The 72,089-nt window shown below is 41.8% G+C and overlaps 1 protein-coding gene across 1 annotated transcript; it reads left to right on the forward strand.

Annotated features, from left to right (window-relative positions):
* The first annotated feature begins 35,636 nt into the window (after window positions 1–35,636).
* On the forward strand, window positions 35,637–36,191 carry LOC141631846 (uncharacterized). The gene is made up of 2 exons (XM_074444467.1): window positions 35,637–35,902; window positions 36,071–36,191. The coding sequence occupies exons 1-2, from the start codon at window positions 35,637–35,639 to the stop codon at window positions 36,189–36,191; spliced, it is 387 nt and encodes a 128-aa protein (XP_074300568.1).
* Window positions 36,192–72,089: the final 35,898 nt, after the last annotated feature.

Here is a 72,089-nt window from a genome sequence, read left to right on the forward strand (position 1 = left end):
CTGGCTTTTGATGATAACCCTTTTTCTTTCTCAATCACAAGCTCTTCTTATACTTGTTCTTCAATGTGAATGACCCTCTCATTTGACTTTGCCTTTCTCTTCTTCTCTAGCGGAGATTCTAGAGTTATCCCCTTCCTCAATGTCATTGCACTTGCATTTTCCTTTGGAGGAAATTTTGTAGATAGAATTGAATTGGAGTTCTTTTGATTGTTCTTGGCAATCTCTTGTGCAATTTGGCCAAGTTGGATCTCAAGGTTCTTCACCCTTGCATCACTTGAGAATTTATCGGCATCCATTTTTGTCAAACCTCTTGGTTGTCTCGGCTTGCCCTTTCATAAGCATCTTAAACATTTCCTTGGTGGATAAATCATGATCTCCTTGAGAAGAGGAACCCCCTCCTTGAAATTCTTGTGGTTGCCTTGGTGACCTTGGTTTCCAAATTGGAAGGATCCTCCTTTTCCTTGTTGAAAATTTTGGTTTCTTTGGTAATTTGGGTTGGGAACTTGTGAATGTTGGTTCCTCAAATGGTTGAATTGCCCATTTTGGAATCTCTTTGAAGTATCCCCTCCCCAACTAAGGTTTGGATTGTCCCTTGAGCCGATATTGTAAGTGTTGCCATTTGGATCATATTTGTATTATCCTCCCTCGGTTGGATTTCTATAATTATAGTTACCATGCATCATGCCACTCACATTCTTCTTGCTTATCCTTTGTTCTTCCATGATGGGACAAGACTCCATCGGGTGTGAACCTTGATAATAATTGCACTCTACATTTGATCCTTGTCCTCCACCTTGATTGTTTCCCACCAATTGAGCTACCATTTTGGTGAGATCATCCACGGTCTTCTCAAGTTTTTGGTTGGAAGGGGAGGGTGTTTCAATTGAGTGGAAAGTTTTAGACCCTCGCCCTCTCCCATAGTTTCTTGTGCTAGCGGCTAACCTCTCTATAAGTTCATTTGCTTCCGCCACGGAGTAATTGTCAACCCCACCACCGGTAGCGGCGTTCACCATTATTTGGTATTGTTGAGTAAGACCGTCACAAAATTTAACCAAAAGATCATCACCACTTAGTTGATGGTAGGGACATTGGGCAACCAACTTCTTGAACCTTTCCCAATACTCATACAAGCTTTCACTTGGATCTTGTTCTGGAGAAGTGATGGCTTTCTTGGCATGGTTATGTCTTGAATCGGGGTAGTATTTTCCAAGAAATGCCGCTTTCATGTCCTTCCAAGTACGAATTTTACCCGGTGGAAAGTAGAATAGCCAATCCTTAGCCGAATAAATTAAAGAGAATGAAAAAGCTCGCAACTTAAATTTGTCTTCCGTGACACCATTTGGTATAGCACCTTCACACATCATATGGAATTCAGAGAGATGACGGTTGGGGTCATCCCCCGCATGCCCATGAAACTTGGGTAGATTGTGGATCAAGTAGCCCTTCAACTCGAAATTTGCATTGGCTTCCATGGGTGGGTAGGCAATGCATAGAGTTTGAGTATCATAGTTTCTTACCGGATCTCCCGGATCGTTCTTGTATCATTAGCCATTTGTGGATATTCTACTTCTATTGGATCAACCGAGAGGGGTTCGAAGTCTTCCTCTTCAACTTGTCCTCCCCTTGGAGGTCGTTGATACCAAGGGTTGGTGAATAACCAAGAATTTGCTCCAAACGCGTCTTCTTCAATTGGAGTGAACTCACCAACTTGTTGGGAACTAGGCATAAAACTTTACACTAAACAAGATGGATTAGAACTACCACTTACTTTTAACAATAACAAAGAAATAGGAACAACAAAGCATAAATCACAACTCAAGTTCTAGTTACGTTGCCTTCCCCGGCAACGGCGCCAAAATTTGATAAAGATAAAACTAGGTGTCGTAAATGCTAGAATTAACTACCAAATTAACAATTTATAAACCAAACCATACTCTAGATTACTCTAATGGATAAAGCAATATAGTGCAAGTAAGGGTCGATCCCAAGAGAAGGACTACTAAACTAAAGACTTGAATTGTAAACTATTGAATACTTAGTTGAGATTCTACTACTAATTAAGACTCATTAATCAACTTTATAAACACATAATAATTATTAACAATGACCAACAATAGATGAACATATACCGAAAAGGGGGTTTGAGTTGATTGGTATCATGAATGTAATGGAAAGTTGCAATCTTTTCTAACAAGGCAATATAACAAACACTTGGTGAGCAAGAAAATTCAATATTAAAGAGAACTTGGTGTAACTTCTTCTTAGTAACCAAGAATTAGTAAAGCTTGACCCTTTTTAGTCTCTCAAAATTATCTACCCAATACTACCACCTCAAGATGTTGATACATGTAAACTAGTTTTTTTGCCCGTGCGTTGCACGGATATTAAAATAATGTGTGATAAATTTCACAATAAAATGAAATATAGACATTTAGTACATCGTTCATGTCTCTGATTTTATGTATGCCGCATGACCAACAAATAATTCCCATTAACATAATATTGACATAAGAATAAAAGAGTGTTTGATTAATAAAATACTTTTTTTTAGGAAAATAAAATCAATATGAAGTTTATATATATGATACTTGGACTGATAGTTTTTAGAATTTGTTCATTAATACCTGTTTGTTTTTCAATTGGTCAAGGAAAACAATAATATCTACTCTACATAATCAACTCAATGATGCAGCAAATTTCCTGCTTTCGAATAACAACCATAATTTAATCATTGCTGGATCAAATTGTAATTATGTAAAAACACTTAGAGGTAGTTAGAATGTTATATCTCCCGGTCAAACTATAGAAATACGTTTGAATGTGCACCAAATTCCAACGAAATACTACATGGCTAGGGCTGCTTATGACCCCCCCCCCCCCATAGCAATAGTCTTGGCCCCCATCTTCTCATTTGAAACAAAATCTTTACGCAAATCCCTATTTTTCTTCCCTATTCACACACATGATCTAAAACAATCTCATCCCTTGAAAGATTGATCCTTGTCTTCGAAACTTTTCTCAAATTTATCCAACCAAGTGAAAAACTAAACTCCTACTTCTAGAAAATTCCACCATCCGATGGAAACTAACCCCTGCTCTCGACAATGTTGTTTTTTTAGGAAAGTAAAACCAATATGAAGTTTATATATATGATACTTGTGATTGAGGGTTTTTAGATTATATTCATTAATACCTGTGCGTTTTTCAATTGGTCAAGGAAAACAATAATATCTACTCTGCATAATTAACTCAATGATACAACAAATCTCCTTCTTTAGAATAACAACCATAATTTAATCATTGTTGGGTCAAATGGTAGTTACGTAAAAACATTTACAGGTAGTTAAATGTTATATCTCCCGGTCAAACTATAAACATATCTTTGAATGTGAACCAAACTCGAACGCAATACTACATGGCTGGGGCTGCTTATGACACCCCCTATAACAATAGTCTTGCCCCCATCTTCTCATTTGAAACAAAATCCTTCACGCAGATCCCTATTTTCTTCCCTATTCACACACATGATCTAAAACAATCTCATCCCTTGAAAGATCGATCCTTGTCTTCGAAACTTCTCTTAAATTTATCCAACCAAGTGAAAAACTAAACTCTTGTTCTAGAAAAATCCACAATCCAATAGAAACTAACCCTTACTCTCGACAATGTTGTTAGAATTAATATTTTACTTTAATTTGGATTAATGGGGTCAAGATTATGTTTATCGGTATGATCTTTTGAGGTTCTTGTTATTATTCATGTTACCTCTATGTTTTAATGCGAGTGATATTTTGCTAATAAATAACCTTATTTATTATCACTATCCTAGTTAAGCTCAACACCCTCCACAAATGCACCCTCCCTCCACCCGACTAATTTCCCCGCAAAATAAAACATCAGCCAGTGTGATTAGTTCTTACTACTTGAAACAACCTCCAGTCCACTATTACTATCACTATTTTTCTGCCACGTTTTACATTTAAGAAGTCATAAACCACATTCACCTCCATGAAACACCATTCTTTACTCCAGATGATATGGATCCTCGTCTACCTTATCGAAGACAAATTATTTCTCCTTCAACAAAGAAATATTTAAGAAGCAATCTTCCCTCTTATCTCTCTCCCTTTTCCTTCCTAGTCTTTTTCTCGCCCCATTCCCTACCTCTATTCCAGATACTCAAACAAAGTGTTTGGGTACTTTGTTTATAAACTAAATAAGTTTGAATATTATATATATATATATACACTAACTTTGCTATTTATTTCATTTTGCATAAATAAATTTAACTACCTTCATCTCATTTTTATTGTCACTTTTTCTTCAAATTCTATTATCTCATAATTATTATCCCCTTTCTAGATCTAGTAAGGAAAAACTTTAGTCAACTAACTCGTCGTAATCAACCGCATTCCCACTCGAAACAACCTTTAGCCCACTACTTAATCCCTTCGGTTCACACATAAAACGGTCTAAAATGTAAAGCTTTCATCTCTCTCTTGAAAAGTCCATCTAACTAACAGAAAACTAACTGTTACTTTTTGAACTTCATCATTTTTACATCCCGTTAAGATTAAGTTGAACATGACAAAAAAATGCAGAAACTTATGTTTTGTTTGATAACGACAGATTGGACATTTTTTTTTTACCATTTTGAGAATTTTTACGCTATTTAAATAACAAATGTGCTACTTTGAGTATTGATCATCGACATATTGAAATAGTAGATTGTGGTGTAATTTCCTGTTTTACATTATGACCTTTAATTAGTATATTATTTGGAAATAAAATTTGATTTTTTTTTATCTTTGAGGAAATTAAAGATCAAACTTTATTTTTATCATATATAAATTTTCACTTAAAATATATAAATTTATGCAAGTTCACTTAAAATATATAAATTTATGCAAGTTCAAATAAGTTAGCTAAAAGTTATAAATCACAAATTGTACGAAGCAGTATAATCATTTTTTTATTAATATGAAATAAATGTCATAAATTTCATGAAAATATTAATGCGTTAGAGAACTATATAAGAGTTGGCAAGTACGTGACCCCCTTTTAGGGTTAAATTTTTTTCATTTATTTTTTTATTTTTGCCTAAAGGTGGTTAAAGCATCGTATTATGTATGACGAATATGTCTCACCCTTCTCCAATTCGTATCTCTCCCTAAATTATAGTGATGATGTGCTCAATTTACACCAAAAAAAAATATATAGCATCAACAATAATTAGTTTGTCCCAAATAATTGAATAGTACCGTTTTTTATGCATGTAAAATTGTCAGAAGAAAAGCTTGAGAGAGACGGTCTTCACTATGTTAGGGAAAGACTACTTTTACCCTTTTATGGGTTTTTCATTACTTTTTTTTTTAATGTTGATCGTTGCTTGAATTGAATCTTAACCTTATACATATTTCTATAATAAGTGTATCTAATTTCCCTTCAAGCCTCATTCAAATCTATTTTATTACTCGCGGTATCATCTTTACTTTAAATTGTAAAACAATTGCACAATAAAGTTTTTCAAAACATTTACTCATTTATCATAATATGATATTTCGATTCGCAAATTAGCAGCAACTTTCTTTATCTTTTAATACTCCTTGAAAAATAGATATCAAACTTTGTACTTATCAATAATTTGTGAATATCTTATTTAAATTTTGATTAATATACTTTTATATAATGACAAATGAATGTAAATAATATAATAATAAATCAATAGAAGTTGAAGTGTTTTGTGAGGGAAATAACTTTAAAATTAGTAGGAGAATACATATGACATTTGAAAAATAAACTTCGTATTATGTATAATTAAATATGACATTGACAATAACAAAAGACGTATGGACATATTTCAGCGTTCATTTACTTTTTACATGCGTAAATTCCATGTAGTACGTATTATGCATGCACATTTGTCACAACCCGGTTCGCCATAGGGCATTTTAGCTTCATAATACCACATTTTTTTAATCGAAAGTTGTTATAAAATTGGATATTATAAATATATCAAATGTTTTTTTCCTTCCAATTTAATAAAAAGTGAACAAATACTAATGAATAATTTTTTAATATTAATAAATGGTAGATAATTAATTTATTTCCTGTTTCTAATAATAAAATTGTAAAATAATTAATTAATTCTCATTTCTAATAGGAAAATCATATTCCTAATTATAGTAGAAAAAATTTAAATAATTATTATCTCTTAATTCTAATAGTATAAAGGGAAAAAAAAGCCTTAATAAATTGTTAATTTATTTCCTATTTCTAATAGGAAAATGGTAAAATAATTAATTAATTCTCATTTCTAATAGGAAAATTATATTCCTAATTATAATAGAAAAATTATAATTAATTAATTATCTCTTAATTCTAATTCTAATGCCAATAGTATAAGTAGAAAAAAAAGCCTCCTTTAGTTATATATATTGATTAAACCATATACATATACCCTTCAAACTTAGACAACAAGTCATTAAACCATGAAAAGAGACTAAGTATGATCATTAAGATTTTAACCAAAAGATGAAGCTAGAATTAATTTCTCATAAGATTAAACCATACAAATGAGAAAAACACTTAAACTTTCCTATTTGTTATATGAATCCTTTAAGCCAAATCAACATACAACAAATTTCCTCCAAACAATCCTAGATAGATTAAACCATTTCTCTAAGATTTGCAATAGTTGAAAAACAATAAGTATGGATGGCCAACCCAAACATAAATTCATCCAACATGTGAAATTAAGCACAAAGAAAGAGTATTAGATAAACTAAGAGAGTTTAGAAGGTCTTACAATACCAAAGTTGGAAACTTTGAATAAAATTACACCAAGTAATGGAAGATTAGCCTTCCATAATTGTCTTACAACCCATGTTTTGTGGAAAGATTACAATGAAAATGGAAATGATTAAGGTCTAATTATTACAAGATTTAAAGCAAAGCATAATCATCCTTTTGTTCTCAAATATTGGGGTATATATAGTGCTGCACGAAATCCTAGGGTAAGCATGGAATGGGCCTTGATTTACGCCAAAAAGCAGAGCAAGAAATTCGAGTCTAGCACACCGGCAGACTGTCGGCTGAATGGCAGACTGCCTGCTGAGTGGCAGACTGCCGAGGCAGGCTGCTATGGCAAATGGTAGTCTGTCAGATTGCCTGGTCTCTTCTTTCCAAAATCCACCTTAATGCTTGTCTTGTTGCTTCAAAGGTCCTTCTTGCCTTCCCTTGACTTGTGACATAACTTGGACATGATCTTGTTCACTTTGTCAATCCCGAGCAAGTCCAAATACGTCACGATCATAGCCCCGACAATAGAGAATCACTTATTATCATAAACATACTTAAAGACCCTTATTAAACATATGAGTGGTGCTAAGAACACTCACTTTACTCGACTCTTTATGACACTATTGATACCCGTCGTTGTGAGTACCAAAAATAAGATTTATAATTTCCTATTAAGACTAACCTAGGCTAGTGGTAACAGGGTCGAACCACAAGGAGGCAGATGTAAATTCTAGTTGTCTAAATTCAGTCTAAGGTAACAATAGTGGGGGTTGAGTTGATTTGATCTAAAGCTAAGAATAAATAAAAAACAGTAAAAGATGGCTTAAACAGATAAAGAAGGGGTACTAGGATGATCGGTTTATTAAAGCTTTGGCGGCAACATACTAAACAGGTCTAAATCGAACACAAGTGAGGCGGGAAACGAGAGGTCCTCTCGGTCCACTCTTAACAAATAGCATCTTTCGATCTCGCTATAGGCCCCTAATATCACTAATACTGACTCTCGTCCTGAAAAGTGACTAACGGTCTAAACTATACCTATCTTTCGATCTTAGCACAGTTTAGTCATTTTAATTGGTGGTCAAATAACTTTCCCTATCTTTCGATCTAATGGGTCAGTCATAAAATAAGCATCTAACTGGTCGCATGCATTCGATTAGTTAAATACAACATTAAATTCAATTAAAACGAAGGGTAACCTCACGAGGTCAGTCGATCGACCGAGAATGTCAGTCGATCGACTGACATGTGAATCAGCCCGTCTCCAATACTTTGCCGCCTATGCTAAAACTCGCCTACATCCTAGCACAAACTATTTAGCTACTCATGCTAAGGGTAAAAACAATAACATTAACGATAAGAATTACTGAATTCATGCTTGAAACGATAAAGTAAACAATTAACATAAACGATAAAATTGGTTGCGGGAATCTAACTAGCAATTCTATACTAATGATAAAGCAAAGCAATAAACTGAAATTAGGGTAGATGAATACCGAATTTGCAGAGGAAAGATTGATAAGAACCAAAGATCCAATGCTCAACAATAATCCCAAACCCTAATTAACTATAAAGAACCGTATGTGAAACTAATGTAGAACTACTGAATAAAACTTGATTAAAAACTAGATATTCTCAGTTACGTTATATAGAAAGTATACGTAACAATTATTCCAAAACCTAAACTTAATGGGCTTCAAGTTCCTCGGTCTTTTAATTCTCGTCTGGAATAGCAGTGTGGTCGATCGACTGATGTGAGGGGTCGATCGACTGCTTGGCAGTGAACAGTAGCTTCTGTAACCCGAGGGTTGGTCGATCGACTGAGGGTGGTGGTCGATCGACTGCTTGAGCTGCTACTTGACTTCTATGAACTCGTGGACTTGTCTTTTGGGCCTTGAAATGCGCACCAAGCTCGTTCCTTAACCAAATACTTCTCGTCAAAATGCAATGCAGGATACTCGGGGACGAATTTAGCTCGGTTTCCGTTGGATTCTTCACATTTCTGCAATAATGTACAAAAATACGGAAGTAGACGGAAATAGGGCGAAATGCAGCATAAACTACATGAATGAGCTCTGAAATGCGTGGAAAATGGGATGTAAAACATCGTATAAAAGACACGCATCAAACTTCCCCAAACCAAACCCTTGCATGTCCCCAAGCAAGAACTAGACTCGATCTATTGACCTAATGGAACGAGTTCAATCTCAGACCGAAATGCAACATGTAAAGCCTAAACCATTTTAATGCACAACCAACAAACAATTAGCAAATGAATCATTCAAACGAGTTATGGAGTCGTTAAAAACTGCTGAACCGTCAACTGTAGAGACTTATCAAATTGGACTCTCACGGGTCGCTCAAATCACTCAATAAGTACAGGTGAATATATGTAAGATAGAAAGAATTAATTTTGTAGTGACTCTCACCTAACTACGACCTATAAGAACATGCCTGCAATATAATATGAAAATGATCTCTAAAACCGTACATACGCATTCCAACGAACAAAATGACCATGACACATGCCGAGGTATAAATGTGGATATGTGAGGTATGGGTAAGAAGAGGCAAAACGTTTATGGTAAAGTGGAGGTACAGGTGATCAAGCTAGTACCAAAACGGAACCAAATGGCAACATCCAACTTCTTGCTCATAATCAAACGAAACGGTGCTATACCAAGCACAAATCTCACAATTTCGCGAGATACAAGTAATCAACTAACTCTCCATACGATATAAATGAATCATGGGAGCAAAAATCGCCAAATAATAAAGACTGAATCATGCGAATTGATTTTTTTTCCTTCTTCTTTCTTTCGAACTCCAGTCGATCGACTATAAATGGCAGTCGATCGACTGCTTCTACGGTACAGAAATTTTTTTTTCCTTTCTTTTTCGAATCATTTTTTCATCATTTTTTTTTCTTTTTCTTTCTTTCCTCCTTCATTTCATCTTCCCAATATTCTCTCAAACATGAGCATATGCCACCAAAAACGAGTAACAACCCCCAGAACACAGACTACTAGCTTGACAAAGGACAGACTAAATGTAGGATGTAGTAAATAGGACAAAAGGGATATTTTTGGCAGTGTGGAGTTTATGGGTAAATTGAAAAAAAAGAAACCTCTACCACATGTGTCAACTAATCACAGACCGAATGCGTACAAGTATTAAGCAGATTAAGTTCATATTTATGCACATTTATGTGACATGCCTCATAAGGAGTACTACTCACATTCCTAGATGAACTGGTCATAGATGACACCAGTTATAGGCTCTAATTCTCAAAATATATGATGTAGTTTGCCAATTTTCTAAGTCAAGTCTCAAGTCCAGCAAATAATTAACGAAAACTCGTAGGTATGCACTTATACGATTCTACTAATAACATGATGATAAGCAAGGCTCAGGCAAAACAGGTGCAAAATGCAATATCATCCTTGAAATACTACCGTTCCGACTCGACCTATATGCTAAAATAAACGTGCATTTTATTGAATTTTTTCAATTTTTTCAATTTTTTTTTTGAATTTTTGTATATATAAGAGAAATGAAATAAAACAATGCAAAACAAAATTAAACGTGAATGCAAGCAAATGATATGCGGCGCAAACCCTTCCCCAAACCAAATCGCACAATGTCCCCATTGTGCAAAATCATGTAATGAAGAAAAGAGAAATGGGAATTTGCGTATATGGAAATAAATAAACATGACGTGAAGTGGAAGTTGGGAACTTACAAGACTTTAAGCGCAGCGAAGGAAATCTCCCAAACCAAGCGTGAGCTAGGAGGTTTCGAAGAGCGGCGGTGCTACTAATAGGTACCTGAAAGACAGAAAATACCACGCATAAGACTGAGAAAAACAATTTTGAAGCGGTAAATATGTGCACAATTGAGAAAATAGAAGAGTTAATCAATTAGACGGAAAATAAAGTGGAGTAGAAAACTCTCTTAAGTCCGCAAATCGACCAAACACAGCAGGGGAGTGGTCGTGAAAGGGTACAGCAGTGTCTTCGGTCGAACGACCAAAAGGGGCAGTCGATCGACCAGATGAACAAGAACAGAAGCTCCTGGAAAGCGCAACTCAGTCGATCGACCAAGATGGCTAGTCGATCGATCAAAATACTTCTTTGTACTCCTATTATTTCTTCGTATTTGCTCAATAATTTGAGCAAATGAGGTCTAAAAACCTGCAAACGCACAATAATGCGCACCCAAAATTGCGCAAAACCCAGAATAAAGTCTAAAGTACTTAAAAATCCTAAGCAAGCGAAATAAAATTTGAAGTTTTCGCGCACACAAAAGCAATAAAAAAAAATGTCTTAACAAAAGCAAATAAAATGAAGTTTATAACGAACTCGATCAACTAATAGTTGATCAAGAAAGACCACGGTATGGTCCACTTCGTCGGCTTCTGGCTACTAGAGGTAGCATCAATGGTGCTTATCTGAGCAGCTGCACCCTTCTTAGCTTCCACGTCCGTATGGCTCAACAGATCAACACTCTAATCATCTCCCCAGTCAAGGATCTCTTCGGGCTTGTAAGAATCCAAATAAGACTTTCTGGCTTTAACCGGCTCGTCATCAACTACTTCATCAATCCCAAAGCTCAGACAACCAAGACCTCCTCTTTGAATGATCGGTTTCTTCACAGCTAGAGTGACTTGCAGCTCTTCCTTCCCCAAACCAGCTCCTGCAACATCTAAAACAACAGATTCTTCCTCCCTTTTGCTCCCAATCTAGGGCGGAGGGGTTAGCACAAGAGTAGTAATAGAGACAGGTAAGTTAGGAAGCACAAAGTACGATTTCTTTTCAGATATCGTGTTACAAGTCACCGGCCACATGGGGTCCTTTTTCTTAGCCGGTTGGGCAAAAACAATAGAGTGCTTGCCTACCTTGAAAGTCAAGGTTCCTAGACCGACATCTATGACTGCACCAGCAGTGTGCAGAAATGGCCTACCCAAAATAATGGGAATATGAGCATCCTCAGGCATGTCATGGACAACAAAGTCTACAGGGAAGAAAAACTTCCCTATTTGGACAGGGATGTCCTCTAGGACTCCTATGGGTTGGACCGCAGATCGGTCAGCCATCTGAACTGTCATGTCTGTCACCGCGAACCTAGTCAATTTAAGCTTCCTAGCTAGACTCAAATGCATGACGCTTATACTAGCTCCTAGGTCACATAATGCCTTCTCAATAGAGAAGGTACCTATTTTGCAAGGAACAGAAAAGCTGCCCGGGTCCTCTAACTTATGGGGTGCAGTGTGAGACAAGTAAGAGCAAGACTCTTTAGTTAAAGCGACAGTGTGGACATGTTCAAGCGACTTTTTCTTAGACAATAGCTGTTTCATAAATTTAGTGTATGCTGGCACTTGGTTAACTAATTCAAGGAAGGGTACCTGAACATTCAAGCTACGAATAACTTTCTCAAACTTACTGAAAGATACCTGTTCCTTTGTTGGCACTAGTCTCTCCGGAGATGGGGCTGTAAGAAGTACCTTAGCCCTCTCCTCTAGGTTGCGCATGCCGGCATCCGTGGACTTAGGCTGGAAGTCCACTGCTTTCTCCTTATTGAAGCTTAAACCTTCTTCAGACCGTCTCAAATGTGAGCCATTGACCGTCATTGGGTCAAACTTCAGAACCGGGACGGACCCATCAGGGCTCGGGTCTGGTCCTAACACCTTCGGAGTTGTCGTGCCCCGAAATAAATGGTCCCTTAAGTTATCGGGCATCGGAGGACGAAAAATCTCACTATCAGCAGTAACCTTGGTCGATCGACCACTGTCCTCAGTCGATCGACCGTTGTGCACAGTTCCAGAAGCTCCTGTAACCCGTATGTCAGTCGATCGACCGGGTGTATCAGTCGATCGACTGATATACCTGGTAGACGGCTGTTTCTTTGATTTATTCGTTGAAGGTTTATTTTGACTTGATTCCGGCTCATCTTTTTCAACAACGTCCTCGACCATGGCAGGTCCCTCAAGGGTGGACCCACTCCTCAAAGTGATGGCATTTAAGGTCTCCTTTTGGTCGGTTTGAGTCGGCAAGTGTCCGGGAGCTCGAGTGTTACTTTTGCTAGCCAATTGAACAATTTGGCTCTCTAGTAGCTTCATCCAAGCCTCTCTTGCTTGGGACTCCTTTAGCAACAAGTTCTTAAGCTCGGAAAATTCAGAATTCTGCGATTGTTGCTGTTGCGGCACATAGGGAGGTTTCTGATATTGTTGTTACTTTTGATGAGGAGGTACATAAGGTTGCTGTTGCGGCGGAGCTTGAGTTGGGTTCAGGACATTTTGACTCCTCCAACTCAAGTTTGGATGGGTATTCGGCTCATAGTAGGTGTTTGTCTGCCTATAATGTTGGAAGGCAGCACAAGATTCAAAGGGACTAGGACAGTTCTTCGAAACGTGTCCCTCAGCTCCACACCTTTCACAGACGAAAGGACCGTCTGACACATCATTTACCTGGTACATCCCACCTTTAGAAGCTCCTCCCAATTCATATTTGTCAAATTTCGCAGTGAGAGCCTCAAGTGCAGCAACAGAGGAAGATTCTGCAGCTCTCCTCTGGTTCCCTCTGGAATTCCCATACTCAGCCTTGTGGGTGGCTAGATCGTCAATGATCTTCCACCCCTTGGTTGCTCCCAAATTCTCAGCAAATCGGCCATTGGCTGAAGCATCCAAAACGGCCCTCTGATCGTCGTACAACCCATTATAGAAATGATTGCACAAGCTCCATTTTTCGAACCCATGGTGTGGTATGGTTCGTACCAGATTCTTAAATTGGACCCATGCCTCGTGGAAGTTCTCATCCGGCCTTTGTTTGAAACTTGTGATTTGGGCTCTAATAGCAATCGTCTTTGAAGCAGAAAAGTACTTCTTGTAGAATGCCAATGCCAAGGAATTCCAATCGGTAATCCCATGAACGGCTCGGTCCGGATCTCTATACCTCTCCCTTGCAAAGATCACGAAGGGAGAAGATGAACATGGTCTCCTTGATCTGGTCTTGAGTCACGCCACCAAGTGGGGGTATGGAACAAGTGAGTCAATAAAGGTCTCCATGTGCTTAGCCGCATCTTCATTTGCAGCTCCCCCGAATTGGTTTCTCTCAACCATGTTGATGTATGAAGGCTTTGGTTCGAACTTCCTGGCATCTCCGGTAATTCGAACCCCTTATATAAATTTTCTACTGTCGGCTCGTAATGACTAGCTATACTCGCTTCCTCGGCCATGACCGGAATTTCGGAGAAGTAACGTCTCGGTGAAGAAGTGGAAACGGGTGAAGAATGTGGGTCTTCTTGAACAGTGTCGTTCTCGTAATAGCTTGACAGAGTACTCAACTCTTCCTCTGTCGGTAATACCCTTTGTGTTCGTCTCAACTCGCGCAAAGATTTCTCTATCTCAGGATCAAATGGTACTAGTTCACCACCCTGTGACCTGCGCATAAGAAGAAACTACAAAAAGAATATAAGAAGAGTTTAAGGAACAGAAGTCCCTTAAACTAAGAAAGACTAAAAATAAAACACCTAAAATTAGAAGTATTGAATCCCCGGCAACGGCGCCAAAATTTGATACCCGTCGTTGTGAGTACCAAAAATAAGATTTATAATTTCCTATTAAGACTAACCTAGGCTAGTGGTAACAGGGTCGAACCACAAGGAGGCAGATGTAAATTCTAGTTGTCTAAATTCAGTCTAAGGTAACAATAGTGGGGGTTGAGTTGATTTGGTCTAAAGCTAAGAATAAATAAAAAACAGTAAAAGATGGCTTAAACAGATAAAGAAGGGGTACTAGGATGATCGGTTTATTAAACCTTCGGCGGCAGCATACTAAATAGGTCTAAATCGAACACAAGTGCGGCGGGAAACAAGAGGTCCTCTCGGTCCACTCTTAATAAATAGCATCTTTCGATCTCGCTATAGGTCCCTAATATCACTAATACTGACTCTCGTCCTGAAAAGTGACTAACGGTCTAAACTATACCTATCTTTCGATCTTAGCACAGTTTAGTCATTTTAATTGGTGGACAAATAACTTTCCCTATCTTTCGATCTAATGGGTCAGTCATAAAATAAGCATCTAACTGGTCGCATGCATTCGATTAGTTAAATACAACATTAAATTCAATTAAAACGAAGGGTAACCTCACGAGGTCAGTCGATCGACCGAGAATGTCAGTCAATCGACTGACATGCGAATCAGTTCGTGTCCAATACTTTGCCGCCTATGCTAAAACTCGCCTACATCCTAGCACAAACTATTTAGCTACTCATGCTAAGGGTAAAATCAATAACATTAACGATAAGAATTACTGAATTCATGCTTGAAACGATAAAGTAAACAATTAACATAAACGATAAAATTGGTTGCGGGAATCTAACTAGCAATTCTATACTAATGATAAAGCAAAGAAATAAACTGAAATTAGGGTAGATGAATACCGAATTTGCAGGGGAAAGATTGATAAGAACCAAAGATCCAATGCTCAACAATAATCCCAAACCCTAATTAACTATAAAGAACCGTATGTGAAACTAATGTAGAACTACTGAATAAAACTTGATTAAAAACTAGATATTCTCAGTTACGTTATATAGAAAGTATACGTAACAATTATTCCAAAACCTAAACTTAATGGGCTTCAAGTTCCTCGGTCTTTTAATTCTCGTCTGAATAGCAGTGTGGTCGATCGACTGATGTGAGGGGTCGATCGATCGCTTCAGCGATGAACGAATGTAGCTTTTGTAACCCGAGGGTTGGTCGATCGACTGAGGGTGGTGGTCGATCGACTGCTTGAGCTGCTACTTGACTTCTATGAACTCGTGGACTTGTCTTTTGGGCCTTGAAATGCGCACCAAGCTCGTTCCTTAAGCAAATACTTCTCGCCAAAATGCAATGCAGGATACTCGGGGACGAATTTAGCTCGGTTTCCGTTGGATTCTTCACATTTCTGCAATAATGTACAAAAAAACGGAAGTAGACGGAAATAGGGCGAAATGCAGCATAAACTACATGAATGAGCTTTGAAATGCGTGTAAAATGGGATGTAAAACATCGTATAAAAGACACGCATCAAACTTCCCCAAACCAAACCCTTGCTTGTCCCCAAGCAAGAACTAGACTCGATCAATTGACCTAATGGAACGAGTTCAATCTCAGAGCGAAATGCAACATGTAAAGCCTAAACCATTTTAATGCACAACCAACAAACAATTAGCAAATGAATCATGCAAACGAGTTATGGAGTCGTTAAAAACTGCTGAACCGTCAACTGTAGAGACGTATCAAATTAGACTCTCACGGGTCGCTCAAATCACTCAATAAGTACAGGTGAATATATGTAAGATAGAAAGAATTAATTTTGTAGTGACTCTCACCTAACTACGACCTATAAGAACATGCCTGCAATATAATATGAAAATGATCTCTACAACCGTACATACGCATTCCAACCAACAAAATGACCATGACACATGCCGAGGTATAAATGTGGATATGTGAGGTATGGGTAAGAAGAGGCAAAACGTTTATGGTAAAGTGGAGGTACAGGTGATCAAGCTAGTACCAAAACGGAACCAAATGGCAACATCCAACTTCTTGCTCATAATCAAACGAAACGGTGCTATAGCAAGCACAAATCTCACAATTTCCAGAGATACAAGTAATCAACTAACTCCCCACACGATATAAATGAATCATGGGAGCAAAAATCGCCAAATAATAAAGACTGAATCATGCGAATTGATTTTTTTCCTTCTTCTTTCTTTCGAACTCCAGTCGATCGACTATAAATGGCAGTCGATCGACTGCTTCTACGGTACATAACTTTTTTTTTTCTTTCTTTTTCGAATCATTTTTTCATCCTTTTTTTTTCTTTTTCTTTTTCTTTCTTTCCTCCTTCATTTCATCTTCCCAATATTCTCTCAAACATGAGCATATGCCACCAAAAACGAGTAACAACCCCAAGAACACAGACTACTAGCTTGACAAAGGACAGACTAAATGTAGGATGTAGTAAATAGGACAAAAAGGGATATTTTTGGCAGTGTGGAGTTTATGGGTAAATTGAAAAAAAAGAAACCTCTACCACATGTGTCAACTAATCACAGACCGAATGCGTACAGGTATTAAGCAGATTAAGTTCATATTTATGCACATTTATGTGACATGCCACATAAGGAGTTCTACTCACATTCCTAGATGAACTGGTCATAGATGACACCAGTTATAGGCTCTAATTCTCAGAATATATGTTGTAGTTTGCCAATTTTCCAAGTCAAGTCTCAAGTCCAGCAAATAATTAACGAAAACTCGTAGGTATGCACTTATACGATTCTACTAATAACATGATGATAAGCAAGGCTCAGGCAAAACAGGTGCAAAACGCAATATCATCCTTGAAATACTAGCGTTCCGACTCGACCTATATGCTAAAATAAACGTGCATTTTATGGAATTTTTGAAATTTTTTCAAATTTTTTTTTTTGAATTTGTGTAGATATAAGAGAAATGAAATAAAACAATGCAAAACAAAATTAAACGTGAATGCAAGCAAATGATATGCGGCGCAAAACCCTTCCCCAAACCAAATCGCACAATGTCCCCATTGTGCAGAATCATGTAATGAAGAAAAGAGAAATGGGAATTTGCGTATATGGAAATAAATAAACATGACGTGAAGTGGAAGTTGGGAACTTACAAGACTTTAAGCGCAGCGAAGGAAATCTCCCCAAACCAGCGTGAGCTAGGAGGTTTCAGTAGCCAGCAGCGCTACTAATAGGTACCTAAAAGACAGAAAATACCACGCATAAGACTAAGAAAAAAAATTTCGAAGCGGTAAATATGTGCACAATTGAGAAAATAGAAGAAATAATCAATTAGACGGAAAATAAAGTGGAGTAGAAAACTCTCTTAAGTCCGCAAATCGACCAAACACAGCAGGGGAGTGGTCGTGAAAGGGTACAGCAGTGTCTTCGGTCCATCGACCAAAAGGGGCAGTCGATCGACTAGATGAACAGGAACAGAAGCTCCTGGAAAGCGCAACTCAGTCGATCGACCAAGATGGCTAGTCGATCGATCAGCAAATCACTTTGTACTCCTATTTCTTCGTATTTGCTCAATAATTTGAGCAAATGAGGTCTAAAAACCTGCAAACGCACAATAATACGCACCCAAAATTGCGCAAAACCCAGAATAAAGTCTAAAGTACTTAAAAATCCTAAGCAAGCGAAATAAAATGCGAAGTTTTCGCGCACACAAAAGCAATAAAAAAAATGTCTTAACAAAAGCAAATAAAATGAAGTTTATAACGAACTCGATCAACTAATAGTTGATCAAGAAATACCACGGTATGGCCCACTTCGTCGGCTTCTGGCTACTAGAGGTAGCCTCAATGGTGCTTATCTGAGCAGCTGCACCCTTCTTAGCTTCCACGTCCGTATGGCTCAACGGATCAACACTCTCATCATCTCCCTAGTCAAGGATCTCTTCGGGCTTGTCAGAATCCAAATCAGACTTTCTGGCTTTAACCGGCTCGTCATCAACTACTTCATCAATCCCATAGCTCAGACAACCAAGACCTCCTCTTTGAATGATCGGTTTCTTCACAGCTAGAGTGACTTGCAGCTCTTCCTTCCCCAAACCAGCTCCTGCAACATCTAAAACAACAGATTCTTCCTCCCTTTTGCTCCCAATCTAGGGCGGAGGGGTTAGCACAGAAGTAGTAATAGAGACAGGTAAGTCAGGAAGCACAAAGTACGATTTCTTTTTAGAAATCGTGTTACAAGTCACCGGCCACATGGGGTCCTTTTTCTTAGCCGGTTGGACAAAAACAATAGAGTGCTTGCCTACCTTGAAAGTCAAGGTTCCTAGACCGACATCTATGACTGCACCAGCAGTGTGCAGAAATGGCCTACCCAAAATAATGGGAATATGAGCATCCTCAGGCATGTCAAGGACAACAAAGTCTACAGGGAAGAAAAACTTCCCTATTTGGACAGGGATGTCCTCTAGGAATCCTATGGGTTGGACCGTAGATCGGTCAGCCATCTGAACTGTCATGTCTGTCACCGCGAACCTAGTCAATTTAAGCTTCCTAGCTAGACTCAAAGGCATGACGCTTATACTAGCTCCTAGGTCATATAATGCCTTCTCAATAGAGAAGGTGCCTATTTTACAAGGAACAGAAAAGCTGCCCGGGTCCTCTAACTTATGGGGTGCAGTGTGAGACAAGTAAGAGCAAGACTCTTTAGTTAAAGCGACAGTGTGGACATGTTCAAGCGACTTTTTCTTAGACAATAGCTGTTTCATAAATTTAGTGTATGCTGGCACTTGGTTAACTAATTCAAGGAAGGGTACCTGAACATTCAAGCTACGAATAACTTTCTCAAACTTACTGGAAGATACCTGTTCCTTTGTTGGCACTAGTCTCTCCGGATATGGGGCTGTAAGAAGTACCTTAGCCCTCTCCTCTAGGTTGCGCATGCCGGCATCCGTGGACTTAGGCTGGAAGTCCACTGCTTTCTCCTTGTTGAAGCTTGAACCTTCCTCACACCGTCTCAAATGTGAGCCATTGACCATCATTGGGTCAAACTTCGGAACCGGGACGGACCCATCAGCGCTCGGGTCTGGTCCTAACAACTTCGGAGTTGTCGTGCCCCGAAATAAATGGTCCCTCAAGTTATCGGGCATCGGAGGACGAAAAATCTCGCTATCAGCAGTAACCTTGGTCGATCGACCACTGTCCTCAGTCGATCGACCGTTGTGCACAGTTCCAGAAGCTCCTGTAACCCGTATGTCAGTCGATCGACCGGGTGTATCAGTCGATCGACTGATATACCTGGTAGACGGCTGTTTCTTTGATTTATTCGTTGAAGGTTTATTTTGACTTGATTTCGGCTCATCTTTTTCAACAATGTCCTCGACCATGGCAGGTCCCTCAAGGGTGGACGCGCTCCTCAAAGTGATGGCATTTAAGGTCTCCTTTTGGTCGGTTTGAGTCGGCAAGTGTCCGGGAGCTCGAGTGTTACTTTTGCTAGCCAATTGAGCAATTTGGCTCTCTAGTAGCTTCATCCCGGCCTCTCTTGCTTGGGACTCCTTTAGCAACAAGTTCTTAAGCTCGGAAAATTCAGAATTCTGCGATTGTTGTTGTTGCGGCACATAGGAAGGTTTCTGATATTGTTGTTGCTTTTGATGAGGAGGTACATAAGGTTGCTGCTGCGGCGGAGCTTGAGTTGGGTTTAGGACATTTTGACTCCTCCAACTCAAGTTTGGATGGGTATTCGGCTCATAGTAGGTGTTTGTCTGCCTATAATGTTAGAAGGCCGCACAAGATTCAAAGGGACTAGGGCAGTTCTTCGAAACGTGTCCCTCAGCTCCACACCTTTCACAGACGAAAGGACCGTCTGACACAACATTTACCTGGTACATCCCACCTTTAGAAGCTTCTCCCAATTCATATTTGTCAAATCTCGCAGTGAGAGCCTCAAGTGCAGCAACAGAGGAAGATTCTGCAGCTCTCCTCTGGTTCCCTCTGGAATTCCCATACTCAGCCTTGTGGGTGGCTAGATCGTCAATGATATTCCACCCCTTGGTTGCTCCCAAATTCTCAGAAAATCGGCCATTGGCTGCAGCATCCAAAATGGCCCTCTGATCGTCATACAACCTATTATAGAAATGATTGCACAAGCTCTATTTTTCGAACCCATGGTGTGATATGGTTCGTACCAGCTTCTTAAATCGGACCCATGCCTCGTGGAAGTTCTCATCCGGCCCTTGTTTGAAACTTGTGATTTGGGCTCTAATAGCAATCGTCTTTGTAGCAGAAAAGTACTTCTTGTAGAATGCCAATGCCAAGGAATTCCAATCAGTAATCCCATGAACGGCTCGGTCCAGATCTCTATACCACTCCCTTGCGGCATCACGAAGGAGAAGATGAACATGGTCTCCTTGACCTGGTCTTGAGTCACGCCAACGGTGGGGGTATGGAACAATGATGAGTCAATAAAGGTCTCCATATGCTTAGCTGCATCTTCATTTGCAGCTCCCCCGAACTGGTTTCTCTCAACCATGTTGATGTATGAAGGCTTTCGTTCGAACTTCCTGGCATCTCCTGGTAATTCGAACCCCTTATATAAATTTTCGGCTGTCGTCTCAGAATGACTAGCTATACTCGCTTCCTCGGCCATGACTGGAATTTCTGGAGAAGTAACTGTCTCGGCTGAAGAAGTGGAAATGGGTGAAGAATGTGGGTCTTCTTCGAACAGGTCGTTCTCGTAATAGCTTGACAGAGTACTCACCTCTTCCTCTGTCGGTAATACCCTTTGTGTTCGTCTCAACTCGCGCAAAGATTTCTCTATCTCAGGATCAAATGGTACTAGTTCACCACACTGTGACCTGCGCATAAGAAGAAACTACAAAAAGAATATAAGAAGAGGTTAAGGAACAGAAGTCCCTTAAACTAAGAAAGACTAAAAATAAAACAACTAAAATTAGAACTATTGCCTCCCCGACAACGGCGCCAAAATTTGATACCCGTCGTTGTGAGTACCAAAAATAAGATTTATAATTTCCTATTAAGACTAACCTAGGCTAGTGGTAACAGGGTCGAACCACAAGGAGGCAGATGTAAATTCTAGTTGTCTAAATTCAGTCTAAGGTAACAATAGTGGGGGTTGAGTTGATTTGGTCTAAAGCTAAGAATAAATAAAATACAGTAAAAGATGACTTAAACAGATAAAGAAAAGGTACTAGGATGAATAGTTTATTAAAGCTTCGGCGGCAGCATACTAAACAGGTCTAAATTGAACACAAGTGCGGCGGGAAACAAGAGGTCCTCTCGGTCCACTCTTAATAAATAGCATCTTTCGATCTCGCTATAGGTCCCTAATATCACTAATACTGACTCTCGTCCTGAAAAGTGACTAACGGTCCAAACTATACCTATCTTTCGATCTTAGCACAGTTTAGTCATTTTAATTGGTGGTCAAATAACTTTCCCTTTCTTTCGATCTAATGGGTAAGTCATAAAATAAGCATCTAACTGGTCGCATGCATTCGATTAGTTAAATACAACATTAAATTCAATTAAAACGAAGGGTAACCTCACGAGGTCAGTCGATCGACCGAGAATGTCAGTCAATCGACTGACATGCGAATCAGTTCGTGTCCAATACTTTGCCGCCTATGCTAAAACTCGCCTACATCCTAGCACAAACTATTTAGCTACTCATGCTAAGGGTAAAAACAATAACATTAACGATAAGAATTACTGAATTCATGCTTGAAACGATAAAGTAAACAATTAACATAAACGATAAAATTGGTTGCGGGAATCTAACTAGCAATTCTATACTAATGATAAAGCAAAGTAATAAACTGAAATTAGGGTAGATGAATACCGAATTTGCAGAGGAAAGATTGATAAGAACCAAAGATCCAATGCTCAACAATAATCCCAAACCCTAATTAACTATAAAGAACCGTATGTGAAACTAATGTAGAACTACTGAATAAAACTTGATTAAAAACTAGATATTCTCAGTTACGTTATATAGAAAGTATACGTAACAATTATTCCAAAACCTAAACTTAATGGGCTTCAAGTTCCTCGGTCTTTTAATTCTCGTCTGGAATAGCAGTGTGGTCGATCGACTGATGTGAGGGGTCGATCGACTGCTTGGCAGTGAATAGTAGCTTCCGTAACCCGAGGGTTGGTCGATCGACTGAGGGTGGTGGTCGATCGACTGCTTGAGCTGCTACTTGACTTCTATGAACTCGTGGACTTGTCTTTTGGGCCTTGAAATGCGCACCAAGCTCGTTCCTTAAGCAAATACTTCTCGCCAAAATGCAATGCAGGATACTCGGGGACGAATTTAGCTCGGTTTCCGTTGGATTCTTCACATTTCTGCAATAATGTACAAAAATACGGAAGTAGACGGAAATAGGGCGAAATGCAGCATAAACTACATGAATGAGCTCTGAAATACGTGTAAAATGGGATGTAAAACATCGTATAAAAGACAAGCATCAACTATCAATCATCCACTATGCTTTTTTAAAAAATCTCAACTGTTTTGTCAAAACCGTTTTTTTAAAAAACCGTCTTCAAATCAAGCATGTTTTCAAACTCGGAATGCTGTCGAATAGATGTAGGTTTTTCGACCAAAATGAGCTTTTTATAGCTGGCATGCTGCACATTTAAAATCTCATTTTCAAATCGTCCATTTTCCAATCGATTCCAAAACGTTTTTCTCACCGAACCGTTCTCGGGCATAGAATATGTTTCGAGTCAAGTTTTGTCTTGTCGTAGGTTCAAGTGAACCGCATGTCTAGCCAATACACGACCTTAGTGGGTCTCCCAAGCCACCACTTGGGTCCAAGTCAAGTATGTCGACAATTTGGTCAAAGCCAAACCACGAAACATCTATATTAGGACACTAGAGACATTATGATGAACCCATGAACCATGTTTGATTCAGTCATGGGTTAGTCACACCAAGTCGATGTTAAGTCTAAGTCAAGAAGTTAGTTGGGTCGAGTCATAGCCCTTGTCAGGTCTAGACCCCTCTCCCATGTGACCCCTTACAAGTTAGCCATTTAGCTCATTTCCTTGGTCTAGTTCTGTCTTTGAGTCAAGTTTAAGTCAAAGGTCAAGTCTGTGAGTCGAGTCTTTATTTATGCAGGGGATTTTGATTCGAGTATTGATTGGTTCAGGTTTATTTTTTGTAGAAAGGCCACCTCAATGTAGGTTAATATCCGTATACTACCCTTTAATTGTAGGATTATAACGTAAAATTTATATGTAGTTTATAGTCATAAAACGAAAATAACAATGAGACGATAAAGATATAGAAATAACCTTCGGTCCTAGTGCAATAAGGCAATGAGAGATCAAGTTAGATCTCCTCCTAATCGTTGCACCCAAGATGTCCGAGTAATGCCCTTGTGCTAGAGAGAATCCCCTAATTGCCTTGCAATATCGAGGGGATAGTTTTTGTGAGTTGTGTTGGATGTGAGATCCGAATTCTAGGAGGCACAATTCCCAAAACCCTAATTTTGATTAGCAAATGATCAATTAGGTTAGACAAGAGGAGAAGCTCTCCTTTTGTCTTTGGATGGCTCGGCCAAACCGAGTGAGGGGGAGCCTCTTGGGCTTTTTCATTTCCTCTTCACTTAAACTCGTGGTCCGGTCCATGACTCGCTAAGTGTATACGGCGGTCGATTATAAACTGTTATCGGTTATCGGAAATTAAGGCATCAACTAATAATACGGGTTAGTTGAATTATTAATACATGTCCGACAAAACAGTATTGTATAATTATATTCAATATACATTTAATTAAATATAAAACGCTTATATTTAATTTTACGAATTAATCCGGTTAATTCGCCTTTAGCCCATGATATTTAATCCGTATTAAATATAATATCTCAACATCACATTTTGACTAATTATTAGTCAAATAACTCGAATAACTGTTAGTCAAATTTGGCATCTACATGATTGTATTTTCATACCGTCACATCACTCAAAACGTATCCTATAGGTGTGACTTTTAGGGACCAGTTGATCACCGCCATCCGTATGACAATAACGTCAAACTTATCTAGCAAGCCAACCGTTATTGATAAACGTGGATCAACTGATAATAATACCAAAAGTATGCCCTTTGATCCTTTTAGAGATTTATAAGTCCTTGCACTAACTGTTAAGGACACCAACCCCAACAAGCTCCCACTTGTCCGTACAAGTGTATGTGCAATGACGTTATCCGCACTAACTGGAGGACACAAGCTCCAACAAACTCCCACTTGTCCGTACAAGTGTATGTGCGATAACCGATTCTCATATTCATTTAAAATTTCTCCCACTCAATGTAAAACAATTTGCATATCTGGATCCACAAAGGTCGTATTTTACAATCGATCTGGATCTAGAGTGGTTTCCCCGACTAGAGAGTAACTTAACTGATAAAACGAATCCGTATCCGAGCATGGCCATGCATTTCGATTCTGACTCCTCGAGTGGCCCTGAGAAATATCGAGTACCTGATAAAGGCTGAATATTTCCTTCAACTCGAACTCCTTCCGATCTAAGCACAGCATGAAATGACCCAGAAACAATCTACTTGGCCCCCTGTTACGGATGACCGTGAGAAAAAAAAACCAAAGTCACCCAAAATCTGCCTTGGTCTCAAGAGACAGTCGATAGTCAAAAGAATCGACTCTAAGGATCACCATGGAGGTCCTATCCACGACCGGACACCGAATGTTATAAAACATTTAGGACTCCACGTCGATGTCACAAGTGTGTCCTACGAAATATCCGTATAAATCGCCTCTGTGATTGGTCATCAACTGTTGACTTATGGCTAGTTGAACCCACCATCAACCAACGTCACAAAATAATTGCCAGAGTTATCAGCTCATGTGGGCAATTAAGGACTGTAAAATATAATGTTTGTTCAGTTCACTTTGTGGTGTTCAAAATTTGTCGTACAAATCCACATGAAAAACAATATATATATAAAAATATCAAAACGATGATGTTTTATTGAGTACAAAAGCGAATGAATCTAATCCATAAAAGAGTACTACAACTTAGGAACACGTTTAATTCCCATGGAATTAACGTGCCCTTCATGCTTATCTTGTCGTAATGCTTTAGTGAGAGGATCTGCTATGTTATCATCTCTGTAGCAATCTTTTCTATCACTACACGCCTTTTGCTCCACGTAATCTCCGATTAGATGAGCTTTCCGTTGTACATGTCTAGACTTGTTGCTAGACTTTGGCTCCTTAGCTTGGAAGATGGCACCACTATTGTCGCAATAGATGGTGATCGGGTCATTCGAACTAGGCACTACGATAGCCCATGTAAGAATTGACGCATCCATATCGCTTCCTTTGTAGCTTCGCACGCGGCATAGTACTCGGACTCGGTCGTAGAATCTGCTTTGTGATCTGTTTGAACTCTTCCAGGTGATCGCGGCGCCATTAAGAGTAAAAACGAATCCAGATGAGATTTCGAGTCATCACGATCCGTTTGGAAGCTAGCATCTGCAGAATCGGGTTGCGCATAGCTTTTGAGAGCCTCCATAAGTCAATGCCCAATCTTTAGTCCTCCGTAGGTACTTAAGAATGTTCTTGACAGACTAACCAATGTGATTCACCGGATCTTTGTTGGAATCGACTTGTCATACTCAATGCATATGCCACGTCCGGACGTGTGCATATCATGGCATACATGATTGATCCTATTGCCGAAGCATAAGGAATCCGTGTCATGCGCTCTTTCTCTTCCGGTGTCTCTGGTGCCTGAGACTTGCTCAAATGCACCCCTGGAGCCATAGGAAGGAACCCCTTCTTGGAGTTAGTCATGCTGAATCTCTCCAGGACTTTGTCTATGTAAGACTCCTGACTGAGAGATAGCATCCGTCGTGATCTATCTCGATAGATACGGATGCCTAGAATTCTTTGTGCCTCTCCCAGATCTTTCATCTGGAAATGGTTTTTCAACCATACTTTCACCGAAGTTAAGAGAGGTATGTCATTCCCAATCAGGAGTATGTCGTCAACATACAATATTAGGAAGACAATCTTGCTCCCACTCGACTTGATATATAAACATGGTTCCTCGACTGATCGAGTGAATCCATTTTCTTTTATCACTTGGTCGAAGCGATGATTCCAACTCCTTGATGCTTGCTTAAGTCCATAAATGGAACGCTTAAGCTTGCACACTTTCTTAGGATGTCTTTGGATCAATGAAACCTTCGGTTGTACCATGTACAACTCTTCCTCCAAAAAGCCGTTTAAGAAGGCGGTTTTCACGTCCATTTGCCAAATTTCATAGTCATGAAAAGCGGCAATCGCTAAGATAATCCGAATGGAACGCAGCATGACTACGGGTGCAAAAATCTCATCGTAGTGCAAACCTGGCACTTGGGTGAAACCTTTAGCAACTAGTCGTGCTTTGTAGATATCTTGTTGACCTTCCACAGAATGCTTTATCTTGTAAAGCCATTTGCATTGAAGGGGACGAACCTTAGCAGGTAAGTCAACAAGATCCCACACATTGTTCTCATACATGGAGTCCATCTCGGATTGCATGGCCTCAAGCCATAGCTTTGAGTCAGAACTGGTCATGGCACCTTTATAGGTTGCGGGTTCACTACTCGTTAAGAGTAGAATGTCATCTATGTCATGTTCCTCGACCAGACCAATGTATCTGTCTGGAGGAATAGAGACTCTTCCCGACCTTCTAGGTTCCTCGGGAATATTTACATGGGATTGAAGGAATAGGTTCCTCCAATAGTTGCTCGGTATTTGGTTCTGGAATCTCCGACAGGTCGAAGGTTCCATCACTCTTTGCATTCTCGAGAAATTCCTTCTCTAAGAATGTCGCACTAGCCGCAACAAAAACGCGTTGTTCGGTTGGCGAATAGAAGTAATGACCACGTGTTCCTTTAGGATAACCTATAAAGTATATTTTGACCGATCGCGGGCCGAGCTTATCTTCAGGTCTCCACTTGACATAAGCCTCGCAGCCCCAAACCCGTATAAAGGACAAGTTAGGGACCGTTCCCTTCCATAGTTCATATGGAGTTTTGTCAACAGACTTTAGACGGACTTCGGTTAAGTATTAGAGCAAACACAAAGAGCATAACCCCATAATGAATCGGGTAAAACCGTGTGACTCATCATGGATCGAACCATATCAAGTAGTGTTCGATTTCTCCGTTCGGACACACCATTCAGCCGAGGTGTTCCAGTGGAGTTAACGTAGGGCGATCCCACAGTCTTTAAGGTGTTGATCAAACTCGTGAGAAAGATACTCGCCACCACGATCTGAACGTAGTGTTTTTATCTTTCTACCAAGTAGGTTCTGTACCCTATTTTGGTATTCTTTGAATTTCTCAAAGGATTCACTTTTGTGCTTCATTAAGTAGACATAGCCATATCTACTTAAATCATCCGTGAAAGTGATGAAATACCTATAGCCTTCTCATGCGGTGATTGACATAGGACCACATACATCCGTGTGTATGAGCCCTAATAGGTCAGCAGCGCGCATTCCAACACCTTTGAAGGAAATCCGAGTCATCTTACCGATGAGACATGATTCACACGTGCCAAATGATTGAAAATCAAAGGCCGAGATAGCTCCATTTTTAATGAGTTGTTTTACGCGTTTCTCATTAATGTGTCCCATACGGCATTGCCATAGATACGTTTGATCTTTGTCACCAACCTTTAACTTTTTATTCATTACGTGTAATATTTCGGTCGTCTGATCTAAAACATAAATTCCGTTCATGGAGACTGCCTTGCCATAAATCATATCGTGTAAAGAGAAAATGCAAGCATTATTTTCTATTACAAATGAAAAACCAAGTTTGTCAAGTGCGAAACCGAAATAATGTTTTTGGAAAGACTAGGAACATAATAGCAGTCATATAATGACAACTCAAATCCGCTAGGAAGCTGGATCACATATGTCCCCTTTGAGATGGCAGCCACTCTTGCTCCATTCCCAACACGCAGGTCAACCTCACCCTTTACGAGAGGCTCGAGATTTCGGAGGCCCTGCACATGATTACACAGATGAGAACCACAACCAGTATCTAGTACCCAAGTTCCGTAACTTGCATGGTTAATCTCAATCATATGAATAAAAGTAGAAGAAGAAGACATACCAACAGGTTTAACGCGACCCGCTTTTATGTCCTCATGATAAACAGGACATGTCCGCCTCCAATGCCCGATCTTGTGGCGGTGATGGCATTCCATGTTATCGGTCTTGCTCTTTGTCGCGCCCGATGAGTTGCTCGACTCACCAGGCCCACTCTTACCTGAACCCGACTTCTTGAACTTCGCCTTACCTACTGCTAGGTTTGCCTGAGCTTTGCCCTTACCCTTTCCCTTGTTTGTCACAACGAGAACATCCTGTTTCATGCTCCCACTGAACTTCATGTCCTTCTCGGTCTGTACGAGGAGGGAGTGCAGTTCATGGGGAGTTTTCTTCAAATCATTCATATAGTAATTCGCTCTAAATTGCGAATAACCATCGTGGAGTGAGTGAAGAATGCGGTCAATAACAATGTTCTCGCCGATCTTACAATCAAAGGTCTCCGACTTCTCGACATTCTCAATCATGCCGAGAATGTGTGGGCTAACCGGTTGGCCCTTCTGGAGTCTCGCATCAAAGAAGCGAGTGGTAAGCTCATAGGTCACGATTCTCGGTGCTTTCGAGAATTCCTTAGTGAGCGTGGTGAAAATCTTGTTTTCACCTTGGGCTATGAAGCGTTTATGCAAATTGGGTTCCATTGCAAAAATGAGTACGTTTTTAATCGCACCCGCTTCCAAGGCGAAATCGTTATACTTGTCGATCTCGTTAACTCCGGCCCGTGGGGCCTGGTGTGACGGCATGGGCTCAAGCGAAATCTGAGCTTCCGTCGGCGGCAAGCGGCATTCCGTAATCTTTGCCTCCCGATCCGCGAAGTTTGATCCATCATTCTTCGATCGAGTTGATGATTCATCCGATTCATGAAGATCCGAAGCCAGGACTCACGGTCCAATGTGGCACTAGGCATTGGGTCGTTCAAGTGACCAGCCATTTTGTTATTAGCGTTTAACGGTTCGTGATCTACACTTTGAAAAAGAAAGAAAAACAAAACGAAATAAGCAACTCATCGAGGTGATTTAAGTCTATTTAAATTCATTTTAACGTGTAGACTCAATGCACTTGCATAATTGATCTCCCTCAAGAATGATACAAGTGATCCCAAGACTCAATTTCTGTAAATTGATAAGCCAACTGTTTAGCTAATTCTTCTGGAAGAACTCTTGGTCGATAGATTTCTGTAAATCCTATCTATAGTCCACCATAGTCACAGGATCGTACGAGTGAGCATAGTGTTGAGATAAAATAGGTCAATCGGTTCCAACTTACCCGACGTAGAAGGGGTCATATTATGCCTACCGACGAAGAAGGGAGTCATTGGAGTTTGACCTATAAAGACCGTTCTCAATTTTTGTTTATACGAGGAAGATCCCATCAACTAAATTATAATTCATATTAAGTGAACGAATAACTAGCGTTTGCGTGAATGAATTAATTTGGGTGATGGCTTATAATCGTGTGACATGCGAATGTTAAAGAAAACTAACTCGTGACCTCTATATGTGTCAGTTTTCATGCAATTATTAGGTGGTTTGGTTTTTAGGCGGAATATGATGCATACTATCGTTACAATAAAATAAATAAATGAATGCAATACGTAAATAAAAATTTCCTAGTGTGGCCTATCCTAGTAAAAAGAACAAAATACAACTTTGGAATCCACCGTTGGACCCGAAAAGCTTGTCTTGATGTTCCATCTTTATCCAAGTAGCGGGAGTGAGCATCCGGTCACCATCTTTAGTCTTCTCAAGAATTACAATTTAAAAATTACAAATATAAACCTATTTACATTCTAAATAAAAACTGTAATTAAAAGAAATAAAATGGAGATACGAGATCTCAAAATACAACCAAGACCGTGTTCCATCATTACGGTAACACGTTCTACTAAGGCCACACTAAGTTACAACCGTTTGCAAAATAATTAAATACGTAATTAAAAGGCATTCAAAACATTCAAAATATAAACAAGAACGATAAATTAAAATGCATCAACTAAAAATTAAATTTATTCGTGACATAATTCCGTAATTATGTTAAATTTTTATCCAAACCACCAAAGATAATTAAAATTATGTGACAAAACCGCTTCATCAACTTAATTTTAATTCGATATAATCCGTTACTTTAAATCGTTTTAAAGTAACTTTAGTTTACGTGGGTTAACCGTTTCACTAACAAGCGAGAGCATAAAAACGTTTTATGCATAAAATGGCCGAAAAAAAAAAAAAACGAAATTTTTTTTTTTTTTTTTTCTTCTGTACTGCTGTACGTGAACAGTACCAGGGGCCAAAAAAAAAATTATATTTTTTTTTTTTTTTTTTTTATAAATTCGGCTGAAATGCCGAGAGCTTTAAAAGCCAAAAAAAAATTTAACACGGCTCAAAACGTGAGCAATGAAAGATCAAAACAAAACGGTTTGATAAAACACAATTGCAATTTTAATCTAATCCGTATAGAAATCAAATTACAATTGTTAATCTTCAACATATTGCAATAATTATCGGTTAAAATTACAACATGTGAAGAAAGATTGAAAACATGAGATCGAATGACCTAAAAATCGTGTGGCACGCATAACGATGCAAAAAAAAACAGAAAACAGGCCGAGTAAGATGGAGGCCACACGGTTTTCAAAAAAAAATTTCCACACAAAATTTTATGCAATCATTTTGATCGATCTTTGACAAATTGCAATGAATATCGATTACAATACAATATGCAAAGATCGAAAAAGAACACAAAACAAAAGACAAACATTACCGTGTAAACTTGACACGGATCACAAGGAACAAAACAAAAAAAACGCAGCAAAAAAAATTTCTGCCGAGTTAAAAAAATGAGCCGTGACATTTTTTTTTTTAACCAAAATTCATCGTTTCAACAATCGTTTGATGAAAAACACATATAAAAATTTACGTGGCCTCGCTCTGATACCACTTGTAGGTTAATATCCGTATACTACCCTTTAATTGTAGGATTATAACGTAAAATTTATATGTAGTTTATAGTCATAAAACGAAAATAACAATGAGACGATAAAGATATAGAAATAACCTTCGGTCCTAGTGCAATAAGGCAATGAGAGATCAAGTTAGATCTCCTCCTAATCGTTGCACCCAAGATGTCCGAGTAATGCCCTTGTGCTAGAGAGAATCCCCTAATTGCCTTGCAATATCGAGGGGATAGTTTTTGTGAGTTGTGTTGGATGTGAGATCCGAATTCTAGGAGGCACAATTCCCAAAACCCTAATTTTGATTAGCAAATGATCAATTAGGTTAGACAAGAGGAGAAGCTCTCCTTTTGTCTTTGGATGGCTCGGCCAAACCGAGTGAGGGGGAGCCTCTTGGGCTTTTTCATTTCCTCTTCACTTAAACTCGTGGTCCGGTCCATGACTCGCTAAGTGTATACGACGTGGTCTGATTATAAACTGTTATCGGTTATCGGAAATTAGGGCATCAACTAATAATACGGGTTAGTTGAATTATTAATACATGTCCGACAAAACAGTATTGTATAATTATATTCAATATACATTTAATTAAATATAAAACGCTTATATTTAATTTTACGAATTAACTGGTTAATTCGCCTTTAGCCCATGATATTTAATCCGTATTAAATATAATATCTCAACATCACATTTTGACTAATTATTAGTCAAATAACTCAGACTAACTGGTTAGTCAAATTTGGCATCTACATGACTGTATTTTCATACCGTCACATCACTCAAAACGTATCCTATAGGTGTGACTTTTAGGGACCAGTTGATCACCGCCATCTGTATGACAATAACGTCAAACTTATCTAGCAAGCCAACCGTTATTGATAAACGTGGATCAACTGATAATAATACCAAAAGTATGCCCTTTGATCCTTTTAGAGATTTATAAGTCCTTGCACTAACTGTTAAGGACACCAACCCCAACACTCAAACCCGAAAGAAAGCAATGGAAGACGCCAATAGCAAGCTCACAAATTCCGTGAACTTCTTGGGAATCTGAAATTCGGCAATAAGAACCGACGAAGAGATGAATAGAGTAATGAGGGGAAGATACTCCCAACCCTTGTTTTTTAATTTGCAGTAAGAGGGAGAGGAAAGCAGGAAGAAGTTGGCTTCGAACTACCTAGAATTCATCAAGTATCCCCCCAAATACATAATCCTCAATGGCATGGACGAGAACTCACCAGCATACAAAGTTTGGTCCTCGGAAGACCTAATAGCAGGATACATATTGCCATGTTGTGGTTGGGACGCCACAGAGGTGAGCAAGGTAACCAAGGCTTAGCATCATTGGTGGTTTAGATCAGCAAGAAGGATAACGTACCTAGAGGAGAAAACGAGGGTGGATATAAATTACTACTGCATCACAGACCAGAAGTTCTATTGCCCTTAGAAGGAAAGATGTTCAAGTTCAATGACGATTCCGAGTCTTAGTCCAAGTCTAATTCCAAGTCTGATAAGAGTCCTAACTTTGAGTCTAAGGAGTCAGGTGTCGAAGCCATCCCCTCCCAAGTCTTTCCTTTCAATACACCCCTTTCTTATATCCTGGGGCCTATCTCAGGTACTTCTGTTGTCTTGCCACTGACCTCTGATCAGTTGGCTCAAATGTTAGCGCATTTCGCGCGGTTTCAAATTAATAATAATAAGATGAACCAGTTTGCTTATGACTTGTTTTATTTACATTGCAATTTTATTTTTGAAAATAATTGTTATAGTAGTGACGTTGAGAATGAGGCCGAAGGCGAGCAGGTGGAAGAAGAGGAAGAGGAGGTAAAACCACCTCCACAATTGGTTAGAGGGTTAGAAGAGTATGACCAAAGAAACTTGGTGATCTAAGATACCGAAACTATCAATGTGGGAACCACCCTAGAACACATGAGCTTAAGATATGGACTACCTTAGATCCCATAGAGAGTAAAGGGTTCATTGAACTGCTGTTTAAGTTCAAAGATGTTTTCGCATGGTCTTACAAAGTCATGCCGGGAATTGATAGGGAAATTGTAGAGCAAAGTATCCTGATCAAACCAGGGTTCAAACCAGTGAAGCAAAAGCTACACAGAATGCGTTCGGAGTGGTCTTTAAAGGTTTAAGGAAGAAATTGATAAATAGCTCAAAGCCAGGTTCATCAAGGTGTCAGAGTATTCAGATTGGGTCGCTAATGGAGTACCAGTACCGGAAAAAGATGGTAAGGTTCGTGTGTGCGTGGACTTTCGGGATATGAACAAAGCTAGTCTGAAGGACGACTTTCCATTACCTCACATTGATATCTTAGTTGACAATACCGCAAATGATGCATTACTGTCCTTCATGGATGGATATGCCGCTTACAATCATATTAAGATGGCCGAGGAAGACATGTATAAGACAACGTTTATGTCAATGAGGGACATATTGTTACATAGTAATGCCTTTCGGTTTGATAAATGCCGGGGTGACGTACCAGAGAATGGCAACGATGTTTCTACATGATATGACGCACAAAGAAGTTGAAGTTTATGTCGATGACATGATAGTTAAGTCAAAGGAACGTGGTGGCCGTGGTGGGGCGCTACGAAAATTCTTTGAAAGATTGCGAAAGTACAACATGAGACTGAATCCGCACAAGTGTACTTTCTGGGTCACCTCTGGCAAACTGTTGGGTCATGTTGTTAGCCGCCATTGCATCAAAGTAGACCCATCAAAAATAAAAGCCATTATAAAAATGCCCCATCCCAAGACCAAGAAAGAAATTTGAGGTTTCATGGGAAGAGTTCAATACATAAGCCGTTTCGTCGCGAAGTTGACGATGATTTGTGAGCCGATCTTCAAGAAACTAAAGGTTGGTGAACACGTTATGCTGGATGACCAGTGTCAGGTCGTGTTCGATAAAATAAAGGAAGTTTTATCTTCTCCACCAGTTTTAAACCCACCAGTAGCCGGGCTGCCGTTATCACTGTATCTAACTGTTACAGATATAATGATGGGGGCTATGTTAGCCCAAACAGTTGACAAAGAAGAAAGAGCTATTTACTACATAAGTAAAAAAATTTTAGACTATGAATTAAAGTATACACCTCTTGAAAAAACGTGTTTGGTCCTAGTCTAGGAAACGAAGAAATTAAGACATTACATGCTTAGCTACAGTGTGAGTGTGGACTCAAAAATGGATCCGATCAAGTACCTGTTTGAAAAACTAGTGCTTAATGGAAGAATGTCGAGATGGACCCTCTTGTTAACAGAGTTCAATCTCAAGTATGTACCTTTGAAAGTGATCAAGGGAAGGACAGTTGCCGATTTCCTCGCCGACAATCCAATCGAAGAAACAGAAGTCGTCGACACTTAGTCATTTCGCGACGAAGACATGTTTCACGTCAAGAATGACGTATGGGATTTGTATTTCGATGGAGGATCGAACTATATGGGATATGGATTGGGCATTCTTCTTATCTCGCCAACAGGTGAACACATACCCGTGTCCATCAAGCTGGATTTCAATGTCACGAACAACGCCGCTGAATATGCAGCATGTTTGCTTGGTTTACGCAGTGCTCTTGACTTGGGTGTAAAGAACTTGTTAGTACATAGAGACTCATCCCTTGTGATCAATCAGGTGGGTGGGTCATGGAAAATTAAGAGCTAAAGTTTGGCCCTATATCAAACCAGAATCGAAGAATTCGAAAAGTACTTCGAGAATATTCGACATGTTCACCTCCCGAGAGAGGAAAATTAGTTTGTAGATGCATTGTCCAAGATAGCCATACTGATCAACATTCCCGCACACATAGACAGTATGTCAATATGTGTCGAACGAAGATCATCACCTGCCTATGTGAATGCAATCGATGATACGCGTGGGAAGCGCGCTCTACGAATATTATCCAACCAATTCATCAGGACCGATGATGGACAGTTGTATAAGAAGACGACTCAAGTTGTTTTGGAGCGATGCATCGGTAAACCGATAGCTGAAAAGGTTATTGAGGAAGTCCATGTCGGTGAATGTGGGCCACACGTGAATGCCCATATGTTAGTCCGTAAGATCATGAGGCTTGGTTATTATTGGAAAACGATGGAAACAGATTGTTGCAAAAATGTCAGGTACTGTCACAGTTGTCAGATATTCGCAAATGTGTAGCATGTGGCACCTTCTATGTTATACACCATGACGTCACCTTGGCCATTTTCAACTTGGGGAATTGACATCATTGGAAAAGTAAACCCATCAGGAACTGGAGGGTACTGTTTTATCCTTGTCGCAATTGACTACTTCACGAAGTGGGTAGAGGCTAAGTCTTACAAAGTAGTAAAAGCGAAGCAAGTAGCACAGTTCATTCAGAATGACATTAGTTGTCGGTACGGAGTACCACATGAGTTTATCAGTGATCATGGTACCGATATTCAAGCTGAGGCTGCAGTTATACTTGAAAGGTATAAAATCAAACATCATAAGTCATCACCATACCGACCACAGACGAATGATGCGGTAGAGGCTTCTAATAAAACAGTTACAATCAATTTGAGAAAGATGTCTGACAACTATAGGGAGTGGCTAAAGAAGATACCCTTCACATTATGAGGGTATAAAACTTCAATTAGAACAGCAACGGGTGCAACCCCGTACCACTTAGTTTATGGGATGGAAGCAGTCCAACCTGTTGAATTAGAGGTGCCATCTCTAAGGATCCTATTAGAAAGACAGGTTCCCGAAGCAGATTGATTCAATCAAGGTATGATTCACTAGTCATGCTCGACGAGCGGCATTTGAACGTATATACCATGTTCAACTCTACCAGAAAAGGATAGAGAGAGCTTTCAACTAAAAGGTGAAGCCAAGGGGAATTAGTGATGGTGATCCGTTTCTCAAGTCGGACAGAGCTTTTTTACCTATTGACCCGAGGGGTAAGTTTAAACCAAATTGGGTAGGCCCTTATTTGATAAAGAGGATTTTGTCAGGAGGCGATGTTCGATTAACAGATTTGGTTGAGAATGACTTCACAAATCCTACGAATTTGGACTAGTTTAAGAAATACTATCCTTGATGACCTCATTCTCAAATGTTATGAAATAATTTTGAATTTCAAATGTTTTAAGAATAAGTTGTGAGTTGTTTGTCAACACTGCATGAAATATTTTAAGTGAGAACTATGGACTCGATTTTATTCTGTTGCAAAGCAGATACGTAGGAAACTCTTAGTTAAGAGTACAACCAAAACATGTAAAACAAAAATGAAATTTTTGATGCAGAAAACTGGGGATTTCTAATAAATAATAAGTTTTTATTTATTCTAAATTCCGGGCAAAGTTCGTTACAATATTTTATTCCGGGCGAAGCCCATCACACACAACTAAAAAAAGAAAAGCACACAAACAGTAATAGTAATAGTAAATAATAATGTCAAAGACTACTCTTTGCCACCCTCAGCCGGGCTGCACGCCCCACCACGATGAGACGAAGTCTCACCCATCATCACTCAGGCTCTTTTCTTCGGAGGAATCATCAATTCTTCACAAGGGCCGAATTTTTCTTTCACACTAGGTCGAGGACCAAGTCTTTCTTCAAGTGTCAATCCACTTTCACTCCTTCGACCTAACCTCTTCCACACATCTGAAACCAGAGAGTCAGTCCTAGGAGTCGTGTCAGTCTCTGTTTCGGACCTAGATGAAATCTGGGTCATCCCCGTAAAGAATTCTCGGTTCTTCTCCCCTTCAATGTGGTATTTGTAATCAATTGCTTCTTCCTTGTGAAGCTGCCTCCGGGCCATGAAAGAAGTTTCGATCGTCCACTGCAAAGAAGAAGGTGACACCCAGTTGGAGGCAAACGGCTCAGAAATATGTCAAATAGTCCTCCGATTCCAAGACTCCAACCATGCGTTGCACCTCGGAAGAGTCACTTCCTTGACTTGGCCGCAAATAGGCTCAATGGCGGGAATCCGTTGCTGACGACCGACCTGTCGAAGAACACGGTTCGGGTATAACGCCCATCTAACATGTAACCCAGCATTGGCAGAAAGCCGCTGTCGCCAGAAATGCTCCTTCTTCCCAGTAGCAAACTGACGATGATGAGAAGTGAAGCTTCTCACCTCATATGTATCCGGGACCTTCGGTGGATCAAACAACTTAAGTCTCTCACATAGCCAGATCTGTGAAAAAGGGCCGAGAAAGCGAATTAGACTACATAAAATGATGTCAAACCCACTGAAAAGGAAGGAGGTGGGCAATGAAAAAAAAAAAGAAAAAAAAAAAAAAAACGCTGCAAAAAGAAAAAGAAAAGAACAGCGAAAAAGACATACCTGTAGAAGACGGGTTGATCTAGTGTAAGCAAGGTGTGGGTTGGTCTTCCGAGCATCTAACCCAGCAATAATTTCAGCAAGAATGAGCCAAGCTGGGCTCCTGCGGTTCTCCATCTGTTGAACAATTCGGATGAACTTCCGTGGGCATGGGCCACGTCTCGGTCTGTGGATTTGGGTCACCTACCGGTCCGTAGTCACAGGCCACCTGCACGCCAAGCCAATATGTGGAAATGCAGCGGTCTTTTGAAAGCCACGCTCGGCGGCGTAAAAATGCTTTCGACCGGATCGTTTTAGATCGGTCGGTTTCGTCTCGGTAATGGTCTCGAAACGATTAGAGATGTTCGGAGTCGCCACCAAGCATTTGTGGGATGCCTGGAACCTGTTCGAATTCCACTTTATACCTCGGTCAAATCTAAGCACAAAGCAACGTTTGACATAGGTACTAAAGATCAGGAAATCGTCCCTCTTTAGCATCCTATCTCTAGAATGACTCTCGTACGCCCTGGATAAGGTCGTCCACTATCCAAAGTTTCCGAGTAAGAGGTGAAGGTACGTATTGGGAAGCCCTTTAATCAGACATCCAATCCCGCCCGCGTTTAGCGGCCTCTACTGATCGATCTTGGTTGGTTGAATGCAAAAGTTGATAAAACGGTTTAAATGCATGAATGCGCATCCAATGATTTAAACCAAACATGTGAGAGCTTTCTAAGTCGGTTGATTTAATCCAAGTATCAAGTATAAGATGTCGATTTGGATTAATGGTTGATTTGCATGCAAGACAAAAATTAAACATCCATTTACCGTATTAGGTTTAGGGTGCATAACATGATCCATTTGCCTTGAATAATGCTGGAAGGGAACAGGCCCTGTACCAGTCGGCTATATGAGGCACGAGCCAGCCGGCGGTGTAAGGGGCCTCCCTCTGGTTTTGAAAATGAGAAAAGGAGAGCCTGTGTAGGCGCGGGTTAGCCCACGGTTTATGTGCCGTGTTCTAACCTTTTAGAACACGTTATAAAACGTGTTGGAAATGGGTATTTGAACCCGGTTTGATTTGAAGGGGTCGTTTAGACCGCATTTGTTGATTTGAAGAACTAGAGTCGAATAATCATCATTATTTGATAATATTCGGTGTCGGGTTCGATTTGGCAAACTTGACATGAATAGTTTTGAAAATGATTATGGACTAATTGTTTTAAGTCCATTTGAATGTAATTAGTCGGTACTCATCATCGCATCTGTTTAAAATCCGCATGGTATGTAGAACCAAGGATGACTTTGTGTTGGTGACTAATATGTTTATTTGAAAATGTAAAGAAATGAAATAAAAGGCTTTAAAATACCTTCTAAATGTCATTAACCAAATATTATCACCGAAACACGGATTTAACCGTCATAGTATGAGGAGCCAAAGGTGAAAAATGCTTTATGGTTAAAACATGTGAAATAAAACAACAAAGGTTCAAAAATACTTGAAATGGTGAAAACCGATTACAAATATGAAAAAATGGATTAAGGGAAATGACAAGAACAAACACGGTTGATCTCTGGTCTGAATACCCCATTTAGGCGCGAGCTAGTTGGCAACCTAAGGGGCTTCTGCCTCAGACCAAAAATCAGTGTTGGCTCATTTATTCCATGTTTTGGTTCATGTTATGCATGTTTTAGCAAGTTAGAGTCATGAAGCAAATGAAAAACATAATAAAAGAGGATTTTTTACACCCTCATACTTACATGTTTGGTTATGGCGAGTGACCGACGTAAGTGTAACAACTCGTTTGATCGGAAAAAACTCGGTTTAAAACCGTTTTGGTAAGTAAAAAGAGTGTTTTAATGTTAGTGATGGTGTAGTGGTCGAAATGATCGGTCAAGTGATTTAATGCACGATGACGGTACCAAACAATGTGTAAGGTTGGTGTTTACGATCGGTAGGTCGTAAATACGCGTCGGGTTGTGACTTAAGAAGTCGAGTCGAGAATTTTAAGGGAGAAAAGAGGGGGCGGACACTCGCGTAAGTCTCAAATGGGTTGCATTTGAGGGGTATTTATAGGAGAATGAGTGGTTGTGTGAGTTTTGAGCGACGTTACCACTTGGGCTGCACAAAGAGGCGCGAGCCACGTCGCGGGTCTTCGAGCTGTGTTGTCACTTTCACAACAAACGCAATCATGATTTGTTCTATCCTAGGTTTTGTAGTCACATGTTTGGTACTTGACCAACATGAATCCGGGAAAACTTAAGGTAGAAGGTTTGAAATGTTTGTTTTTTTGTGGTTGACTCGGTTTGACTCGTTGTTGGAGTCGGGATTTGAATTTTTGAGTCGGTTTTCGGTCCGGTGCCGGTTTTGACTCTAGTTAGTGTCATTGCGACCCCGTCGTCGTGAATTAAACACTCCAGGTATTTTTGAAATGTTTTATTTTTGAAATTGTTTTAAGTTTTCCGACGTAAAGTTGTACACAAACTGTCGATCAAACGCCGCGATTCCAAAACATGTTGTAGTCCGATAATCATCGGGTGTTTGTTGGAGTCTGACCAGATACTGGGTATCTAAAGAGCCCCCACTTTGAATGAGGCTTGGACAGGGCAAAAGTCAAAGTAGAGCCCCCAGGTCAATTAAAGATTACAACCTGGAGACCCAAGCGACGTCGAGGCGGTTCGAAAGGATTCGGGCCAAGGACCTGCCGTCGGGAAGAGCGACGCCAAGGTGACTCGAAGGTACGAGTCAAGGACCTGTCGTCGGGAACATTTTAGAGTTTGTCGACTGTCCGTGCGGGTCGTTTAAAGTCTATTAGACTACGTACAAAGGCTCGCCAGCCATAGGAAGGAGACATACCTAAGGCATCTTTGAATATGTCCTTGCATGTTTGCGGACAAAGGCTCGCCAACTGTGGTAAGGAAATGTACCCGAGGCATCTTCGGGATGTGTCCTTGAAAAGTTTGCGGACAAAGGCTCGCCAGCCAATGGTAAGGAAATGTACCCGAGGCATCTTCGTGATGTGTCCTTGAAAGGTTGCGGACAAAGGCTCGCCAGCCATGGTAAGGAAATGTACCCGAGGCATCTTCGGGATCTATCCTTGGATGGTTGCGGACAAAGGCTCGCCAGCCAATGGTAAGGAAATGTACCCGAGGCATCTTCGGGATCTGTCCTTGAAAGGTTGCGGACAAAGGCTCGCCAGTTGTGATAAGGAAATGTACCCGAGGCATCTTCGGGATGTGTCCTTGAAAGGTTGCGGACAAAGGCTCGCCAGCCATCGGTAAGGTCGGTTAATGGACCATGGGAACAGCCGCGTCGAATGGGCTCATTTTGAAAGTAGCGAACTCGTGATGCCGCTGTGGGAATAGTGAATATGGATTTTCACTATCACTGTTTTTGGAATAAGCGGGTTCCGCGAGGAAGCCCCCTGCTGGCACTTGAAAGAATAGTGAATCTGGCATCTTCACCATTCGTCGGTCTTCTTCGAACTTGAAGTAGCGGTTTTGATCGCCGTTTGTTTTAATTTTGAAGGAAAATACCAAATTTTGAGTTTGCTATTGCGTTTGAAGTGACAGTTTATATGCCGCCGTTGACATTTGATGGAAAGAGTGAATTTGGAATCTTCACTATTAATTAAACTGACGGTTTATGTGCCGCCGTTGACATGTGTGGTGAAAATAGTGGAATTCAAATTCCAACTATTATTTTGAAAATGACGGTTTTAATTGCCGTCGTCTAAAATTTGGAGAAATAGCGGTTTTTGAATTTTCGCTATTATTTTTGAAATTTTGAAGGGCAATGGTGAATTTTGATTTCACCATTATTTTCGAAATTGGCGGTTTTGATCGCTGTTTGCTTGAAAATTCTCGAAAATAGTGAATTTAAATTTTCACTATTCGATTGGAGGGACGGTTTATGTGCCATCGTTTAAAGCTTTCGAAAATAGTGAATTTGAATTTTCACTATTTGTTTTTGAGAAAAATGACGACCTTTAATATCGTCAAATGAAAATTTGAAGATTGTCACGGGAAAGAATTAGGGCGAATTTTGCCCTAAAAATCGAATTGGGCGTTTTTGATTGAGCCCATTTCGAGTGAAATTGATGTTTGCATTAGGTTAGAAACCTATTTAGGAGTATAGGGGTGCTTTTAGTTTGCATTTTGGTCCCCGTTCCCGCTCCCTATGCTCGAAAAACGTGAGTGAGGCGAGAAACCGCCTCATTTCACAACGCCAAGTTTATTTTCTTGGGTAGTGGGTCCCACTAGGTTGCATTGTCGTTGGGAAAACCCGTATTCGCCATTTATGGACCTTCGTTGGGTATTGTGGGCAAAATTGGATTTTTGCCTTTTGTGACGGTCTTACGTCTGACAAAATAAGCGCCTGTTTGGGCTTGAATTGAGTCAGTTTGCCTTGAATTGGACCTTATTGGTAATTTAGGTCACCTTGAGGCGTGATAAAATCACGTCTGCCTTTTTGCGGTTGTTTTCGAATTTTGACCGGTTTGGGCTCAAATTAGCGTATGAATTGCCTTTTTCAGCCGTAGAAAAATACCCCACTGCGTCGGGAATGTATTTTGGTTTGTAGGCGGACCTTGTACAGGTCTTGAAATGCCGTTTTTGTGGTTTTGACTCGTGTTTTGCTTGAAAAGAGGTGCGAGTCATTTTTGTGTTTTTTTTTTTGAATGGTTTGGTTGGATTTTGGGCGGGATTGCCCTTGTTTTGCATTGCAGGTTGTGTTTTTTTGGATTTATCCATTTCATACCGTCGTAATGCCGAAATCCCGGCTGACGCTTTTTGTTTGTTCGGGGCAGGCCGAGTTCATGGCTGCGACTCTTGAGGAGTTGTTTGGGACGGGCTCGGTTAGCACTCCGGTTAGCACGCCCGCCGTGGTTGTGGAGGACGCCACTGAGGAGGAGAGACCTCCTGAGCAGACTGTTGGGGCCTCAGGGGCCGTCGAGGAGCGTGAGGAGCCCGTTGTTGGGGCTGCTAGCACTAGGAGAGCTCAGACTGTGGATGAGGCGAGTACCTCCGGGAGAAGGGTTTCTAGAGGGAGCGTCGTCCTCGGGGGACCAGACGGTCGTTACGGGATGTCAACAGGGTCGTTGAGTTGGGTCCTACCCACCACGTCGAGTCTCGCGGCCATAAGAGACGGAGAGTGGAGACAGCCGAGGACGATGCTGGCGTCGCGAGTTGGAGAGCCAGGCGAGTTACGGCCCCGCGGGGGTTGCTTTTACGAGCGGCGACTGAGTGGGCCGAGGGTTTTGGCGGTAGCCAGTTGTTGCTTCGACTGGACCGACACCTTTCCTACCGTGCTCACGAGGGCATGGTGAGTCGTATTCCCTAGTTGAATTTTGTCATTTTTGAAGTGTCGGGCCTAAATAGGCATTCTGACGTTGTCTATTTTTGATTTCAGGAGATTGGCAACATGAGGACTTTCTCGGGCTTTTTGATGCGTGTCTATATTATGATGTTTTACATCTTTATTTCCACGCATTTTATGTCTATTATATGTTGTTTATTCTACTATTTCCCCTATTTCTGTCTACTCTCGTGTTTTTATGTAATATTGCAGATTATTGCGGAAATGAGCAGAAAATGAACCAAATCTTGACCCCGAAAGCTAAGCTTAGGAAGGACATGAATATTTGACTCGGACTTGAGGTTTAGAATTCATTTCAAGGCCTGATAGGTGTATTTGCGTGAGTTTTAGAAGCGGATTGCCAGCTACAGTGGTCTATAGACTGACCTACATGGTCTATAGACCGTCAGAATGCTTCTCGACATTGCAGGCTGATTCAGATGGCTATATCTCGAGTTATAAAGCAGATAATCGAGTGATTCTAATTGGTGGTGAAAGAGTATCCTCTTAGCTTTCCAACGCCGCGTAGAACGCATGATTTGACCAAGTAACGAAGAAATGGCAGCTGTTTTAATATCGGTGCGCGCTGCAGGAATCGTCAGAATGCAATTCTGTACAGCGCTGTTGGTCGATCGACTGGTCCAAGTGGTCGATCGACCACTCCTCGAGTCTGACGAGAGTTTAAAGACGAGAATTAATGGATTTTAATCTAAGCCCATTTTATATTATGTTTAGGAATAAGTGTTACATTATATTGCTATATAACGTAACTTGATGTATTCAGTTTTCCCAAACCAAACCTTTGCTTGTCCCCAAGCAAACTAAATGCAAAACTAAATCTAGATAGAAAGGAGCAAAACATGGACAAACTAAAAATCGTCTACTTAAACCAATTTAATGCATATGAATCAACTATTAATAGCGCAATGTCACGCAAACGAATTTATGCATATTTCGAAAAGATGTTGAACGTTTGACCTTGCAAGACTTTCAAGATTGGACTCTCCCGGGTCACTCTTCTCTCAACAAAGCAAATGGTAAGCAATTCATATGTAAGAGAGAAAGAGACGAAAGTCGCTCACCTAGACTCAACCAACATGATCATGCATGCAATATAGTATGATAAGTAATTCTAGCTACCGTGCACATACATTCCAACCATTCAGGGTCCATCACATGCCGAATACTTGCAAAGATTTGGATAAGTGAGGCTATGGGTAAGAAGAGGCAAAACAATATGGGAATGAGAGGGAAATAGCCAAGCTAGTATCCTAACAAACCGAATAAATACATCCACTTCTAACTCAATGAAATAAGCTCAAATGCCTTAATGAATTAGGCAAACACTTCACTAATCCAAACTTAATACTCCTCATAAAATATAAAGCAAACATAGGAGTAAACGTTTTTCTCTTTTCTTCTTTGCCGTTTCTTTTTCTTTTGTTTCCTTTTTCTTTTCGTTTTGTTTTTCTTTTTTCGGCAATCACTATATTTTTTCCATTTTTCTCCTCTTTTTTTTTTCTTTTCTCCTTCATTCATTACCAACTTCATAGAGCGCTAATCGAGCCAAAATTGATACAAAACAACGAATACCACTAAAACTACTAAACTAGCTCAGCAAAGGGTAGGCTTAGTTTATGGATTGTAGCTAAAGGGTCAACTGGCAATTTTTGGCTAATGTGAAGCTAATGGGTAAAATGAACAAAAGGGATTTTCGCAAGCATTCTCCAAACATGCAATACCAACCACTAACCCAAATGTATGCAGGCAAAAAGCAATTAAATTTCATACTTGTGCAAATTGATGTTACACGATATGCAGGGAGTAACTACTCACAATCCTAAATGAAACAGGTCATGAATGACACCAGTTTATAAAGCTCTAATTCCTTAGAAAGTTTTGTAGCTTGCCAAAGCTTCAAGTCAAGTCTAATTGTTCAACAAATTTTGAAACGAAATTCGAGATATTGCAAAAACTTTTGCTAAAAGATGTGAAACAATGCAAGGCTTAACCAAATGACAACTATCAGTAATGAAATACTCCAATCTGACTCAACCTAAAATGCAAAAAATAAACGTGATTTTTTTTGAATTTTTGAAACTTTTTTCAATTTCTTTGAATTTTCTGTATAAAAGGAAAATAAATAAATAAATAAAAACAATGCAAGACAAAAATGTAAACGTGAATGCAAAGCAGAATGAAATGCAACGCAAAACCCTTCCCCAAACCAAATCACACAATGCCCTCATTGTGCGAAATCATGTGTATAAATAAGCAAAGGAAATTGGGATTTTGCGATAAGAAACTAAATAAGACATGAAATTGGGACTCGGAAACATACAAGATTTTAAGCGCAAAAGGAAACTTCCCCAAACCAGCGTGAGCTAGGAGGTTTGAGTAGCTAGCAGTGCTACCATAAGTACCTGAAAAGAAACAAAACATACCGCGCGTTATCCGAGAAAACAAAATTGGAATGGTAAATTACGTGCAAAGAATTAAAAGAACAAGGTATAGCAGCTACAGTGGTCGATCGACCGCTCTAACCAGTCGATCGACCAAGTTACTCGAAAGCAGCTTTTGCTCATCGCTTAATCGGTCGATCGACCACTCTAATCAGTCGATTGACCATATTACCTGACATGAACAGTTCCTGCTCACGAATTAACTCAATGAATCGAGTTAACTCGATCTAATAACCTGTAAATGCACATAAAAAACGCGCCCAAAATTGCGCAAAAACCCAAAGTAACTGACTAAGTCGAGCTAATTATTAAAGCACACAAAACAAATAAAGCTAAATGTTTCAAAACCAAATCAAAGAAAATGTTTCAAACTCCGCGTTGCCTCCCGGTAGCGCTAGATTAGATGGTCCCAGCTCGACCCACTTTTCGATCATTAAAGAGCGCAAATCACTGGCCCACTACTAGGCTTCTGACTGAACGCAGTGGCTTCAACAGCTGTCATTAGCTTCAAGTCCGGCCTCCATAACACAGCTTTGGAAATACAACGACTTGGAACCCCATTGACCAAGTCTCTAATAGCCCTTTCCCATGTCCTTTTCTTATTTGGGAAGGAGTGTTCAGATCCTCCTCCCGGGTCTACAAACCTGTCGAAGCCTGCACAAGAAGAGACAGAACGATATTCCTCCCATTTGCTCCCAAGCTGATCATTGTCGTTTTGGGGAGTCACAAGTGACGAATCATCATCATTAAAGGAAAAGAGATCCGTCTGCATAGGCTCTGTCCCATAAATTGCGGCCTCCAAGGCATCTATCTCGGCCTTCCAAAAAGGAGACTCACCATACACATTGTCGTCCTTCATATCGTTAGCAGTAACATTGCTCTCCGTGGTCATTATACTCGATCGAGCATTCTCCTCTAGCACATTACTCGATCGAACAGTCACATCAACTGTTCGATCAATGTCGTCTTCCTCAGTTGTGCACGATCGAACAGTCTTGCTGCCCGTTCGGTCAAAATTTTCTTGTGCGCCAGCAATGAAGTATTCAAGAAATACTTCATCGTTAACAACATCATCAATTTCTGAGTCTTACATATTGGCATCTTGCTCGGCAGCTACTTGAGCCAAGAGAAGCTCAAGTCTTTTGAATGAAGCTTCTCTCTGTTCAGCCTCTTCTTGTATTTGGAGTTTAAGTATCTCCACCATAGACTTGGGTACTGGAGGACGGAATTGTGCACTTTCAGCAGCTTCTTCGGTCGATCGACTAGGTTGGTCAGTCGATCGACTGAGTTCTTCAGGTATAGCAGATCTTGGAAGATCGGGGATCGTCGATCGACCATGATGGTGGTCGATCGACCGTCCGAGCATCATTTGCAGACGCCTTTTCTTCCTCGCTTTTTGCATCCATCTTTTGAATTAAGGACTTTGTCCTTATCATCACCTGAAAAAAACTTCATGGCTCTCAAAATAAATGATCCGTCAATAATTCGGTCGGATTATCAACAATATCAACGAAGGGCGGGTCGAACGACCATGGGAGCTGGTTCCAAAAGCTTTTGATCGGGAAGAGAAACATTAATATTCTTTTGTTCGACAGATTCACCTCTTCTCTTCCCGATTCATCTTCATTAAATTCCGGGCTTGCCCTTTTCATAGCAGGCCCTTCAGTGGTTGGCCCACTACGGACGTGCATACCCTGCATGGTCTCCATGTGTTGAAGAGAAGAAGGGTTGGTCATTCGGGATTGAGTTGATTTGAACATTGCTGCGTATTCTTCACTATGTTTGGCAATGTTGGCCTCAAGCTCTCGCATCATAGCTCTGAGATCCGGCATGGTTGGAGTTACCTTATTATCCATGAGATCACCTGTGGATAAGATAAAACTACAAGAAGAGTGTAAAAGGAGTTTAAGGAATGGAAGTTCCTTAAACTAGAAAAAGACTAAAACAAAAAACAACTGAAACTAGCGCTGCCTCCCCGGCAACGGCGCCAAAATTTGATACTGTCGTTTAGTACCAAAAATAATATTTATAACCTAAATACTACTAACAGAAGCTAGTGGCGATCGGGGTCGATCCGCGGGAGGAAGGGAATTTCATTGCTTTCAATCTTAATCTAACGGTAACGAATAAATGGGGTTGTTTTGGTTGATTGATTCTAAACTAACTACCGAAAATTAAATGAAGTTTAAGTAGATAATAAAAGGTAGCTAGGAATTTCGGTTCACCATGGCTTAAGGGTCAGTTTAGTAAATCAAGGTCTATCTAATACCGTCTCAGGATGTCAAATAGGTCGTCTAAGTCCCTATTCAAATTAAGCCTTTCGGTCTCTTATCCACCCTAGAAAGAAACTAAATTACTTTCGCACTATAGTCTTTCCAATTACTTGCAAGAAGTCAAACTTTGCTAATCTCTCAATCTAGGAAGGGGTAAAAATCTCACAAAGGTAAATAAGGCCGGTATGGGTTCAACCTAGACTAAATAAAATTAACTCATGACGCCATGGATTCCCTAATTCCTAGCACATGGATATTTAGCTACTCATACTTGTGATAAAAACAACAATGAAATTAATGAACAAAGATATTGAATGCATGATTAAACTAACGAAACAAGCAATTAACATGAGACGATAAATTGGCTTTTGGGAAACTACTCTAACAATTCTAAACTATGAACGAAATAAAGCAGTAAACTGAAATTGGAACAAAGAAATACCGAATGGAATTGCAGAGAAAAGGGAGAATCCGAAAAGCAAGCAAGGAACTTTATTGAGAAATTGGAAAGACTATAGTGCGAAAGTAATTTAGTTTCTTTCTAGGGTGGATAAGAGACCGAAAGGCTTAATTTGAATAGGGACTTAGACGACCTATTTGACATCCTGAAACGGTATTGGATAGACCTTGACTTTACTAAACTGACCCTTAAGCCATGGTGAACCGAAATTCCTAGCTACCTTTTATTATCTACTTAAACTTCATTTAATTTTCGGTAGTTAGTTTAGAATCAATCAACCAAAACAACCCCCATCATATAAGTTAGATTAAGATTGAAAGCAACTGAAATTCCCTTCCTCCCCGCGGATCGACCCTGACTGCCACTAGCTTCTGTTAGTAGTATTTAGGTTATAAATATTATTTTTGGTACTAAACGACAGTATCACTTTTCTACCTGCTTGGGTCTCTACGACGTTCTCCGAGCCGGGTCGAGGGCGTTGATTGAGAGGTCGGCTTTTGGCCGTTGGTGGCCGCTTGGCGGGACATTCACAGTCTTCGATTAGGGCGAACCTGTGTTTTATCCGCGCTAAGTTGGATCGGTATTGGGATACGACGTCGTCGTTCCACATGGAGTTTGGGGAGGTCGGCATGACTTTAGAGGACTTCACCATGGTATCGGGCCTTCCCTGTGGCGAGTTGCACATTGAGTTTACCGAGACGCCGGAGAGAGTGTCTTCTCCTGCGGTCACTGCTTTGATCGGTACTGCTTTGCCGGAGCCTTCCGACGTCACTCCGTACTTGATTGTGAGTTCTTACGTGAAGGATCACTTCACTGAGAGGGTGGCAGGTGTTGCTCCGGCGCCGTTGGCGAGCCCGGAGGCAGAGGTTGAGGCCGACGCGAAGGAGGCGCGGTTGTGGTTGTGGTACTTCTTGGGTGCCACGTACTTTGGTGACAAGGGTGAGCGCTTGTCGACCAAGGTGCTTCCTCTCCTCACCAACCTTGACACTTTCGGTCGGTTTGACTGGGTTACGCCGGCTTTGGCGAGTTTCACCCGGTACTTGCACGCGGCGGTGCGTCCAGAGATAGTGGGAGCGGGAAGTGCTCCTGCTTTGGTTGGTCCCGACCTCATCTTTGAGGTACGAGTTTTTTTCATGGTAGTTTTTTTTTAGTTTGATTTTGATTTTGACTTTGGCAATTTTTGAGAAATTGGCTGATTTGTGTTTGTTGTGTTTGATTACAGGATTGGTTGTATGCTTACTTCACTCCTTTGAGTCCGAGGACTACTGACAGTGTTCCATCGGCTTACCCTGCTGTGAGGGGTTGGACGGTGGCTCGGAAGAAGTCGACTAAGTCGAGGACAGCAGACGTCGCGTGAACAAGCTTCGGGTTGCTGATGTAAGTTTCCGCTTTCTTTACCTTCTCCTTTATAGAAATAGATAGACATAGGATGATTAGGTTGCTCACGAGGCCCCGCAGTTAGCTGAATAGCTTTATTTTGAATACAGTTTGTTGCCCAGCCTTGGGAGCACTACACGGGTGTACCGGCTGCCATCAGAAAGCATTTGCGGCCTCGCAGCTCCATGCGTCTGTACTTGGAGACGGCGATTGCGCCGGTTTGGTACCTGTGCGAGCGTTTAGTTCGTCAGTGCTTCACCGAGACTTTCGTCATGCCGGTTGACCTGCCTAGGGTGTTGTTCCAGGAGTCGAACCCTGATGAGGTTGAGGAGCACCTTCACGGTGTGGGAGGTGAGGAGCTGTTGCTGCGGGACGTCGACTACGACACTTTCTGGTTGTCGAGGCTTGCTTGGTACCCGATCGAGGTATGTTTTCCTCTTTTCTTTTGTTTTTATTGACTCTCTTGATAGGAGGGTTTGTTGCCTTTGATGTGGATCCAAATGGTAGGGAGTCAACCCGCTGATGAGGACTCAGCCCCCAGCTTTCCCGACGGAGACCACTTTTCAGGGGCATGGTGGCGAGGAGCTACAGTTACGCTTACCGGAGCCCCCGGCGACCGAGGTGACCGATGCTGGCATGAAGTGGAGGTTGATTGTTGTGAGGGTGAGTTCCTGAGTTGAACACTTTCTCCAATTATTACTTTGCCTTACATTGTATTGAAGGACATTTTTGTTTTGCAGGTGACGACTATTAGTCACCAGGACTTGTGGCGGATGGCTAACCGCTGGAGGGCGTTTGCTGGTGACCTGGCTACGAGGGAGGCTCGACTTTCTCAGGTACGTCTTGTGTGCTGTTTTTGTGTATTCGGTGTTGTATTTCACGTTTTTAGATCTTGAGGATCTGTTATTGTGTTTTGTAGGGCGCTGCGGATCCGGCGAAGCTTGCTCGGGTCCGTGCTGAGTTGGAGGCAGCTAGGTCGATGAGCACGGGCCAGGAGCTTGGATCATCCGTTGGGGCCAGGACTTGAGGTGTCGCGAGGACGAGCTGCGGAGTCGAGACGCGGAGATTGCCTCCCTCAGGGCTCAGTTGGCGGCGGCGCAGGAGCTTCGCGTCGTGTTGGAGGAGGAGACGCTGGAGAGTTCTCCGGAGAGGGAGCTTGAGCAGGTGGTTGTGTCTGCGTTGGCGACGACTCCTAGTGAAACTAGGTCTGGTCCGACGGTAGACATCGAGTAGTTTTTGTAGCTTGTCCGTGTCTTGGACTCTTGTCTGTACATATTTACATTTTGCGTGAGGCGGTTTGTATAGATGTGTTTTTGCATTGTGGTTTTTTTATGATTTTTGGCTTTTTTGTATTGTGTTTCGGAGGAGCGTTGTCGGCTGCTGATTTTCCATTTGATGTTTGCACCAGTTCCTGCATCGTTAGTGTAGAGAACAGGCAACAGATAGCATATATACATAAACGCAAACACGTAAAAACATTTGATTGAAAAACAAAAATCAACCAAGATGACTTGAAGTTAAAATTTGAAATTTTGAAGTGACTTTTGAAAATTCCGTGACAAGTCGTCATGTTCGGAATTCAAGAGGAATGATTTGAAAATTTGAGCAATTAATTTGTGTCGTGAACTAAATTGCGACGAAATTATTGAAAATTGACTCGAAAAATTCAAACTCAAACCGTCAGGAAAGAATTTTAGAAAAGGATTTTTGCGAGAATATTTGATTTTTGTGGTCAGGACTCGAATTTATGAGTGCTTGAATTTTTGAGGAAAATTGATGTCGTGTTATCAATCTTCGGTTTTGATTTTTTTTTTTGGAGAATTGCGAAAAAGCGAAAAAAAATATGGAATTTCGACTGACATGGAAACGATCCATCGCGGATCGGGGCGACTAGCCCTTCCCTCCTTAAAAAAAGAAAGAAAGATCCGTATGTTTAAAGCTGCGTCATGGAAACCGTGTCGGATTTCGTAAAACGCGAAAACAAGGAAATATGAGTGTGAGGAAACACAAAATGTCCCGGATTATCCCGAAGAGGCGCGAGCTTCCTGGCGGGAGGTTTGAGGTGTCAGGAGAAAACACATGTTGAAAGAGACAAGTCAACAATGGGAATCTGGAGAAGCCTCAAAGAGGCGCGAGCGACTGGCGATGGAAGCCGGCTCTCCCCTTTTTCTGAAAAATGCGCTGATCATTTTGTATAAATAGGGACGTTTGCGCTTCATTGTTTTATCACCCGAAACACAAAATCATCTCTATAAAACCACTTCTTCTTCCACAAAAATATTTCATGGATGCTTTTGAGAAAGCATTGCGACAATGGTGCCGGGATTTGTCGCCTCCCGAAAAGCATCAACTCGTTAGCATGGGAGTTGGTCAATTGTTGGTGCTTCGTCCAGTCAAGGTGCAACCTTCGTTTCTTGAAGCATGTTCTCGGTTTTGGGATTCGAAACACAATGTTTCGTTTTCCCGAAAGGCGAGCTTTGTCCTCTTGCGGAAGAAGTTAGAGCCATTGGTGGGTGGTCGGGTTGTGCTCCAAAGCTTCCTCCGACTCGGTTGTGCTACAAGGAGAAATTCCGTTCCATGTTGGGTTTATCAACAAGCCAAATCAACTTTCTTCTTGCTCCACATGGTGTGAATATGTTGGCTCTTATCAACATCTTTTCAAACCGATTAGATGCTAATGTCTCGGAGGTGGCTAGGAGAAGGGCTCTTGCATTTTGCCTTGTCCATGTGTACCTCTTTGTTTATGTCTTGAAGAAGGAGGGGCCGAGATGCCATGGTAGCATGACCCTTATCCACGTGATTGAGCAAATGGCGCATGGTAGAGATCCATCGTGGTTGGTGCTTGGAGAGATTATCCAAGCTTTGGACAAGGATGGCTCTTGTGGAAAAGCTCCCTATTTTGGATCCCCAAGGATCCTCCAAGTGTGGTTATTGGAGAGGCTAAGGTATGTAGAGCCTCCGGTTAATCCTTCTTCTTACTCCTTCCGTCACCTCACTATGAGGAAGAAGTTGTACCCGGATAGATTTGCTTCCACCGAGGCCTATTGGGCCGCAAGATTTGCGGAGGAGGGTGGTCCTCATATCCGTTCGGTGGTGTCATGGTGGCACTTGAAGTCCTTCACGGGGTTGCCCGCTTCGGGTGCTAGCCTCGTTCTGTGATGGTGGTGGGCTTGAAGGTTGTTTCCTTCATATATCCCGAAAGGCTCATGAGGCAAATGGGGCGTCAACCAAAGGTGCCCGCTCAAGATACTCTTGTCCAAGAGGATGTTTTCCGGAACTCCGAGCTTGTGGAATTCTTTGAAAGGTGGTGGGCCACTTGGCCACTTTGGGAGGTACCAAACCCCGTTGCCACGACATGGGTGACTCCCGCTTATGTCAAGTGGTCACGAGCTCCGTCCTTGGAAGAGAGATCCAAATTTCGTACGGACGAGGTTGTCGACTTGAAGTATCGAGAGGTTGGCAAGGCCAACCGTGCCTTCTTTGAAGAGTATGTTAATGGAGCTACCCCTGATGTGATGAGACCACCGAAGAGGAGGAGTTCCGGCCCCAAGAATATGGTGGGCCGTGCATTGGCCCTTTTGGGTCGAACATGGGGTCTTGTGCTAGACCGGAGGCCGTCGCCATCTTAGATCTGTTTAGGATCCGTTCCGAAGAAGAAGTCCATGCTAGGCGGACAACAAGAAGAACAAGGGGAAGATGTACCCCGAGGGAAAAGGCAAGGGTAGAATGGAAGAGTGAAGACCTCCATTACCCACTTTATTATTATGTTGTATTCATGTTGTAGGTTTTTATTATGTTGTACTAGCTAGTTGTTGTGTGTGTTGTGCTAGTTTTATTATGTGAGGTGCGTTAGCTGACACCTTAGCTTTGACAAGTTGTAGACTCGTCGAGCTTTATTTGTTGCTGAAATTGTAATCCCTCCCATTATTAATTAAATAAGAGGATTGCCCGTGTCAAAAATTGTGAACGCTTGTTTCTTCCATCCATTTTGTAATGGCAATTCAATTTAAATCGTCCTAAACAATTGCACTTGGGAAAGTGGTACTTTCTGGAAAGGGAGAAAGGCTCATTTTTGTATTTTTGTGGGAAAGGGAATGGCTTTCCATTTCTCTTTTTTGATGGGGATGTTTTTTGTATGTGGGTAATGTTTTTTTTTTTTTTGATTGTGGGGATGGTTGTATCCTTCTTGTGTGAGAAAGGACTGCCTACGTATTCACCTGAAGAGGTGAAATCAAACCATGATCGTAGTTCAAAATGTTTTGTGAATTTGATTGGGTTTTGTGGTTGTATCCCTCAGGCATAAGAGGGACTGTCTACGTATTCACCTGAAGAGGTGAAATCAAACCATGCTCGTAGTTCAGGGGGTTTTTTGTTTTAGTGCAAATGGACGTTGCCTTGGACAGATCAAAAGACATTCGAAACGGGCAAGGTGCCGCAGCTTAGACTCGATAAAACACGCAATTTCAAATGAGAACACGTTGAGGAACTTGGCTTGAAAAGGGTTGAGGTCGTTGCTAGTTGTAAAACTAGGCTAGGTTGTTGGTTGCTAGGGTTCAAGGGTAGTACTTCTTGAGTTGGTCTAGGTTGGTCGGGTTTGTAAAGTCCTCCCCATCTAGGTCACTCAGTCTCACTGCGCCCTCCGAAAGTATTTTCTTGACCAGGTATGGCCCGGCCCAGTTGGGTTTGAATTTTCCCGTCGGATCGACGGGCAATGGTGCTCGAACTGGCTTGAGGACCAAGTCGCCCTCCTGGATGTTTCTGGGTTTAACCTTCTTGTTGAATGCCCGTTGTATACGTCGTTGGTATAGCTGGACGTTGTGCAAGTCGTTTAGTCGTCGTTCGTCCAGGAGAGTGAGTTGTTCGTACCTTCGATGGGTCCATTCCGCCTCAGGGACTTGACTCTCCAGTAGGATGCGTAGAGATGGGACCTCTAACTCTACCGGTTGAACCGCCTCCATACCATATGCTAGGTAGAAGGGTGTGGCGCCTGTCGATGTTCGAATGGAGGTTCGGTATCCCCAGAGTGCGAATGGGAGTTTGCTCGGCCAATCGCGGTAGTTGTCTTGCATTTTCTTGATAATGGTGACAAGAGTGTTGTTCGCTGCCTCCACCGCTCCGTTGGTTTGGGGACGGTAGGGGGATGATCGATGTCGTTTGATCTTGTATTTGTCCAGCAAAGCTTGAGTTTCCGCCCGGAAGTGAGAGCCTTGATCGCTGATGATATCATGGGGTACCCCATATCGGCAGATGATGATGGCCACTTGTTTGGCGGTCAAGACTGCATATGACTTTGCTTCTACCCATTTGGTAAAGTAGTCGATGGCGACGAGGACAAAGCAATGCCCTTTGGTGCCTATAGGGTTGACTTTCCCGATGATGTCGATGCCCCAGGTTGAGAAGGGCCAGGGCGAAGTCATGGTGTATAAAAGGGATAGTGGTATGTGTTGTATGTTGGCGAAGATTTGGCAATTGTGGCAATGTTTGACGTAGTTACGGCAATCAGCTTCCATGGTGGTCCAATAGTAACCTAGCCGCATGAATTTCCGCGTAAGCATCACTGCACACATGTGAGGGCCACTGTAATACTCCGTATTTACGAGTCTCGGGGTACTCTATCGAGTAGGCCATACTCTGTCGAGTAAGGGTGAGTTGCGTTTTAAAATAGTTTCTGACCTGTTGGGTACTCGATCGAGTAACTATGATACTCGATCGAGTAAGGGGGCACTCGATCGAGTACCTTAGCTACTCGATCGAGTAGCTGGTTTACGGGGAGTTATTTCTCGGGTTTTTTAATTATGCGATTAAGGTATATAATCTTTTTCGTCATTGTTCTAAACACTTTTCAAAACCTAATTTACTGTCAAAGAGAGAACGCAAGTACGTTCATCCCTTTAATCGCATTGTTAGCAAATCCCGGAGTTTGGAAGGTCGGTTTTCATCGTTTGTTATACCGTTGAGATCCTTGCGTCGAGGGTAAGATCTATGTACCCTTTTTACTGTTTTTCCATTAAGTTGGTTAAACCCTAATATGGGGATTTGGGGGTTTTTGTGTAGATTGTGATTTGGTAGTGTTTATGTGTTGTATGATAGCAGGAGGTTTTGTAGAAGAGGATTTTTGATACAGCTGTAGAGACCGTCTGATAGTTGTGCTTTCCAGGTAGAATTTCCTACTCAGTATTAGTCCCATAATGGGATGATTGTTGATGTGTTGAGATTGATTGTTTAATATCGTAATTGTATTGTGACGACTGTGATTGTGATTGTGATTGTTTGTCTCTGGTTCTCGAGATGCGTTCTCGGCTGAGTGGAGTCACTTGTGGGAGTGGCTTCACGCCCTAGTTTCGCCTCTTGTAGAACCCGCCACAGGGGGTATGTGCACATTAATGGACAGGGTTATCACTCGGTATGATGAGTGAGGCTTAGGTGGGAACGGCTGCGGTCCCCCACTGGCAGGGCTGGTCCAGTGGACAGTCGGTGATTGAGATTGTTGGGATTGGTGTGATTCTGTGTGTGTGACGGTTAAGCTGTCTATTTATTGTATTATTGATATATATATAAGTTGTGTGATTAGTACTGATCCCGGTTGTTGTTTTGTTAAACCTGCGGCGATCCATTCGGGGATGGTGAGCAGTAATTGAGCAGGTTTGAGTTGAGTACTGGGATAGCTGGGATGTGCCACCGTCTGACGATAGAAGTCTTCCGCTGTAGATTTATTAGTTTTCTAACTTTTCAGTTAACTCAGTAGACAGTTGGTTTGAGAACTTTTACCCGTATTTTGAGATTTGGTTTCAGTTGTACTTTTTACTAAAGTTATATCATTTAAAGTTGTTTCGTTATTGTCTTATGAATATCATGCCTCGGGTAACTGAGATGGTAGCATCCTTATACCTGAGTGGTCCTGGTAAGGCACTTGGAGTATGGGAGTGTTACAAATGGTTTCAGAGCGACGATCCTGAAACCTGTAACCAATAAATTTAATGAATAGAGGGAGTCAATTAAAATGAACCCGGGGTAAAGGTTGTAGGAGCTAATGCAACGGCTTGGGAGACGTCCTAAAGACGTGAACTTGCCCTACAATTTTGAACCGGTCACATGGGGGGTGTATGTCAATGTCGTATGCGTTGTTTGGTTAGCTTGTGTGTGAATGTGATGAAGTGTGTGTAATTGTTGGATGTTTGAAGTAGAAAGTTAAGAATGTGAAAGAAAGGTTGATGATATATGTAGAACTGTCGTTGGAATGAGAAACATGATGAATGTTTTACTATGTGGCGTTTAATAACATGATATGGTTAATTCGTTAGCTATATGAGGAGTTGCGTAGCATTATGTGCTTAGTTATGATATAATGTTGGAGTTATAATGTTGTTTCTAAAATTGAGATATGATATAGCATGCGGGTAGTGTCTTCGAGTTAGCATGACTCGATCGAGTGGGACTGACTTGATCGGGTGCGTGTTTGACGATTTTGAATCCAGAATCGTGTTTTTGGGCACTCGATCGAGTACCTCGGGCACTCGATCGAGTAGGGGGTCACTCGATCGAGTAGCCTGGCTTTCGGTCGAGTATGTTAGAGATCAGAAGGTTTGTTTGGGGTCTGATGTTGGGGCACTCGATCGAGTATGCTGGGCACTCGATCGAGTATCCTGTTACTCGATCGAGTATGTTTGGGAACTCGATCGAGTAGGGCCTGGGCAGCTTGTTTTCGTGTTTTGAGGTTTTAGCGCGTATGTTTATATCCACCCCATTTCTGATATAGTTTCAAGATGCCGCCCAAGAAGAATGCTTTGTATGCGAGAGCTGAGCTTATGAACATAGATGATATCGTTAAGATGTTGGAGCATCAGGATGCTCTTACGGAGGCTTTAAACACTGTGGGAAAGGATAAGGATAAGGACAAGAAGAAGGAGGTTGATCACTCTAAAATTAGCCTTTATATAGCGAGGTTTAACCCGAAAGAGTACAAGGGGGTTGGGGAGCCTAACCTTCTTGATAACTGGCATAGAGAGATGGAGAACATACTAGATTTGGTTCACTGTCCTGATGAGATGAGAGTAGAACAGGCTGCGTTCTACCTGAGGGAAGCAGCTGGAAAGTGGTGGGATACGGTGAAAGTGAGTGCTAAGGAGTTGTATGCGAACCAAGGTTTACCTGCTATACCTTGGGAAGAGTTTCGTAAGGCTATGAGGAAAGAGTTTGTACCGGAACATGTGAGGAGTAAGTTGAGAGAAGAGTTTGACAGTTTTAAGATGATATCTGACATGTCTGTGGCCGAGTACTATAGGCAGTTCAATGAGAAGTCTACGTATGCTGAGGATATGGGTTTGAGTGAGGAGAATCTGGCGCTGAGATTTGAGAGGGGGTTGACCCCTATGATTATGGATAAGTTACTCGTGGGAGTCCTTACTGACGTTAAGGAAGCTTATGAGAGGGATGGGAGAGCTGAGAGGTTGGTGGAGATGGCTCAAGAGAGGTTAGGTGTTGAGAAAAGGAAGTCTGAGAGCGAGGGTGGTGGCCAATCTAGTCACAAGAAAGGCAACCACAATCAATCTAGAGGGTTTTCTTCTGGGTCAGGGTTTAGTGCCGGAGCTTCCTTTGGGCGTGGCCGTGGAAGTGCTAGTGGCAGTTGGGGAACGACCTGCTTTGGTTGTGGTGGTGTAGGCCATAAGAGACATGAGTGCACGAGTGCACCTGGAACTTTCTAGAGACCTGCGCATAGCTATGCGAGCAATAGACCGACTGGATCATGGTCAAACCGGGGAAGTCAGAGCTATCAGAGTGGAAGTAACCGCAACGGCGGTAATTCTTATCAGAAACCACAAACGAACAACAACAACAATCAAGGGTCGGGTGCTAAGCCGACCACATCAGCCAGTACTGTCCAGGGAGGTGGACAGAAGACCAGTGGAAAGATGTTCATGATGGAGAAGAAAGCAGCTGAAGATGATGCACACGTTATCGCTGGTACTTTTCTTGTTAACGCTATTCATACCTTTGTTTTGTTTGATTCGGGGGCGTCTCAGTCGTTTGTATCTTCGAGTCATGTTAAACGGTTGGGTTTGAGGGTATATGAGTCTGTTAGTGAGAAATTTTTTATACCTTCGGGTGAGTCTGTATCATGTGGGAGGTTATATAGGGATGTACCTATGATAGTTGGGCAAGTTGATTTCCCTGTAGACTTGCTAGAGTTTCCTTTGGACGGTTTTGAGATGATAGTTGGGATGGATTGGCTGGGAAAGTACAAAGCTAAGATAGACTGTTATCAAAAGAAAGTGTCTTTAAGAGGTCCTAAGAGCGTTAGTGTGTCTTATCGTGGGTTTCTAGTCAGACCCAAAGTTAAGTTGACTGCAGCTGTTACCTTGAAGTCATATCTGAGGAAGGGATGTCCTTTGATATTATGCCACGTGAGAGATGACCGGATAGAGAGTCCGACAGTTGATCAGATACCAGTGGTGGGAGAGTTTGAGGATGTGTTTCCGGAGGAGATCCCGGGGTTGCCGCCGAGTAGAGACATAGATTTCACAGTTGAGTTGAAACCGGGGACGGGGCCAATCTCTATAGCACCGTACCATATGGGTCCTAAAGAGATGGAGGAGCTTAGGAAGCAGTTAGATGATTTGATAGAGAGGGGATACATTAGACCAAGTGTATCGCCGTGGGGAGCACCCGTTCTTTTTGTGAAGAATAAAGATGGGAGTTTGAGGTTGTGCATAGACTATATAGAGCTGAACCGAGTGACAGTAAAGAACAAGTATCCTTTGCCAAGGATAGATGACTTTTTTTTTATCAGTTGAGTGGTGCATCAGTCTTTTCAAAGATTGATTTGAGGCCGGGGTACCATCAAGTAAAGATTAGAGAGGTGGACATACCAAAGATAGCTTTCACGTCGAGGTATGGCCATTATGAGTATGTGGTGATGCCGTTTGGGTTATCTAATGCACCGACAGTGTTTATGGATTTGATGAATAGGATCTTCAGACAGTTTTTGGATAAGTTTGTAGTGGTGTTTATCGATGATATCTTAGTCTACTCCAAGACTAAGGAGGAGCATGAGGAGCATCTGAGGATTGTGTTACAGAACTTGAGGGAGCATGAGTTATATGCTAAGTTGTCCAAGTGTGAGTTCTGGTTAGAGGAAGTTTCTTTTCTGGGACATGTGATTTCAAAGAAGGGTGTAGCTGTGGATCCGGCAAAGATTGAAGCAGTGACAAAGTGGGAAGCACCAAAGAATGTTGCGGAGATCAGAAGTTTCTTGGTTTTAGCTGGATACTACAGACGGTTCGTGAAATATTTCTCCAAGAGAGCTAGACCTATGACAGCGTTGATGAGGAAAGAGAATAGGTTTCGTTGGGATGAGAGTTGTGAGACGGCTTTCCAAACATTAAAGGAGCGTTTGACTACAGCTCCTATCTTAGCATTACCTGAGGGGATCGAGAACTTTGAGGTTTATACAGATGCCTCAAAGAATGGGTTAGGGTGTGTGTTGATGTAGAACGGTAAGGTGATTGCCTATGCTTCCAGGCAATTGAAACCTTATGAGGAGAACTACCCTACTCATGATCTGGAGTTGGGTGCGGTGGTGTTTGCTCTCAAGATTTGGAGACATTACCTTTATGGAGCAATCTTTAAGGTATTTTCTGATCACAAGAGTCTCAAGTACATCTTCACTCAAAAGGAGTTGAACATCAGACAGAGGAGGTGGATGGAGCTGATTGGCGACTATGACATGTAAATTATCTACCATGAAGGGAAGGCCAATGTTGTTGCAGATGCCTTGAGTAGGAAGAGTGTACATTCTTTGTGTACAGCTCTATCTTTGATGAGGTTGAGAGATGAGGTAGCGAGGTTTGGGATACATATGATGCAGAAAAGAGATGCCATGGGAGATTTGACAGTGCACAGCTTGAGTTTTATGATGATATTCGAGGTAAGTAGGCGTTGGATCCTAAGATAGTTGAGTGGAGAGCTGGAGTAGAGAAAAGGACAGTGTCTCGATTCTCTATTCATACAGATGGTAGTTTGAGGTTTGATGGTAGGTGGTGTGTCCCTAATGATGAGGAGTTGAAAAAGACTATCATGACAGAGGCACATTGCACACCATATTCAGTTCATCCAGGTGGAGATAAGTTGTACAAGGATTTAAAGAACACATTTTGGTAGCCTGGAATGAAGAAAGAGACAGCTGAGTTTGTGGCCCGTTGTTTGACATGCCAGAGAGTTAAAGGGGAGCAGCGACGACCACAAGGTAAGATTCAGTCTTTAACGATACCTGAGTGGAAGTGGGAATCCATTTCCATGGATTTTATCGTGGGTTTGCCAAAGAGTCAACAGGGTAACAACATGATTTGGGTAATAGTGGATCGACTGACAAAGTCAGCTCACTTTGTTCCAATGAAAGATACATGGACTAAAGCACAATTGGCTATGGCCTATCGAAAGAACGTGCTTAAGTTACATGGAGTCCCTAAGGACATAGTGTCTGACAGAGATGCGAGATTTATATCAAGGTTTTGGAAAGAGTTGCAGGAATCGTTGGGAACAACTTTGAAGATGAGTACAACATTTCATCCTGCGACAGACGGGCAGACTGAGAGAACGATCAAAACACTTGAGGATATGCTACGAGCTTGTGTGATGGATTTTGGTGGTAGCTGGGAACAGAGGTTGGACTTGATAGAGTTTTCTTTCAACAACAGCTATCACACTAGTATTGGTATGGCACCGTTTGAGGCTTTGTATGGGAGGAGATGTAGGAGTCCGATTTGTTGGGACGATAGTGCTGAGGCGGTGGTTTTAAGACCAGAGATGGTACATGAGATGGTTGAACAGATTAAGATGATCAGGGAACGGATGGGAGCGGCTCAGGATAGGCAAAAGAGTTATGCAGATCTACATTGCCGGGATATAGAGTTTCAGGTTGGGGACATGGTTCTTCTGAAAGTGTCTCCTATGCGTGGGGTTATGAGATTCGGGAAGAAAGGCAAGCTGAGTCAGAAGTTTACCGGGCCTTATGAGATCTTAGAGCGGGTTGGGGAAGTTGCATATCGTCTGGCTTTACCAGCTGCATTAGAGAGAGTGCATAATGTGTTTCATGTATCGGAGCTGCGGAAGTATGTGAGTGACCCGTCACATGTGTTAGAGGCAGAGAACTTAGAGCTAGATGAGTCCTTATCATATCTTGAGGTGCCTAAGCAGATTCTTGACCGAAAGGTTTGGAAGACTAGGAGTGGTGAGACAGTTTTGCTTAAGATCCTTTGGTCTAACCACGAGACTGAGGAAGCTACATGGGAGCCAGAGGAAGCTATGAAAGAGCGTTACCCTTTTCTTTTTTATCAGGTATCTATGGTTATGGGGACATAACCTTGTTTCTTTTAGGGGGGGTAGGAGGTGATCGCGAAGAGTTTTTAAGAGTTTTATACCCCTTTTTGTATGTTGTGTTGGTATGTTTGTCTGGATGTGTTGGGTTAGTAACATGTTTTATGTTGAGTTTGTTTATGGTTGTTGAGTCGGAAGCGTTGTGGGAGTATCTTTGTTTTATTGTGGTTTGAACTTCGGGGACGAAGTTCTTTTTAAGGAGGGAAGACTGTAATACTCCGTATTTATGAGTCTCGGGGTACTCTATCGAGTAGGCCTTACTCTGTCGAGTAAGGGTGAGTTGCGTTTTAAAATATTTTCTGACCTGTTGGGTACTCGATCGAGTAACTGTGATACTCGATCGAGTAAGGGGGCACTCGATCGAGTACCTTAGCTACTCGTTCGAGTAGCCGGTTTACGGGGAGTTATTTATCGGGTTTTGTTAATTATGCGATTAAGGTATATAACCTTTTCCGTCATTAGTCTAAACACTTTTCAAAACCTAATTTACTGTCAAAGAGAGAAAGCAAGTACGTTCATCCCTTTAATCGCATTGTTAGCAAATCCCGGAGTTTGGAAGGTCGGTTTTCATCGTTTGTTATACCGTTGAGATCCTTGCGTCGAGGGTAAGATCTATGTACCCTTTTTACTATCTTTCCTTTAAGTTGGTTAAACCCTAATATGGGGATTTGGGGGTTTTTGTGTAGATTGTGATTTGGTAGTGTTTATGTGTTGTATGATAGGAGGAGGTTTTGTAGAAGAGGCTTTTTGATACAGCTGTAGAGACCGTCTGATAGTTGTGCTTTCCAGGTAGCATTTCCTACTCAGTATTAGTCCCATAATGGGATGATTGTTGATTTGTTGAGATTGATTGTTTAATATCGTAATTGTATTGTGACGACTGTGATTGTGATTGTGATTGTTTGTCTCTGGTTCTCGAGATGCGTTCTCGGCTGAGTGGAGTCACTTGCGGGGATGTGCACATTAATGGACAGGGTTATCGCTCGGTATGATGAGCGGGGCTTAGGTGGGAACGGCTGCGGTCCCCCATCGGCAGTAATGGGTCCAAAGGGACGATCGGTGATTGAGATTGTTGGGATTGGTGTGATTGTGTGTGTGTGACGGTTAAGCTGTCTATTTATTGTATTGTTGATATATATATAAGTTGTGTGATTAGTACTAACCCCGGTTGTTGTTTTGTTAAACATGCGGTGATCCATTTGGGGATGGTGAGCAGTAATTGAGCAGGTTTGAGTTGAGTACTGGGATAGCTGGCATATGCCACCGCCTGACGATAGAAGTCTTCCGTTGTAGTTTTATTAGTTTTATAACTTTTTAGTTAACTCAGTAGACAGTTGGTTTGAGAACTTCTACCCGTATTTTGGGATTTGGTTTCAGTTGTACTTTTCACTAAATTTATATCATTTAAAGTTGTTTCGTCATTGTCTTATGAATATCATGCCTCGGGTAACCGAGATGGTAGCATCCTTAGACCTGAGTAGTCCTGGTAAGGCACTTGGAGTATGGGGGTGTTACAGCCACATTCTCTGTCGTGAACCTCTCCCATGACTTTCTTGGCTTTGTGATGGTCAATGAAAAGGAGGAGAATTCCTTGGGGTGTTCTTTTGTAGAGTTGATTTTGGTTTATCACGAATTGTGATGCAAGTAGACGGATGGCTCTTTGTCCACTTTGATCAGAGTTGGGAGGGAATTCGTTTTTGGTTTTGTAATTGAGGATGGCTTGGTACCAAGGTTCATCATGGCTTTACTCGTCGTCGATAATAGCACAAATGTGAGCTGGCTCGCTCCGTCTTTCGACACATAGGGGCATCGATGTCATGTCGTCAGGTATGTTGAAGAGCGCGGCATGTTTTGCCAGGGCATCAGCAAATTGATTTTCCTCTCGTGGCAAGTGGAAGTAGTCGACTTAGTCGAAGAACTCGGCCTCTTGATTGATCTTTGCTCGGTAGGGAGCTAAGCTGTCAGATCGGATTTTCCATGATCCGGACACTTGATTGATGATGAACGAGGAATCGCCATGGACCCTCAATCTCTTGATGCCAAGTGTGATGGCTGCTTGTAGGCCGATGAGACATGCTTCATATTCAGCGGCATTGTTGGTGATGGCAAAGTCTAGCTTGACCGAGATCGGAACATGTTCTCCCTCTGGTGATATTAGAAGCATTCCTACCCCGAAGCCTCTCAAATTAGATACACCATCAAAGTATAGGTCCCATGCGTCGGAGTCGACACAAAGGATGTCTTCGTCAGGAAGTGACCATGTGTCGGTCGTTGGATCCTCGTTGACGGGATTTTCCGCTAGGAAATCAGCGACTGCTCTTCCCTTGATAACCTTGAGGGGTACGAATTTGAGATCAAACTCGGACAACATGAGTGTCCACCTAGACAGCCTTCTGTTTAGTACGGGTTTTTCGAAGATGTATTTAACCTGGTCCATCTTGGAGTAGATGTTGACCGAGTAGCTGAGCATGTAATGCCGCAGCTTCTTTGTTGACCATGCTAGGGCAAGGCATGTCTTTTCCAGTTGGGTATACCTCATCTCGTACTCAATTAACTTTTTGCTGATGTAGTAGATGGCTCGCTCTTCGTTGCCAACTGTTTGTGCTAGCATTGCTCCCATGGCTGTGTTGGTAACAGTCAGGTATATGGATAGAGGAATCCCCGGTTGAGGTGGCATGAGGACAGGAGGTTTGGATAGGATTTCCTTTATCCTGTCGAACGCCTTCTAACAGTCGTCGTCCCAATCGGTGTGATCGGAGGCACGAAGCTTCTTGAATATTGGTTCACAAATCATCGTAAGCTTGGCAATGAACCGACTGATGTATTGGACCTGACCGAGAAATCCCCGAATCTTCTTCTCGTTCCTAGACCGAGGCATTTGTTGAAGGGCTTTGATTTTGGTTGGATCGATCTCAACGCCTCTTTTGCTGACGACATGTCCCAAGAGTTTTCCGGAGGTGACCCCGAATGCACACTTCTGAGGATTTAGTCTCATGTTATATTTCCGCAGACGAGCGAAGAATTTCCGGAGGGCACTGATGTGGCCGTCCCGTTCTTTCGATTTGACGATCATGTCATCGACATATACCTTTACCTACTTGTGCATCATATCATGTAGGAGAGTGGTAGCGGTTCTCTGATAGGTTGCTCCGGCGTTGATGAGGCCGAAAGGCATGACCGTGTAGCAATATGTACCCCACTGTGTAGTGAACGCAGTTTTGTGCATGTCTTCCTCAGCCATTTTAATCTGGTTGTACCCGACATACCCGTCCATGAATGATAGGAGAGCATGTTCGGCAGTGTTGTCCACCAGAATGTCAACATGTGGCAAAGGGAAGTCGTCTTTTGGACTTGCCTTGTTCAGATCCCTGAAGTCGACGCAAACCCGAATTCTTCCGTCTTTCTTTGCCACGGGCACAATATTGGCCACCCAATCCGAGTATTCAGACACTTTGATGAACCCAGCTTTGAACTGTTTGTCCACTTCTTCCTTAATTTTTAGGGCCCACTCAGGACGCATCCGGCGTAGCTTCTGTTTCACAGGTTTAGCTCCGGGTTTAATGGGTATCCGGTGCTCTGCAATTTCTCTGTCAATCCCAGGCATATCTCTGTAAGACCAGGCGAACACGTCCTTGTATTCGTGGAAGAGGTCAATGAACTGTTGTCTTTCCGAGGGGTCCAGGGTTATCCCTATCCTAAGTTCTTGAGGTGTATTGTCGGTTCCTACGTTAATAGGCTCGGTTTCCTAAATGATGGGGGTTCTGGTTTCCCGTTTGTCAAGTTCTTTGGCTAAGTGAGGTGGGTAGTCACTCAAGCCAAATTTCTCATAGTCATTCAGAATTGCATTGCAGTTAAATTGAGACGAGTAATAAGTGATACCCGTCGTGAGGTGTCAAAAATAAGATTTATAATTTCCAACTACAACTATAGCTAGCGGCAGTCGGGTCGAACCACAGAGAGGCAGACGTAAATTCTAGTTGTTTAAATTCAGTCTAAGGTAACAATAAGGTGGGGGGTTTGATTGGATTGGTCTATAGTTAATGAGCGATAAAATAAAGTAAACTAAGCAAATAGATGAGATCAAATATAAAAGGAGGTACTAGGATGGTCGGTTCGTTATAGCTTCAAGCGCAAAGATACTAAACAGTCTAAATCGAACACAAGTGAGGCGGGAAACAAGAGGTCCTCTCGGTCCACTCTTAACAAATAGCATCTTTCGATCTAGCTATAGGTCCCTAATATCACTAATACTGACTCTCGTCCTGAAAAGTGACTAAGGTCTAAACTCTACTTATCTTTCAATCTCAGCACAGTTTAGTCATCTTAATTGGTGATCTAACAACTTTCCCTATCTCTCGATCTAATGGGTCAGTCATAAATTAAGCATCTAACTGGTCGCATGCATTCGATTCGTTAAATACATCATTAAAATCAATTAAAATGAAAGGTAACCTCACGTGGTCAGTCGATGGACCGGGTAAGGCAGTCGATCGACTGACACGCGATTCAGTCCAATTTAATACTACGCCGCCTACGCCATAATTCCCCTACATCCTAGCACAAACTATTTAGCTACTCATGCTGAAGGTGATAACAACAATAATACTAGGGCATAAAAGTACTGAATTCATAATTAAAGCGGTAGGACAAACAATAAACATGCAATAATAAAATGGTTTCGGGAATCTAACTAGCAAGTGTATACTAATAACGAAATAGAAGTGAATTGAAATAGGGCAGAAGAATACCGAGAATAGCCGAAGAACGATTAAGATCAAGAGCGAAAATTCCAATGCTAAATAATATTCCAAACCCTAATAAAACTCAATGTTACTGTGTAAAACTCAATGTAAAAACTTGATAAAATCCGAATCCCTAAAACTGGTGTTCTAAGTTACGTTATATAGCAAACATACGTAACTTTTATTTTCAAAACCTAAACTCAATGGGCTTGCGCTTCCTCGGTCTTTTAATTCTCGTCCTGGATAGCAGTTGGTCGATCGACTGAGCATGGCGGTCGATCGACTGATCTTCAGTATACAGTAGCTTCTGGAACCCGCAGGTTGGTCGATCGACTGATGGGAGTGGTCGATCAACTACTTGAGCTGCTACTTGACTTCTATAATCTCGTGGATTTGTCTTTTGGGCCTTTAATTGCGCACCAAGCTCGTTCCTCGGGTGAATACTTCACGTCAAATGCAATGCAAGATACTCGGGGACGGATTTAGCTCGATTTCCGCTGGATTCTTCACATTTCTGCAATAATGTACAAAAATACGGAAGTAGACGGAAATAGGGAGAAATGGAAGCTTAAACTACATGAATGAGCTCTGAAATGCGTGTAAAATGGGATGTAAAACATCATATAAAAGACACGCATCAATAAGCAGACTTAACGTTCATTAAGTTGACACGAGCGAAAAGCTCGGAAAGGACAGACATCTCGTGGTCAGTCAGAGGCGACACAAAAGAGGAAGTGGCCCCTGGAACAGGCTCCAGGTTGTCACCTTTCATGGAAGTGGGGGTGACCCTAGTAGACTCAGCCTCTGAATCAGCCACGACTTTGTGATAAAATAGTGGGAAGGGGACCTTGACTGGGACATCAGGAGTGTTAGAAGCTATGACAGACTCTGACTCCGACTCAGTCTCAGACTCAGATCCTCCTTCACTTCCCTCCTTGAACATAGGGCCTTCTCCAGTTGTTATCTTGAGAATGCGGCCCTGGCGATCGGTCCACTTGACGGTCTTCCTCCTACCTTTGGTAGCTTTCTCCGGGTCAGTATCGGAGATCAAGGCGGTTAAATCAAATTGATTGTCTTTCAGGGCGATGTTGATGATGTCCTCATAGTCGAGGTGTTTGATGTTATCTTCCCCAAAGAGGAGTGTGACAGCTTGTCCGTCAAGGCATGATGGAGGCTTGGACTCAGTTGATGCAGCTTCGATGTTGTTGGGGATAAAGTAGAAGTCCTGGAAGACTTCTACTCCCGGGTACCTAGCCTTCGCCACAGAGTCATAGATCGGTTCCGGAAAGCCGTGGTAGAGCTCAGACTCTCCCTCGGGGACAAAGTATCCGTTGATAGTCAGATGGTAGGGACGGAGGATAACCCCGTGCTTCTTGCGTTTTCGGACTAGGAGGTTCATCTCCCGGATATCTTCGTCAGTAGGTTCGTACCCCAGCCCAAAGGGAATGTTGGGGACCTTAGCCTGTTTCAAGGGAGACAACGGGTCCTTTAGTGGATTGAGCGGCAAACCCGGGAAGTAACCCTGACGCATCATGATACGGTTGACCGTGAGGTTGGTGAACGAGTCAAACTCAGAGGTCGTCGATTCATCAGTTATGGCATTTACGACTTGGAAACCCCATATTTCATTATCGTCCTCCTCAATGGCTTGGGAGGCTATCCCCCTTCTCATAAATGATTTGATTGGGAAAGCGGGAATCGTGATCATTTTCCCGTTGAAGGGGACCCTGATCTTCTGGTGGAGCGTTGATGTGACCGCCTTGACGGCGTTAATCCAGGGACGTCCCAGGAGCATGTTTAAGGACGCATTGATGTCGACCACTTGAAAACTGGTTTGTCTTTCTAATGGCCCGGTTGCGACGGTCAAAGTGACTGGCCCATCGACCTTGCGACGAGTGCCGTCGTAGGCGCGTACTCCTTGATTCGTTGGGATCAAATCAGATTCCTTGACACCCAGCCTGTGGGTAGTTTTGAGAGGAATGACATTCACGGCGGAACCGTTATCCACGAGGACCATGGGTATATTTTTCTGGAGGCATTGTACGGTGATGTACAGGGCCAGGTTATGATTAGCTCCGTACGGAGTGATGTCCTTGTCAGAGAAGACGACCGGGTTGTTTAGATCAGGGGCGTCTCTCGTCATGTGCACCACTATTTCTTCTGGGGAAGAGGTGGAGGGCACGGTTAAATTTCCCAAGGCCTGTAGCAAGGCTTGTCGATGCTCAAAAGACGTTGCGATCAGTTGCCAAATTGAGATTTCGGCTTTTGCTTTCTGGTGCTGTTTCAGGATTGAGTTCTAGGGGGCCTTTGGTTGAGTGTCCACCTCTGGGACGATTTGGTCATTCGTTGTTGGAACGACCATTGGATTGTTCGGATTTTGATAGGGACGTCCGGATCGGGTGAGATGTCCGATTTCTTTCGTCCGCTTCTCCTTCCCTGGGAGGATATAGACATCCTCAACATCATCCCTCCATATGCCGTTAATTTCAGAGTCTCGAGGATACCTTGGAGGGGTATTCCTCGGTGGGTAGTTCTTATGGGGAATATTTTTGTGAGGGCGATTTTTATGGGGGTAGTTATTTTGAGGGTGGTTATTTTGAGGGTAGTTATTTTGAGGGTGATTTTCGTGAGGTCTATGCCAGAATGGTCGCGGGAGCAATCCATCCTGGGGTGGGTAGTTATGAATACATGGGGAATTCTCCCTTGGGCGCTGTGTTGGGGGATTGAAGATGAGTCGATGGTAGGTGTCGTCAAGTCGTGTGATTCTTTCAGAGAGGCTGGCTATGGCCTTTTCAACTTGTGGAAACATAGTGAGGATAGTGGCAGCACTAAACACAAACATTCCGTCTGAAGGATCCTTTTCCAAAACATTCACCTCGTCATCAATTGGCAGGATGAGGTGAGAGCAGTCTATGGTCGGCTCATCGTCAGAGATGGCGTCAATTTCCAAAGGATTCCTCTTGTTGTTCGGCTTACTTGGTGGTGGTAAAGGCAAATCTCCCTGCTCAATCATGTCTTGAATGAGGTGCTTGAGTTTGAAGCAATTTTCGGTATCATGCCCCTTCCCTCGATGTTACTGACAGTAGTCATTGGGGTTCCAGAATCGGGACTTCTTGGCATCGGTCGGATCCGGGTTGGGTCCGATCGGTTGTAGCTTCCCCTGGTCCATGAGCCTTTTCAGGGCACTTGCACAAGTCGACCCTATGTTGGTGAACACTCTTTGGGGGCGTTCAGTTTTCTTGGCGGATGGTTCAACGAGTTAACCTCATCAATCTTGTTTGTCTGACCGTAAGGGCGAGACCCGGTTGAGGTGGATCCCGGGTAACCCCTGCCAGTGGTCTTTGCTAAGACACCCTTTCAGAGGTCGTCCTCAATACGTGTCCCCAGAATCTGCAGATCTTGAAAAGTTTTGATATTTTGATACCTCAATAGGTTGGCATAAACCGGGCGAAGATTGTTGACAAACTTTTCCACCAGAGTGGATTCACTCGGCTTACTGACCAATTGAGTACTCACCCTCCTCCATCGGGTTAGGAACTTAGTGAACCCTTCCTTGTCGTTTTGGGTTAACACCTCGAGAGTACGAGTGTTGGCCTTAATTTCGACGTTGTCGGCATACTGGTTGGCAAACTCAACTGCGATCTCATCCCAAGTAGTAAGGTTTTTCGGGTCGAAGGAGTAGTACCATTGGCGAGGAATCAGCTCCAAAGAGGATGGGAAGATCCGGGTAAAAAGTTCCTGTTTGACCCCCTTAATGGCTATGTAGTCCTTGAAAGCACGGATATGGTTGAGTGGGTCCTCCACTCCCTTGAACTTAGGTACATCTGTCAGGGTGAAGTTGTCAGGTAATTGGTCCCCCAACAGGCTCGAACCTTCGGTTGTTCTTAAGATGGATATTGTTACCCCGGGCTAGGAGCTGTTCTTCCAAGAGTTTCAGCCTCTTCTCAGTTTCAGTCAGAGGTGGGGTATTATGTTCCCCAGTTTCCTTGTTATCTAGGGCGTCGATAGGGGTCTCGACGCGATCTAGGGTGACCTTAAGAGCGGTAAGCAGGCTGGCTAGCTGATCAGTTGTGACATCTCTGCTGTTATCATTGTTGTTGTTGAACGAAGCTGAAGACGGGGCCATGGCTCTGAGGCAGAAAAACGGCTCACATTACAACTCAATCCGACACGGTTCTAAAACTGAACGCAGACAACACAAAGGACGAGACAAAGATCCGACTCGACAAGAAGGGCGACCGTGTGTGGTTCCTCGGTGCTGACTCGATTTATGATGTGACGGTGTTTGACCGAACCTTTGACACGAGTCCAACATGACGGCGTGACGCTATTGGACGGGTCTCCTCGTGAGACGACTCATAAGTAAAGACCCATAAGTATGTTTGCTTTGACTAAATAGACACGAGGCGGAATTGGAACGGTGGACTGAAATTTTCGAAAATAGGAATTTTCAAAAGGATTCATTTGTCGCTTTAATGGGTGGCTTCCGAAGATAGAGATCTCCGCAAGTCGATCAGTTGAAAGGGTTGCCATAAGTTTATTTGCAAAAGACGGTTTGAGTTAGAGTCGGCTCGGGAAACAGTGCATTGTTTCCCAAGACGGTTTTTTGAAATTCAAAATTGTATGTTTTAAAAATCGAGTTTGAAATGTTTGAAGAGGTCTCGGGGACGGTGCATGGTCCTCGGGATCCTGAAAGTGTCTCGAGAAAAGGGTGTGTGCTTTTCTCGGGTTTTGAAAGAAAGCCATTGTCGGCGCGAAACGGGTTAAAATCCGTGTCTAGATGCGGCGATTATAACGACGTAAAAAGGTGATTTGAAATGGTTATACAAAACCGGGTTTAAAAATCGTCATTATGACGGTCTAGAAAGGCGTGCTGAAATGGTTATACAAAACCAAGTTTTGAAAATCGTCATTATGACGGCCTAGAAAGGCGTGCTGAAATGGTTATACAAAACCGAGTTTTGAAAATCGTCATTACGACGGCCTAGAAAGGCGTGTTGAAATGGTTATACAAAACCGAGTTTTTGAAAATCGTCATTACGACGGCCTAGAAAGGCGTGCATCGGTCGGCGAAAGACCGAGGTTTGAAATGGCCATTATAACGGTGCAAAAAAGGTATTTTTGAAAGTTTGAAAATGACACGGAATGACTTATGATCAAGTAGCACATAAGCATTCGCAGTTCATTATATTATGCATTATGCTGACACGGGTTTTGGCTTAAAAGGGTGGGTTACACACCAAGCAATCAAACCCCGATTTGCGAGAGGGATACCAATCCAAATAAAATGTGTAAGGAGGGTGCCTTAGCCTC

This window comes from Silene latifolia, chromosome Y (assembly GCF_048544455.1).
Source record: "Silene latifolia isolate original U9 population chromosome Y, ASM4854445v1, whole genome shotgun sequence".
Classification (NCBI taxonomy): Eukaryota; Viridiplantae; Streptophyta; class Magnoliopsida; order Caryophyllales; family Caryophyllaceae; genus Silene; species Silene latifolia.

Coding starts and splice junctions, on each gene's coding strand:
- LOC141631846 (XM_074444467.1), top strand. CDS start 35,637: ATGACGTCACCTTGGCCATTTTCAACTTGGGGAATTGACATCATTGGA. Junction 35,903..36,070: donor GCTGCAGTTATACTTGAAAG/GTATAAAATCAA, acceptor AACTTCAATTAG/AACAGCAACGGGTGCAACCC.